The 72,089-nt window shown below is 44.1% G+C and overlaps 2 protein-coding genes across 2 annotated transcripts; one reads left to right on the forward strand and one right to left on the reverse strand.

The window, feature by feature from the left end:
- Positions 1–7,461: 7,461 nt before the first annotated feature.
- Positions 7,462–20,616, forward strand: LOC139469455 (QRFP-like peptide receptor). Its single transcript, XM_071251634.1, has 6 exons — positions 7,462–7,883; positions 11,963–12,396; positions 15,852–15,953; positions 16,776–16,941; positions 18,353–18,415; positions 20,187–20,616. The coding sequence occupies exons 1-6, from the start codon at positions 7,511–7,513 to the stop codon at positions 20,282–20,284; spliced, it is 1,236 nt and encodes a 411-aa protein (XP_071107735.1). The 5' UTR covers positions 7,462–7,510; the 3' UTR covers positions 20,285–20,616.
- Positions 20,617–25,568: 4,952 nt separating this feature from the next.
- LOC139469456 (glutathione hydrolase-like YwrD proenzyme) lies at positions 25,569–46,862 on the reverse strand. The gene is made up of 11 exons (XM_071251635.1): positions 46,599–46,862; positions 45,291–45,444; positions 42,245–42,398; positions 41,356–41,446; positions 40,396–40,511; positions 38,863–39,103; positions 38,029–38,200; positions 36,176–36,335; positions 35,005–35,113; positions 33,014–33,158; positions 25,569–25,869 (listed from the first exon to the last, which is right to left on the reverse strand). Exons 1-11 carry the CDS (start codon positions 46,738–46,740, stop codon positions 25,632–25,634), a joined length of 1,722 nt encoding a protein of 573 aa, XP_071107736.1. The 5' UTR covers positions 46,741–46,862; the 3' UTR covers positions 25,569–25,631.
- Positions 46,863–72,089: the final 25,227 nt, after the last annotated feature.

A 72,089-nucleotide genomic window follows, 5' to 3' on the forward strand; every position in this document is an offset into this window, starting at 1 on the left:
ATCGCCAGCACTTAGAGGGATGGTGTAAATCCTGCCGGGGTACCATGCAGGTAGCAGAGGTACAGAAGTCCTCATTGTCCCAAATAAGGTCTCCCTTTGGTTGCTAGTGACCTATACCTTCCATATTTTAATTGTGTCATTGTTTACTATTTTTGTTTTAAATACAAATCTGTGATGTTACTTGTTATTATACTGTCCTTTGATGACAGGTTTTAAGAAAAAATAAATGCATTCCTTGTTTAGTCACAATATGGCCAAAATGTTTCCGACGTGACTTAAATTTTAACTCACTCACTCACTCGCCCGCACTGCTGTCCCCCACTCACTCACTCACTCGCCCTGCCGGCCCGCCGCCCCCTACCCACTCACTCACTCACTCACTCACTCACTCACTCACTCACTCACTCACCCACCCACCCACCCACCCACTTACTCACTCACTCACTCACTCACTCACTCACTCACCCACCCACTCACTCACTCACTCACTCACTCACTCACTCACTCGCCCTGCCGGCCCGCCGTCCCCTACCCACTCACTCACTCACTCACTCACCCACCCACCCACTCACTCACTCACTCACTCATACACCCACCCACCCACTCACTCACTCACTCACTCACTCACTCACTCACTCACTCACTCGCTCGCCCGCCCTGCCGCCCCCTCACTCACTCACTCACTCACTCACTCACTCACTCACTCAAATATGATAACAAAAAGCGGGACTCCTTTTACAGTTTGTATCCATTTCATACTGTTAAAGTAGTTTGTTCTTTATGATGTTTTTTAATAAGGGATGTCCATATTCCAGCTGAACCTGTTTATTTCGATGTGGCGCCCTACACAACCATTGCAATAAATCAGAGAAATTGATTTCTATTTTCATGTGAGTAGTTCTTGTTATATTTGCGGATCCGTGATTCATTGTTTGGTTTAAGGAGTTCCACCGGAAATCATTTATATCTTTTGATAAATGTTAGCCAGCTAGATAGCTATGACAGCTACCTAGAGTAATGAATGTGATGGTAGAGCTATTCTGTTCAATGTGGTTGAAAAATCTACAGTTGAAAATCTGATAAAAAATTATCCTATGATGCCTATTTTCAGTTTTAATATTCAAAACGCGTATTTATAGATTTATGTGTATTTCAGGATAACAAAATTAGTGAGTGAGTTAGGTTCATTTAAGAATTGACCTTCACGTTGTGTGAGTTCATTGGAGTATGAACCTTCATAGAGCGAGGGCCAAACTGTATGAACGTAGGTGCTTGCGACGACGTTCATACCTTGTTTGTTCTTCACTCTATGAAGGTTCATACTCCAATGAGCTCATACAAAGTGAAAGTTAATTGTTATATTTTTTTATTACAATTTAGTCCCTCAAAGGATGTAGGCCTAGATCTATACACATTTTTCAGTAGGTGAGACTTCATGTTTACGCAGACAGCCATACAACAACCAGCTGTATCGCGGAATAAAATATTTCCAAAAAGGTATTACCGCTTGAACCTTATTTCGGTTTTATCACTGGGTGTCCTGAAACAAATGACCCAGTTCTGGGACATTGGCCAATTTGGTAAACCACCAGACCCTGAGCATGGTGTCGACAGATCCAGGATCATAATCATACCGATTTGGGGCTCGCGGTAACGGAGGCTCCTTGCACGACTAGGGGACGTGAAACGCAGGTCAAGGCTGACGCCGTGCAGAAGAGCGCACAGTCGGAGCCCCCAATGACAACCCCTGATCATTGGTCTATATAGTAGCCTCCTATCTTGGTAACGTCCACACACTGCTGCTTCCCAGGCTTCGGCAGTTTACCGAGGCTGCATGTGACCTGAACTGAATGTCATCGTGTGTAGATACTGACGTACATGATTTCATTCAAGGCGAGGCCGCCTCCGTGGTCTAGCGATAGAGCGTCCGCCCGAAGAGCGGAAGGTTTGGGGTTCGATCTCCGGCCGCGTCATACCAAAAGACGTTTAAAGATGGTATTTGTTGTTACCCTGTCTGGCGCTCGGCATTAAGGGGCTAAAACAATACTGGTCGGCATGGTATCTCAGTGAGCTAGCACTATAAATCGTCATCAGTCCGGACTAGTACAAGCAGCCACACAAACGTACATGCACGTCGCTATATAAGTGCAATAATCTTGGACGCGACGTTAAACCCCATTTCACCTCTCCCCACCACCATTCAAAGCTGTTGATTGTTGGATATTGTGATGTTTCTTGTTTTGCTAGCCAGGATATATGTGAAATATTCATTGCAAATCAGCCAGGCCAGGTATTATTAAAACATACGATTACAGTCCGCTGCCATAATGTGTGTTCGAGAAGGAAGCTTATCGTTGTTGGTTCGTAGCGTACACTGATAAGATTACAGTAAAATCTGTAGCAAGTTACCGTAAATGTGAACTTTAAATCCCTTTTCTGTTTAAAATTAGTGTTAAGTCTTGACGTTTTTTTAATTCAATTTTTGACAAACCATTTTGGCTCCTTGTACCACGCTTTGATACAATGAAGACGCTGTTATATAGGGGCTCAGTCACACATTCAGGATTTTTACTGCCGTCCTTGATATGACCATTCCCGATTAAATTTGTCAAAAGTCTGATCCAGATCCTGTGATTCGTGGTGGGAAATTCACAATCAGATATTGTTCAAGAATCGTCTCGATTCTGCCGTTTCCAGCCGAATTCATACCGATTCTCCCGTTCCCTATCCGAATCTGATCCGATTTGTATCTTCCGCATGGCAAAAAACGACCGAATCTGTCCCGACAGCGTCCCGATTCTTTTGAATGCGATCCGACAGAGATCCGACAGTAACGGGACAGTGAACCGACAAAGACGATTCGCATTCGGCAAGATCTGGACGCAATCTGGACTCAATGGACAAGAATCGGCAATGAACAATTCATGCCCGTTCATCACGACAGAGTCCCGATCCACAGGACACCGTACGTCCAGACATTGTTACGATTTTGCTACGATGCAGCAGAATGTCACGACAAAGACACGATTGTAATCCGACTAGACAAAATCGGCTGAGTTTCCCGAATGTTACGGGACGCATCTGTCGGGAGTGCTTGACTGACCTCTCTGGACCTTTCCCGATCCGTAGGACTTTGTTACGAACGGCTGCGTTCAAACAATGATAGGACATTCCAGATCATTGAGGAAATTAATCCGACATTTTCACTTTTCGTGTCGTAGCGCTGTCTGATCTCAAACGGGAGCCATAATCGGCACTGTGTGAACCTGGCCTACTACCGTGTGGAATCCGCCATTCGTCAACTTGCTATTGAGACAGATGGGTCGTTAAGGTCGTAAGTGAGCGAAACAACAGCCGTTCAAACCTCGATACATAATATACACAATCATATGGCTAAAATCTATTTGCGCCAACGGGCCCCCCAGGCTCCGAAGAGATCCCCATCTCTATTGCTTGTGGCCCAGTCGTCTCAGGCGCCGCGATTCGCTGTGCAGAGTTGTGTCCCTTGGGCACGCCAGTGTGGGTTCGAATCCCGGTTCGCACCGATTATGTTTCTGGGTTTGTCAGCACCATACCCGTGCTCGTGGGTTTCACCGAAGTGATAAACGTCAGAGACCTGCATCACTTCGGCCTTTCTTCCCACATTAAGCCGTGATATAACTGGAATACTATTAAAAGCGGCGTTAAACCCAACTCACTCACTCAGCATTGCTTGTCGTACGAGGCCACTGACTCAGTGTCTAGGTTGATTGTGTGCCATTGCATCGTAGCATCAACCACTGGCCATGGATTCGCGAAACACTTGTGTTATCATTAATTTTCAGTGATTCATTCATATAATTTCCACCGCTAGTTTGCCTTTTTACGCTCAATGGAATCCATTTTTGTGGATAATCGAGACTGGTTATTCTCAGGCGTTGACGTGTTATGTTTGTTTGTCCAGTCTACATTACTTCCAGGACGCCGGGAGTTGGAATATTGCTGATTGCGGTGTTAAACAACAAGCAAACACTGGAATTCATTAGATCTTGGAGAGCTTTATATTTTGGCAAATGAACATCCTTATATGGATTGTAAGCAGTGTCTGAAACTCACCAGAGTAAACCGAGAGCCTTAAGGGCCAGCACATTTCAAAAACTATAGGGCCCAGTGGAAAAACTGTAGCTGAAGCACTATCAGTGAACCAGAAGCTTTTACTGCTATCACATCGAGTTCCCAGAGACTATGTGATGATAGATGAAGCCTACATTTACCAAGGAAATTTTCAGCTTAAAAAACATCTTTGCTACCTACATTGAAAGGTCTAATCCTACTGTTTATAAACGTGAAAGTTATGTTTGTCACATTATTGAAATAATGCATGTATAAGTCAATTTAAGTTAGTTTATTAATAAGATTTTATGCTAACACATTCATAACGTCCAGATTAAGGACCAAGGAAACGAGAATTATGGCGATTTTCGGCAATTTTACGATTTTATCAATCGTGTTATTTTGAACGTTTTAAGTATGTTTAAAATATGGAACTTCGTGGACATTTTGTGCTAGGACCAGCGACAAAGATTTCTCATACATATATTTTGGCATTTAACATCGTGTCCGAGCGACAATGCCGAGATGTCAATTGACTTACATCAAACGACCACACGAAAAGATGGAAATAGTCTGACAATTTTTAGAAATATCTTTGTTTGTTATTTATTACTTTATTTACTTTATTTACGTTTTGCTTGAAACGTCTTTATATTGCTCTTTGACATGTGCGATATGGACCCGCTGTCGAAGCATGTGTCCTAGATTATCTTTTTAAATAACATTATGATAAACTGAAATGAAATACGTATTTTCTGACGGGCTAATGCCTATTTCGAACACTGATTGCAAGCATCGCCCCTCATAGCTGCATATATCTCAAAACTCTATATCACTTTACGATAAATGGCATCTTCCCGAGGCAAGGGAGTTAACTGACTGCAAAAGATCAGCTTTTACAGTCAGTTCTCTCCCTTGCCTAGGGAAGGTGGATAAATGTCTAAAAATGCACGGAGTCATATCATAGGATGCAAAGAAGCACGTGAGTGATTTGAAACGTCAACTAACTATTGCTATTGAAATGATACAAACCTTGTTATTGGTTCGTGTATCAAAACTGAACAAAACAAATACAAGTATTCATCCCCCAAAATCACCAAGTCTGACCACCCGATCCAGCTTACGACCAGTATAGGTTGCTGGAGACCTATATACTTACCTGGAACCACCACGTATCGCACCAGCCATTGTCCAAACAGCGCGGCCCGTGAAGATCCGGAGTAGAATAGGTCTTCAGCAGCCCATGCTTGCCCTAAGGGGCGACGAACTGAATCGGGTGGTCAGGCTCACTGTCTTGGTTGTTGAATGTCATCGTATCGTATCCCAATGATCGATGCTCATGATATCAATCACCGGATTATCTGGTAAAAGGCGACTATGCTTGTCGTAAAAGGCGACTAACGGGATTGAGTGGTCAGACTCGCTGACTTGGTTGATGCATGTCATCGATCCCAATTGCGTGGCTCGATGCTCGTGATATTAATCACTGGATTGTCTGGTCCAGACTCGATTATTTACAGACCGCCGTCACATAGCTGGAATATTACTGATTGCGGCGTAAAACAATAAACCAACCAACCAACCAAACAGAGCACAATTTATTACCCTATGACCTAATAAATCTAGTACAGTCTACAAGTTATGAGTAATATAATAAAACAGAACCATTACACTGGTATTCCCGTCAGATTCTGAACGCAATGCAATCGAACTTCCATATTAATTTGCTTAATTTACAACTCAGAAAAGGGGAATACTGCAATCCAAATTAATCAAACCCAACAAAGCAAACACATGTTTCGTATGCATTACGCATTTCCCTTCTGTACAATCTGTCATGTGTAGAATACAATGCCCTCCAGGGACCTCTCGGACGCTGACGGAGGTCATCAATGATGTCCTACCTTAATTGTTCCAGGTATTCACCCGGATGAATGAGATACGAGTGTTGCGGTAAACACGAGAGACGTCCTCAAAACCCGCAGGCGACATCGCGACGGCCAGCGATTGATGATCCAAGGCAGAACCGTCCTGACAATGCTGTCATATAGTGCATAGATACATGAGAGGGGTGGCAGTAGACGGTGCGCCGGTTGTCGATGTTGAAGCTGTCGTGGGAGATGTCCTACATGAAATCCTACTTGTGCAGATTATTGTGCTACTTTGTAAATTCCAACAGCACTGATAACGACGAATTCTGATTTTGGACCGTATATTGGGAGGGGGCATCCTTGGAAACAGATATACTGTGCTGATTAACAATGGTTATGTTGGATCGCTTGACCAGGTGAGGAGGACTGAAGTTATATGAATGCGAGGCGTGTTTCGCTGAGCCATTTTAGGACAGTGAAGGTAGAAACACTGATGAGAGATATGCGGTGTATGAGTGCTGGGTGTGTTTCATTGAGGACGGACTTGTATGAGGTATTTTGAGGCAGGGAAAGGAGGCGCACTGAAGAGACATTAACGGCATATGCGTGCTAGATGTGTTTCATTGAGGACGGACTTGTATGAGGTATTTTGAGGCAGGGAAAGGAGGCGCACTGAAGAGACATTAACGGCATATGCGTGCTAGATGTGTTTCATTGATGACGGACTTGTATGAGGTATTTTGAGGCAGGGAAAGGAGGCGTACTGAAGAGACATTAACGGCATATCCGTGCTAGGTGTGTTTCATTGAAGTTCGACTTGTCGCAATCAATCTTACGACAGTGAATGTTTACGCCTTGAAGACACGTAAACAACTGATAAGACGCTCGTGTAGATAGCGAGGACAGAAACACGGACTACCCACGTCTGATCAAGGTTTGACCTTGCTGGTGGTGGCTCTGCGACTCCTGTAATTCCTATAGGAGACGCAGTATGTATATGTAGGTCTCTGTTATCGTGTGCAATGACGTCAATGCGCTGATTCCGTGGCTTGACATGATTCTGGGTCTCATGGTAATTTTAATACCATATACAGGACATATAAATTCAAACGTATTTTCCCAGGTCAATCTTTTACCAAAGAGTGAAAATATCAGCATTAAAATGTTATATATAATATTCTTTTCGTAAATCCATTAAGAGTCGTAATGCAATAATATTTTCATCTGTGTCGATTTTATTAATATGGAATTCTATTCTAACGTAATCCAGAGTTGTCCCCAAAGACGTTCTCCCCTGTGCCCAGATAGATATATAATTCCAGTGGAGAATGTGTGTCATGCATTAGCACATTTACTACCAAGAGCGTCACTTTCCTGACAGGGATATCTCGAGGCTACTGTTATCGTGCCAGTGCCTTTTACTGAGGGTTGACCTAATCTCTTGATAGTTCATGTGATCCTACAATACAGGAGTTAAAAAAGAACCTCAGAATCTAACCTCAACGTTTCAAACACCAGTTCCCGGTGTAATACAGCCACATTGAACAATGGACAACTATTCATTCCCTGCGTCTCGAGACTGCGTTCCAGGTCGTGAGATCGAGGACGAATTTGACCCCAGCATCCTCATCTACATCAACGCCCCAAGTCCCCCTCCCACCTTCTCCACCTGGGAGATTGCGGTCAAGATACTGTTCTATGTGTTTGCGATGCTGCTGGACGTCGTCGGTAACAGCATCGTCATTCTCATCATCGTCCTGAACAGGAAGATGCGGACGACGACCAACGTGTTGATCCTGAACCTCGCGGTGTCGGACCTGATGGTGGCCGCGTTCTGCATGTGGGTCCACGTGGGCTATCAGATCGCCCCTGAGTGGCCCTTTGGGGACTTTGTATGTAAAGGGAACACCTTCTTTCAAGGTAGGTCATACATTATGGAAGATGGGTGAGTCTAGCGTGTTAGTGTATGCCAACGAATCAGGTTTTACTTTGGGCACAATTTTTTATTCCTATTGTGCTGAAAAAATGACGTCAGTGAAATTCGTGTCTTTGGATAATTTATGTTTGTTTCTCTGTCTCAAGATTCCAAACAAAAAGAAAGCGACACTTATTTCAAAAGGCTTCAGAGGCCAACCATTTGATATTCTGGGGGTGGGGGTGGGGGTGGGGGTGGGGGTGGGGGTGGGGTAGATGGTGGGGGATGGTGCGTAGGATTTTATCGTCCTAAAAAAGTTCCCCCGAGAATTCTTGAAAAAAGGGATTATGTTTTAGTTTTAAATATAAAAAAATGTATCTGGTTTTGTGGCTGAAAATATATCTAATTTAGAAACAAAGTCCCAGGCCCAACCCAGATTATCAAATCCTCATTGTAACGTTAAAGTGACCACATGGCATGTCCCAATCTGCTCATGTCACCATAGCTGTTGCAGTGAAACCATAGGAATAGTTTTCTCAAGAAATTTGAGATTTTGACAAATCTACTTGATTAAATTGCCATGTGTCTCCTTGCCCGCCGTTAATATAACGTCGGCCAGATCTAAATGCGCATGACAACAAATGTCTGGTCTTCTGACACATTAGCACTGCAGGCACATCACACACAGATACAGTGTTATTGTATGACTGTGTCTTATGTATTGCAGCTGAGATTGATCATCTTATTGACTTTGTCTGATTTGGACTGGCCCCACTTGCACAAAGCGCTCTTAACGCTACGTCTGTAAGTCTATGTTAAAGTATGGGAGTAACGATCATCTTAGCACTAAGATCACTTTGTGCAAGTGGGCCCAACTGATGTTTGTTAGGACACGCGTGACTGAACTGTTTGGTTACCGCAATTTACTGACACGGGTTTAAATACAAGATTCACCTACATGTGACGTATGGTTTGTTAAACTTTTGGCTTAGTTCTCCCCAATGACTGCCAGGCCGTGATGTAACTGAAACAGTGTGAAAGCAGTGTGATATTCAGAATGCACATATTAACATTCTGATGTTCATCTGCGGTATTTCCTGCACATACTGATCATACATGTAATGTCCGTGTACCGATATGTCTCAAGTTCCTATCCTTTGCACGTCCAAACCCGGTTCAAACGTACTTTCCGACCACAATACATAAGGGGCTGGTCACGTGATCCCTTTTGGGAACCATGCCATGCGTTATCAAAACCACCAAATTAATGACTTTACTTAGACCAATGTCGAAAACCCTAACAGTATGGTGTCTGAGGAAAGTCCAGACCCTGGGCAGAGGGGAGAAAAAGAGAAGTTCACATACATGTAAGCTGGCCAAAGTGCGCGATAAATTTCCCCAAGTTCTAAATACGTTTTTGAGATCCCCAGGGAAGGGATCCATCTGGGTAATTCCAATTCAAACAAAATTCCAAAAATATCTGTTGTAACCCCCGGCTTTCCGAAAGCTATATACTCATGTCCTTGTCTCGTGTTAGTATAACGGTGTCCCTCGTATGTACTGATGTCCCTACAGAGATGTTTCTGTCTGGTGTCAATGTCTCATGTTTCTCTCTGATGTCCATGTTTCACTCAGATGTCCACGTTTCTCTCAGATGTCCATGTTTCACTCAGATGTCCATGTTTCTCTCAGATGTCCATGTTTCTCTCAGATGTCCATGTTTCACTCAGATGTCTATGTTTCTGTCTGATGTCCATGTTTCTCTCTGGTGTCCATGTTTCTCTCTGATGTCTATGTTTCACTCTGATGTCCATGTTTCACTCAGATGTCCATGTTTCTATCTGATGTCCATGTTTCTCTCTGATGTCCATGTTTCACTCTGATGTCCATGTTTCTCTCTGATGTCCATGTTTCTCTCTGATGTATATGTTTCACTCTGATGTCCATGTTTCTCTCTGATGTCCATGTTTCACTCTGATGTCCATGTTTCTCTCTGATGTCCATGTTTCACTCAGATGTCCATGTTTCTCTCTGATGTCCATGTTTCACTCTGATGTCCATGTTTCTATCTGATGTCCATGTTTCACTCTGATGTCCATGTTTCTCTCTGATGTCCATGTTTCACTCTGATGTCCATGTTTCTCTCTGATGTCCATGTTTCACTCAGATGTCCATGTTTCTCTCTGGTGTCCATGTTTCTCTCTGATGTCTATGTTTCACTCTGATGTCCATGTTTCTGTCTGATGTCCATGTTTCACTCTGATGTCCATGTTTCTCTCTGATGTCCATGTTTCACTCTGATGTCCATGTTTCACTCAGATGTCCATGTTTCTCTCTGATGTCCATGTTTCTCTCTGATGTCCATGTTTCTCTCTGATGTCCATGTTTCTCTCAGATGTCCATGTTTCTCTCAGATGTCCATGTTTCTCTCTGATGTCCATGTTTCTCTCAGATGTCCTTGTTTCACTCTGATGTCCATGTTTCTCTCTGATGTCCATGTTTCAATCAGATGTCCATGTTTCTCTCTGATATCCATGTTTCACTCAGATGTCCATGTTTCTCTCAGATGTCCATGTTTCTCTCTGATGTCCATGTTTCTCTCTGATGTCTATGTTTCACTCTGATGTTCATGTTTCTCTCAGATGTCCATGTTTCACTCAGATGTCCATGTTTCTCTCTGATGTCCATGTTTCTCTCTGATATCTATGGGGGCGGTCGGGTAGTCTAGTGGTTAAAGCGTTGGCTCGTCACGCCGAAGACCCGGGTTCGATAACCGACATGGGTACAATGTGTGAAGCCCATTTCTGGTGTCCCCCGCCGTGATATTGCTGGAATATTGCTAAAAGCGGCGTAAACCCATACTCACTCACTCACTCTGATGTCCATGTTTCTCTCTGATGTCCATGTTTCTCCCTGATGTCCATGTTTCTCTCTGATGTCCATGTTTCTCTCAGATGTCCATGTTTCACTCAGATGTCCATGTTTCTCTCTGATGTCCATGTTTCTCTCTGATATCTATGGGGGCGGTCGGGTAGTCTAGTGGTTAAAGCGTTGGCTCGTCACGCCGAAGACCCGGGTTCGATTACCGACATGGGTACAATGTGTGAAGCCCATTTCTGGTGTCCCCCGCCGTGATATTGCTGGAATATTGCTAAAAGCGGCGTAAACCCATACTCACTCACTCACTCTGATGTCTATGTTTCTCTCTGATGTCCATGTTTCACTCTGATGTCCATGTTTCTCCCTGATGTCCATGTTTCACTCAGATGTCCATGTTTCTCTCTGGTGTCCATGTTTCTCTCTGATGTCCATGTTTCTGTCTGATGTCCATGTTTCTCTCTGATGTCTATGTTTCTGTCTGATGTCCATGTTTCTCCCTGATGTCCATGTTTCACTCAGATGTCCATGTTTCACTCAGATGTCTATGTTTCTGTCTGATGTCCATGTTTCTCTCTGATGTCCATGTTTCTCTCTGATGGCCATGTCTCTCTCAGATGTCAATGTTTCTCTCTGATGTCCATGTTTCACTCAGATGTCTATGTTTCTGTCTGATGTCCATGTTTCTCCCTGATGTCCATGTTTCACTCAGATGTCTATGTTTCTGTCTGATGTCCATGTTTCTCTCTGATGTTCATGTTTCTCTCTGATGGCCATGTCTCTCTCAGATGTCAATGTTTCTCTCTGATGTCCATGTTTCACTCAGATGTCTATGTTTCTGTCTGATGTCCATGTTTCTCTCTGATGTCCATGTTTCTCTCTGATGGCCATGTCTCTCTCAGATGTCAATGTTTCTCTCTGATGTCCATGTTTCACTCAGATGTCTATGTTTCACTCAGATGTCTATGTTTCTGTCTGATGTCCATGTTTCACTCTGATGTCCATGTTTCTCTCAGATGGCCATGTCTCTCTCAGATGTCAATGTTTCTCCCTGACGTCCATGTTTCTCCCTGATGTCCATGTTTCTCTCTGATGTCCATGTACTGATGCTTCTGTCAGGTATCCATGCACCGATGTCCGCGTCTGATATTCCTGTATTGTGTTCATATCCCGATGTTCATTCCACACTTTCGTGCCCCTCTTCCAGTGTTGTCAGTGACGTCAAGCGTCCTCACGCTGACGGTCATCTCGGTGGAACGCTTCATGGCCATCGTGTTCCCCTTCCGGGCCAAATGGTCATCACTGGTCACCGGGCTGGTCATCGTCCTGACGTGGTGTGTATCGACCATGATAGCCTCGCCCCACCTCTGGATCAGGCAGCAGTTCAAGTGGCAGTGGAAGGACAGACTCGAAATTTGGTGTGAGGAGGTTTGGCCCAAAATCTACAAGAACGAGGAATGTGAGACGTACCAACCTGGTAAGCTGATATACTACAGTGTAGAGGGCGTCGTCATGTACTTCGTGCCTATCGCCGTCATGATCGGGGCCTACTCCGTCATCGCCATTAAGCTCTGCCTCCGTAAAGCTCCGGGGACACTTATTGGCTCCACTGCAACAGCCCAAGAGAGATCCAAGAGGAAGGTGGGTGGGCATGTCCGAGTGAGTGAGTGAGTGAGTGAGTGAGAGAGTGAGTGTCATATAATATCTACGCTGAAAAGAAAATTATATACATGTACTATTTCTTATAACATAATGCCCGCCGTGGTATTGATGGAATATTTCTAAAAGCGGTGTAAAACCATACTCACTCACTATCATATAATGGGTAGGCTTTAGGGCAGGATAACGCAAACGATGAAAACGGGTCCCTTTTGGGGTCATTTAAGGATAAACAGGCAAATATAAAAGGTTAGGTAGGTACTAATTTCAGTGTTTAACCCAAACATGGGTCCGCCCTTGTCTCTTGGTCAGAATTGACCATCGGGAATCTTGAAAAAAGTACTGGGATATTTGCTATCAAGGGTGTAGCTGAGGCCCTTTAACAGTGAGGGTAAATTTGGAAAGACTGCGAAGAATGATTTATTTAGCGAGGACACTAGCGGGATAAGTTGTAGACTTTTGCGGCTTGGGGTCGTTTCCCGAATTTAAATCAGCTGGATTTGACCGTTAAATGTCCGAAATGTTACCATGGAGATCTGGCTGCATTTCATGAGCCATTTCATCAGTTACAACAAAACTTTGATGCGGGGCATTAACTCGGCGACGAAACAAGTCAAAGTAAATTTACAATAAGATAAGTTTCCCACAATGTAACATCAATATACGGGCATGTTTAAAACAATATGAACAATGTTTCAATTCATTCCCTGTTGTATATCTTACATCATGTTTTGACCTCACTTGCACACTCAATTTGATAAACAAGAAAACTGTCTTTCCACTGTAAATGAGCGCATGAGGTATGTCCCCATTCCACCTGTGATGAACCGGCATATAGGCACTGTCTTTTTTCCGTTATTGCGGTAAACTTTGTAACAAATGTCATGGAAATCGGGGTTTAAATATAACTAAAACTGAACAACTAACATTTCATGAATCATAAGAACAAATGGATTAAATATGACATGGCGTAAACAGATGTTTAAAAATAGAAATGCGTGCACTTTCCATTCAGTTATCCATGAGTCCCAAGGCCTTTTCAGAAAGACAGGCCAGGAAGGCGCTAAAATAAAGCTACGTCTCATTGGGAGACATAAAGGACAATTACTCTAGCAGGCAGTTCGATGGATTGCCGAGAAAGGCAAGTAGACCAGTTAGGTGTAGGCAACTGCCTTTTTGCCTATATGGTAGTTACGACCCTGTCTAAAAAACAAGTTTCAGTTGGAACTATATTGAATGTGGTCACTGTCAAACTGACCAATCACTGACCTTGTGGTTTAATATGTTAATGCGCATTCCAGGAAATATGTTTAGTTACTGTTTGCAAGAACTGAAATAGGTGTTTCCTCAATAGAATTTAAGAATGATATCATATGATAAGGACGTTATCACGCTAGCGAGTTTTGGAATGGTAAATTCTGTATTCGGAATAAACGTTGAAAATAGCAAGCCGTGGATATTTACCACCCCAACACGTCACGACTGGCAAAATACAATGTTTATTCCTAATTTAAATCAGAGCATTTACCTTCCCCAAACGCACTAGTTTTATAACCTCTATGTATCACACCTTTTGATAAAGTTGTTTATGATGATTACAAAATAATGCGATGAATTATATATGACACGCTGTATGTTGTTTTACCGTTAATTACGCCCAGAATACACATTGTTCAGCGTTTCAATAGATCTGACATGCACGTCCGATGCTTAATCATGGCCAGGGGACGACTGTGACACTCGGCAACGTGCTCATTCGCCATAGCATGTACTTGCCGTACATTAAATAGCCATAATAACACTCGCGTTGTCGAACAGCACTCAGAAGCATTAGCTAAGCTGTTGGATGCTGTTGTCCGAATGGCCATAATCATTCACGCTGGTGAAAGAGCTGTGTAGGAACTCACAATCAGCTGAAGTGGAAGGTTAATGGCCCGATTGCCGTTATAGTTGTGAACGCGGGTCGTCAAAACATGGTACAAAGCAAATGACGAAACAAAAACAAGTAAACAAAACTTTCAAACTTTCAAACTTTCAGTGCTCCAGATAATACGTGGACTATTTAATGATATGTAAACATTCTAATTGGTATTTATATTATCTTTTTTAGAATTCAATATAAACTGTCTGGCAAAAGAAAAAATATACCCATGTTTGAGTGAGTGAGTGAGTTTGGTTTAACGCCGCTTTAAACATTATTCCAGTTATATCACGGCGTGTCAGCTTAATGTGGGGGGAAAGCCCGAAGTGAAGCAAGTCACTTCGGTGAAACCCACGAGCACAGGTATGGTGCTGACAAATCTAGAAATATAATCGGGGCGAACCGGATTCGAACCTACAATCATAGGTTTCTGGCGTGGCCAAGGGACGCAACTCTGCACAGCGAATCGCGGCGCCTTAGACGACGGGGCCACCCGTGCCCCCCACCCATGTTTGATGGTGGCTAAGAATGAAACAAAGACCAACATGTTCCACTCAGGATAGGGATACTGGCGTGTTGCAGGCTATGTACACATACGTCCACACATACAGATTTGGCTTTGTCGAAGCCCACTGAAAGCCATACGCAACTTCGTTAATGATGATTGGCCGTGCTTGTGTTCGTGGATCAAGTCCAAGCAAGGTGAAAGGCGGAGGAAAAAGAAGACTATTTGATAATTTAAACAGTTACTATTTTTCTTATTCATGTATTTTATCATCTACCAGATTGTGTATAAAGAAGCCTTGCGAACAGTTCTCCTACTTGACCAGTGCCTATTCACAGATAAAATTACGACAAAAAAATTACACAGTTGAAAATTGGATTTTACCAAAATATTACAATTATCAAAACGTTAGTAGGCTGAACCAAAATATTACAATTATCAAAACGTTAGTAGGCTGAACCAAAATATTACAAATATCAATACATTAGTTGGCTGAAAACAATCGCCGAAACACTGCAAACAGGTCCTAGACGCAACTATGATATCCGTATCAAATACATCACCATTGAATAACCATTTCTTCTTTGTTTCATTATTCACCACCATCAGACACCCGCAAAGGTTCGGGGTAGATTAAGTCTTCAGCAACCCATGCTTGCCGTAAAAGGCGACTATGCTTGTCGTCAGAGGCGACTAACGGGATCAGGTGGTCAGGTTCGCTGGCTTGATTGATGCATGTCATCGTATCCCAATTGCGTGGATTGATGTTCATGATGTCAATCACTGGATTGTCTGGTCCAGACTCGATTATTTACAGAGCGCCGTCATATAGCTGGAATATTACTGAATGTAGCGTCAAACAACGAACAAACAAAGCACCATCAAACATGGGTGTACACATTCTTTGCCTGGCAGTTTATGTATGCACGTGTTTAATATAGTACGCATGTCGTACCAGTAAATTGTCATGGAAATCTGTAGTTATGTTGAAGGAAGGTACATTGTCTGCAGGTGATCAAGATGTTGGTGGCGGTGCTGGTGGTGTTTGTGCTGTGTTGGACGCCGCAACAGTTCATGCTGCTCTGGGATGTCTTCAGACCCAAGGGGAAGAAGGTAGGCGATGACGTATAGAGAGTGCTTTTAATTATCTTACAGTGAGTGAGTGAGATGGGTTTAACGCCGCTTTTAAGAGTATTCCAGTTACATCACGGCGTGTCAGCTTAATGTGGGAGGAAAGCCCGAAGTGGTGCAGGTCTCAGACGTTTACCACTTCGGTGAAACCCACGAGCACGGGTATGGTGCTGACAAACCTAGAAACATAATCGGGGCGAACCGGGATTCGAACCCACAATCATAGGTGTCTGGCAAGTCCAAACTGTCTTACTATGCACAGAGTACTATCTACAAAACAGATAGAAAACAATGACGCTGTTCCGTGATGTCATGTTGACTTTGACAACAGTTTCTAGTGTGGTCGTGGTGTATGCTGTTAACGATATGACCATACGATATTCCCAAATGACCCTCCAAGTAGGAGTTTAGTATCTGAATACTTATCATATAACCAGAAAAAACAACAACACATGTACCTATGTTTGTATTTGAAAAGTCAACATTTTTTTGTAGAAGCGAAAAGTCGTCAAAAGAATATAACCGTCACTGTACACGCAGTATACACACGTACACGTCCTACGTTTATTACGAACACGCCTACAACGAACTGACGGATATAACGAACTGTTTCTTATGTCCCGGCCATTCGCTGTATCTATGCTTATAATGAACTCCGGTTATAACGAACTAAAAGTGGAGGTCGTTATAACCGTAGTGTACTGTATATATATTTGACCTGTTTCAACTGAGCTTTTTTATTCTCCAAGCCTTTTTAACGAAACGTGTCCCTTGTTGCATCACCATCCCTTGAATATTCTCCAGATCGAGGCTTACGTGGACGACATCAAGTATGCTGCTGTGTACGTGGCCTACCTCAACAGCTCCCTCAACCCCGTCCTGTACGGCGGCTTCAACGAGAACTTCAGAAAGGGCTTCCTCGAGGCGTTCCGTTGTCTTCTCATCAAGAAGCGTAATAAAGTCGGACCAGGTCAGACTTGAACAAACCGCTCATTGTATTCTTCCGCAGAAACGTAACATAGAGCTTGTGCATGTACACGTTAACTTATAATTATTCATCCTTCCGCGGACCCTAAGCAGTGTGCTTACTATTGCTGTACACGTTCAGTTATGATTTATCATAGTGCGTATTTTGACTGTACACGTTAAATAATAGTTATTTATCCTTCCGAGGATCCTTAGCAGAGCGCTTACTATAGTTCAATTATAATTTATCCTTCCGCAGAACCTTTGCTTAGCAGGTATTATGGCTGAAGACGTTAAATTATCATTTTAGTCAAGGGAGGTAATCAAGTTAAATTAACCTGTTCATAATAAGAAGGTCTCTTCATTCCCTCCTTTTAAAATGTTGTTACTTGATGGGGAGATTCCGGAGTACAGGTGTTTTTTACTCGGTGACAAAGGTCTCAGTTGAACGTTTTTGCAACCTATCAAAACCTTGGATTACATTATTTCTTAACAAAGAAATATGCGTCGCGACTATTGGTCGTGGGTTTTAATTCAAGGTTTGCCATGATAATGTTTCTGTTTGCAAGCACCAGGCCATGGAACGTAAACGTCTAAGACCTGTATAACAACAGCAATAACGCGGTGATAACAGCATTTTCATATATGCATCGATCGTAGCGCCACCAGTGGCTATGTCCCTTCTATGACCCTCCTATTGACCAATTAGATGCCACCTCTAATATCACTTGCATTTGCTTCAAACAAAATGGCGGCGCCCAGTGAAGATGATCTGATCCATGATGAAGATATATGGTGTAAATAAAACGAGTCTTACCTCGCGATGTGCATAAAATCACGTGAGCACCTTGATTAAAAACATGAAATAATTTGGAGAAAATGTGGCATTGCCGAGTTGACAGTACACATCTTTTGCAAATCCTGAAGTCGACCGAAATCTGCACGTTGAAATATTTGTTGTTGACGAACCGCATGCGGGGGCACGGGTGGCCCTGTCGTCTAAGGCGCCGCGATTCGCTGTGCAGAGTTGCGTCCCTTGGGCACGCCAGAAACCTATGATTGTGGGTTCGAATCCCGGTTCGCCCCGATTATGTTTCTAGGTTTGTCAGCACCATACCCGTGTTCGTGGGTTTCACCGAAGTGGTAAACGTCTTAGACCTGCATCACTTCGGGCTTTCCTCCCACATTAAGCTGACACGCCGTGATATAACTGGAATACTGTTAAAAGCGGCGTTAAACCAAACTCACTCACGAACCGCATGTCGATTTCGTTACGCGATTTTGATTGGACTATGCATGCACCGACTAGATAGTCCAGCCAGAATATAACTCCATAATTGCAGCCTAGTTCGGCAAGGGTGGAAGCAGGACTTTTACAGTCACCCACTGTACGTTATTGATGTTCTCTCACACAGTTACCCAGAGTAGCCGGAACCCGATCGGACCCGGAAGTGGGGCTGAGATCATACCCATAGAACGTAAGTCCGGCAATGTATACGTGAGCTTGTAGCAAATTGTGACCAACATACACTATGTCAGCATACCACAGCTAGGTGTTTTACGTTAGTACCAGATGAAGTGAGTGAGTGAGTGAGTTGGGTTTAACGCCGCTTTTAACAGTATTACAGTTATATCACGGCGTGTCATCTATTGTGGGAGGAAATCCCGAAGTGATGCAGGTCTCTGACGTTTACCACCTCGGTGAAACCCACGAGCACGGGTATGGTGCTGACAAACCTAGAAACATAATCGGGGCGAACTGGGATTCGAACCCACAATCATAGGTTTCTGGCGTACCCAAGGGACGCCACTCTGCACAGCGAATTGCGGCGCCTTAGACGACTGGGTCACCCGTGCCAGATGAAGAACAAGGTCAAGTGTGATAAGAGGCAAGCGATGCGTTCAGTAATGTATAAATAAAGAACAATTGAATAAACAAATCAAACGGGTGCTCTATTCATGTAAGGCGCCGCAATTCGCTGTGCGGAGTTGCGTCCCTTGGACACGCCATAAACCTGTGATTGTGGGTTCGAATCCCGGTTGCCCCGATTATGTTTCTAGGTTTATCAGCATCATACCCTTTCTCGTGGGTTTCACCGAAGTGGTAAACGTCTTAGACCTGCGTCACTTCGGGCTTTCCTCACATATTAAGCTGAAACGCCGTGACTGGAATACTGTTAAAAAAGCGTAAAAAACCTCCCTCAATGTAGGGTAATACTTGGTCCTTCTGTATAAGTGTTTTGCAGAAATAGGAAGTATGTAAGTGAACCATGATTGGCTGTTGCAGCTACGAGGTCCACCATCTACCACCTGTCTGTGCCGAGAATTGTCTAAGACAGTGGTAGATTGAGGCACGGGGCCAGGTAAGATGACGTTGTGTGTTGCCGTGGTCTCGTGATGCATGCGTTGTTAGATGTTGTGGACGTAGGTGTTCCAGTTTGAACTTTAAGGCGTTATTACTGCATAGACTTCCTTAGGTTCTCGCACTCTTTGCTTGACGTTTCAATATTATTGATTTTTGAAAAGTTCGTGCAATGCTCCAACGGATTCGGTTAATGCAATAAAGGCGGCAATTGTGTTACACTGTCTCATCAAAATAGTCAAAGGCGGCAATTGTGTTACACTGTCGAGGTTCGGACTTGAACGTTTTGAAAATAAATGTGCTTGTTTCTGGCTTCAATAAACTTGTGAGGATAGCGGTTCATGTCTTCCGTTATGTTCTGCCAACATCTGAATACCAATAAAAGACAATTTACTGTGTATAGTTTACAAATGATTCATCTTTGAATTGTATTTTTGTCATTACTGCATGAAGCCATGATATTCCAAATGCTTCAGATTCTGGTGTTTTCAAAATAATACTTTCTACATACATGCCAACCATACTCTGTACATCACTCACTTGATGGGGCGGTCGGGTAGCCTAGTGGTTAAAGCGTTCGCACGTCACGCCGAAGAACCGGGTTCGATTCCCGACATGGGTACAATGTGTGAAGCCCATTTCTGGTGTCCCCCGCCGTGATATTGCTGGAATATTGCTAAAAACGGCGTAAAACAATACTCACTTGATAACGGTGTTGGAATCTACATCGAAACGTCACTCTTAATTGTAATAAAGAATGTGTTCATCCACATACCACATATCGCAAAGAAGTTTATATACATACCTTTATATATGAAACGTTCTTGATCGACGTTTTTTTTTGCGTTTATGGTATTCTAGCCGTTTCTTCCCATGAACTGTTTCAGAACACAACTCTTCAGAATCAGAAGTTCCTGCGAGGAATATACGCCAACACCACATGTTCACCATATACGAACCCCACGAGACAGGAGACCTGGCTTAGCTGTACAGTGTAGAATCCTAACCTGCCAATACCCACGAGACGGGAGAGCTGGCTTAGCTGTACAGTGTAGATTCTTTACCTGCCAATACCCACGAGACGATAGAACTGGCTTAGCTGTACAGTGTAGATTCTTTACCTGCCAATACCCACGAGACGGTAGAACTGGCTTAGCTGTACAGTGTAGATTCTTTACCTGCCAATACCCACGAGACGGTAGACCTGGCTTAGCTGTACAGTGTAGATTCTTTACCTGCCAATACCCACGAGACGGTAGACCTGGCTTAGCTGTACAGTGTAGATTCTTTACCTGCCAATACCCACGAGGCAGGAGAGCTGGCTTAGCTGTACAGTGTAGAATCCTAACCTGCCAATACCCATGAAACAGAAGCTGGCTTAGCTGTACAGTGTAGATTCTTTACCTGCCAATATCCACGAGACAGGAGAGCTGGCTTAGCTGTACAGTGTAGATTCTTTACCTGCCAATGTCCATTAGACAGGAGAGCTGGCCTAGCTGTACAGTGTAGATTCTTTACCTGCCAATGTCCATTAGACAGGAGAGCTGGCACAGATGTACAGTGTAGATTCTTTACCTGCCAATAGCAACAAGACGGTATACGTGGCTAAACTAGCTGTTCAGCTGCAGTGTAGATGATAACTTGCCAAACCCCAATCTACAGCAGTGGCTATGTGGCTAGCACCAGTGTTGTGAGAGTGTGTCAACAAATCAAGATGATTCAACGTCGTGCAAGATGTCAGACCTTTCCCCAGCCTTGAGAGTCCACTAAGGCAGGACAGTTTCCTTGTGTGAACAGCTCAGAAATAACTGCGTTGAATGACCAAGAACAAACGTCTTCATGAACACAGAGAAGACATTTCCAGTTCTGGTTGCTGCCAGTTTAGAACAGTTGGGAGGACTTGGGATGGAAGCATCAGTCTGCAGACATGTCTATATGCAAACTGCACGTCTGCGACAGCCACGACACCAAACTTTCTCGTCTGTGAGGTGGTGAGGTGAAATGGGGTTTAACGTCGCGTCAGAGATTATTGCACTTATATAGCGACGTGCATGCACGTGTGTGTTTGTGTGGCTGCTTGTACTAGTCCGGACTGATGCTGATTTGTAGTGCTGGCTCACTGCGATACCATGCCCCAGTTTAACATGAATACCCCACTCAGACACAGTATACTGACTGCGAGCCGACCAGTCCTTGTTTCAGCCCCTTAATCCCGAGGGGCTGTCGGGTAGCCTAGTGGTTAAAGCGTTCGCTCGTCAGGCCGAAGACCCGGGTTCGATTCCTGACATGGGTACAATGTGTGAAGCCCATTTCTGGTGTCCCCCGCCGTGATATTGCTGGAATATAGCTAAAAGCGGCGTAAAACCATACTCACTCACTCATATTTAGCCACCATCAAACATGGGTGTATACTTTCTTTTGCCCGGCAGTGTATCTTCTAGACAGTTTATATTTCGCTAAAAGCGGCGTATTCACTCACTCACCCTTAATTCCGAACGCCAGACAGAGTAACAACAAGTACCATCTTTAAACGTCTCTTTGTATGACGCGGTCGGGGTATTCGTATGTACGCGCATCATATTATTGGGTATCGTCCCAGTACACTGAACCTAGGAATGATGTCTGTTTGTTTGTTGTTTTCGCCGCACTCCAGATATATGACGGCGGTCTGTAAATGAGTGAGTCTGAACCAGACAATCCAGTGACAAGAGCATCGATCCACGCAATTGGGGAACGAAAACATGCATCAAACAAGTCACCGATCCTGACCTGACCATCCGATCCGTTAGTCGCCCCTTACGACAAGGATAGTCGCCTTTTACGGCAAGCATGGGTTGCTGAAACCTATTTTAACCCGGGTCGAACCTTGGAATGAGAAGAACCAGCATCCATCGCGAGATGACGGATTCCTGGATTCCTGGTACAGGGACAGCTTATTTCAAATATACATATTTGCATTAAAATTTCAATATCAAATTTGGAGGACGTCACTCTCGTTGATCTGAAGTATACGTGTCCCAAACCTGTTGCCATGGAAACAGCGAAGAAGATACTATAAATAAGACATGCCACAGACCTTCAAATATATGTACATTTAAACATGGCATGGTTCCTTGTCCAGTTTTAGAAACACAAAGTACTACACAATATTTAAGACTAATCTAACAGCGGAACCATTATATTCAATGTAAATCTACCTTAGTTTAGAATAGCTTTCTCGATTTTGCTGCAGCTCAAAATAATTTATTAATTGAAACAGGTAGATATTTTAAGAGACAATAAGACTTTGTAGAAATGGTAAAAATGGTTGTATTAAAGATAAATGCCACTTCGTATGCGTATGTCCAGTATATGATGATTCAAGAGCAAAATATCTACTTCTACCACAATCCAAATGTGAACATGTTTTTGTAAATTAATAACACGAGATTGCAGAGGGTTTATCTATGTTCATTAATCATGCAGTGAAACTGAGACAAAGTATGAATTTGTAACACACCCAGACTATGGACTACAGGCCTTTATTGGCCTTGGGTATCACGAATAAAGGAAAGGAAATTGTTAAAATTGGAAAGAAAGAACGTTTAACGCCGCACTCAGTAATATTCCAGCTATATGAGGCGGTCTGTAAATAATCGATTCTGGACCAGACAATCCAGTGATTGATATCTACAGAATTGGGATACGATGATATGCATCAACCAAGTCAGCGAGGAGTGAGTGATTTGGTTTGTTGGTTTGTTTGTTGTTTAACGCGCACTCAGCAATATTCCAGCTATGTGACGGCGGTCTGTAAATAATCGAGTCTAATAAACCAGTGATTAATATCACGAGTATCGATCCACGCAATTGGGATCAATGACATTCATCAACCAAGTCAGCGAGCCTGACCACCAGATCCCGTTAGTCGCCTTTTACGGCAAGCATAGGTTGCTGAATATCTATTCTACCCCGGGTCTTCACGGGTCAGTGAGTGAGTGAGTGAAAGAGTGAATGAGTGAGGTGATTCAATGGAAAGCCTAAGGGGGATGCAGGTCGGAAACATTCACCACTTCAATGAAACCCCCAGCACGCGATGGTGCTGATTAAGCAACCTCATCATCAGTGTGAATACTGGAAACTTGAGCCCATGATATAAGATCGTGACACGTCCAAGGGATGCAACTCTGCACAACAAACTGAGGTGCCTCAGACGGCTTGGTCGTCCGTGCCCCCCAAAATATTGTAGACAAACAATGTGTTACTTTATATTTTTTAGTTTTATTTGTGTAAAAAAAATATAATCAACAAGGAGATAAAGTGTACATAATTTGAAAATGAAGTTATTAGTGTTGCTGCCAAATCTGCGGTAACAAGATATTACATGAATAAATTGTCTGGGTTGACACCCGAAACAAGCGTCACATCACACAAGTGTCACAAGGTGTGGTGTCACTCTGAGGAGGTTATTTAGTTCACATGTGCCTCTGTCCACCCCGTAGGGAATGGGTACCCGATATATGAGTGGGTTGACTGTTGGATACCCATGAAACATACTAGTCCACTGTTCCCTGAGTGAGTTGGGTTTAACGCCGCTTTTAACATTATTCCAGTTATATCAAGGCGGGTCAGCTTAATGTGAGAGGAAAGCCCGAAGTGATGCAGATCTCAGACGTTTACCACTTCGGTGATACCCACGAGCACGGGTATGGTGCTGACAAACCTAGAAACATAATCGGGGCGAACCGGGATTCGAACCAACAACCATAGGTTTCTGTCGTGCTCAAGGGACGCAACTTTGCACAGCGAATCGCGGCGCCTGAGAAGGATTCCCTGAAGGATTAGAACCAGTCTGAGAATAGTTCTTGACATAACAGCAATAGCAAACATATGGATGTATCTCTCATGTCACTCCTGGAGTTTGAAATGAAGAGTTTTCATTCGACACTGAGTAAAACATTTTCCAGGAATATGGACCATCATAATTTATTGCACAATTACGGATTTATTATTCATGACTTTGTTCAGCCACGCAAGTCCCTCTGGTATAAGGAATATGGTTTCAATGCCTCTAGAATAAATATATGGTTTAAATACCAACTTAGTTCCAACTAGTATGTGGATAACTATTGTTTTCAAGAAACTTATGTATATTTCTGGGTCAGTTTCCTGTTTGACAACATATGCACCAGTGAGAGTTTTCACCACAGGAATAATATCAGTCTACTAAGACGCTAAGACACTTTTTCGTCCCACACATGCAACTGTCAGCAGACAATTTAACAGTACAGTAAACTACGGTTATAACGAACACGCTTATAACGAACTGACGGATATAACGAACTACTTTTTTGGTCCCGACTATTTGCTGTAGTTATGCTGTATATATGCTTATAACGAACTACGGTTAAAACGAACTAAAATTAGTAGTCCCTTTGAGTTCGTTATAACCGTACTTTACTGTAATTGTATAAATTTGGTTGTTGTATTCAAAAGAAATACTGGTAATCCAATTACAACGGTATCTTTCTTAGTTACATAGACTTGGATAAATACAGACGAAATTGTGCCTGTCTACAACTCAACATACATGGCCAATGCCTCCAACAGACATATTGATCAATGGGCATGATACAATGTTAACCAATCCTGTGGTCACAATTTTTCATCTGAAATATTTCTATTCTGGTTAATAAAACATTCTCGATATGTATGCATGTTTTGCTTGTAATTCTTCACAGTTAAAAATCCAATATAAAATTCTTCCAATTGGTTTAAAAATTTAAGATGGTTTCTCTCTTTCATAAATGGTTTATGATCATGATGTTATATATGATTCTATTATGGCATGACACACATACAGAGACAAGGCGATAGAACCTAGCATAGGCCACCAAGCCCTGGAGATCTCGTACCCGTACATAGATAAAATATCACACATGGGAAAAAAAATATATTAATGTTTGTGCACAGCTACACATCGTGTGGCAGATTCATCTGATGTTAAAGATATCTTGAGGGCTGGTAGAACATCAGTGGGATTTGTAGGAGTCGTCAGGCTTTTTAAATTTGTAAGTTCATTTTTACTGCTGAGCCAGATTTTGTAGAACTTTGTTTTTTGTTCTTGACAATACTTTTTCTATTTGTAAAGAATTCAAGTATAACTTTGATAAAATTTGATAACATCTGTATAACATATTATTCACATAATCTTTATAGAAATATGGTGTCATCATTAAAGTTTTTTTTTTTTTACTAGGCCATATTTGATCGTGCAGGATTATAGTTTGGATTTTGAACATTGGCGTTCCATACACATCCTATTCTGGACAGCTCGTTCTCTCCACCTGTCTTCAGTAGGCGGCAACTTGTCCATCTGCTCTTGGATCAGATCCAGACCACAATACATTGCTGCTTTGTACATGTCCACTTCCTGTCTGCCACCAATTGCCACGCGTGATAACCTGACCTCTTCCAAACTTTGACCTGTCATGACCTCGGACAGGTCCAGTAATTGGGTGACCCATGTTCTTGAGTTTCTCCAAAGTTTCCTCAGATATTCCATCTTCCATTGCTATCACTGGTGACAGTCTGAACAGGAGATAGGGACAGAAGTAACGATGAGAGTCATTGTTAGATTCAGGTTAGAATTGGTCTTCAGCAACCCATGCTCACAAGATTGGGAGGTCAGGCTTGCTGATGCAAGTCATCATATCCCAATCAGTGAGTGAGTGAGTGAGCTGAGTTTATTGCCGCTTTTAACAATATTCCAGTTATATCGTGGCGTTCATATCCCAATCAGGTAGATTGATGCTCATGATATCAATCTCTTGATTGTTTGGTCCAAACATGATTATTCAAAGACCAATGTCATATAGCTGCCAAATTGCTGACTGTAGCGTTAAACAACAAACAAACAATTTTTTTTACAAACTGAAAAAGTTAAAAGAATGATTTTAGATGATAAATAGCAACTTATTATAATTGTTTTAAAATCCTCAGTAGCTTTTAAGTGTTAAAGTGTTAAATCGACTCTTGTTGATAAATTTGATATCAAAAGACACTCAGGACGATGCTCTCCTTAAATACATATGTACTTGATGGAATCCCCTAACAAGCGCAGATTTTCACAAGAAATATGCTGCATTAAAGCAATAATTTGCAAACTTTTCTGTAGGACAGTCATGTTACGTTTGTCCAAAACATCACAAAAAGGTTTGATTATATGATTTCAGTATGTTTACAAGATAAGTATGCCTCAAGTGTGGGTAGGTGTGGGTAGGTGGGGTTAGGTGTGGGTAGGTGGGGTTAGGTGTGGGTAGGTGTGGGTAGGTGTGGGTAGGTGGGGTTAGGTGTGGGTAGGTGTGGGTAGGTGTGGGTAGGTGTGGGTAGGTGGGGTTAGGTGTGGGTAGGTGTGGGTAGGTGTGGGTAGGTGGGGTTAGGTGTGGGTAGGTGTGGGTAGGTGGGGTTAGGTGTGGGTAGGTGGGGTTAGGTGTGGGTAGGTGTGGGTAGGTGGGGTTAGGTGTGGGTAGGTGGGGTTAGGTGTGGGTAGGTGGGGGTAGGTGGGGTTAGGTGTGGGTAGGTGGGGTTAGGTGTGGGTAGGTGTGGGTAGGTGGGGTTAGGTGTGGGTAGGTGTGGGTAGGTGTGGGTAGGTGGGGTTAGGTGTGGGTAGGTGTGGGTAGGTGGGGTTAGGTGTGGGTAGGTGGGGTTAGGTGTGGGTAGGTGTGGGTAGGTGTGGGTAGGTGGGGTTAGGTGTGGGTAGGTGGGGTTAGGTGTGGGTAGGTGTGGGTAGGTGGGGTTAGGTGTGGGTAGGTGGGGTTAGGTGTGGGTAGGTGTGGGTAGGTGTGGGTAGGTGTGGGTAGGTGGGGTTAGGTGTGGGTAGGTGTGGGTAGGTGTGGGTAGGTGGGGTTAGGTGTGGGTAGGTGTGGGTAGGTGGGGTTAGGTGTGGGTAGGTGGGGTTAGGTGTGGGTAGGTGTGGGTAGGTGTGGGTAGGTGGGGTTAGGTGTGGGTAGGAGTGGGTAGGTGTGGGTAGGTGGGGTTAGGTGTGGGTAGGTGTGGGTAAGTGGGGTTAGGTGTGGGTAGGTGTGGGTAGGTGGGGTTAGGTGTGGTTAGGTGTGGTTAGGTGGGGTTAGGTGTGGGTAGGTGTGGGTAGGTGTGGGTAGGTGTGGGTAGGTGTGGGTAGGTGGGGTTAGGTGTGGGTAGGTGTGGGTAGGTGTGGGTAGGTGGGGTTAGGTGTGGGTAGGTGGGGTTAGGTGTGGGTAGGTGGGGTTAGGTGTGGGTAGGTGTGGTTAGGTGTGGGTAGGTGTGGGTAGGTGGGGTTAGGTGTGGGTAGGTGGGGTTAGGTGTGGGTAGGTGTGGGTAGGTGTGGGTAGGTGGGGTTAGGTGTGGGTAGGTGTGGGTAGGTGTGGGTAGGTGGGGTTAGGTGTGGGTAGGTGTGGGTAGGTGGGGTTAGGTGTGGGTAGGTGGGGTTAGGTGTGGGTAGGTGTGGGTAGGTGTGGGTAGGTGGGGTTAGGTGTGGGTAGGTGTGGGTAGGTGGGGTTAGGTGTGGGTAGGTGTGGGTAGGTGGGGTTAGGTGTGGGTAGGTGTGGGTAGGTGGGGTTAGGTGTGGGTAGGTGGGGTTAGGTGTGGGTAGGTGTGGGTAGGTGTGGGTAGGTGGGGTTAGGTGTGGGTAGGTGTGGGTAGGTGTGGGTAGGTGGGGTTAGGTGTGGGTAGGTGGGGTTAGGTGTGGGTAGGTGGGGTTAGGTGTGGGTAGGTGTGGGTAGGTGTGGGTAGGTGTGGGTAGGTGGGGTTAGGTGTGGGTAGGTGTGGGTAGGTGGGGTTAGGTGTGGGTAGGTGTGGGTAGGTGTGGGTAGGTGGGGTTAGGTGTGGGTAGGTGTGGGTAGGTGGGGTTAGGTGTGGGTAGGTGTGGGTAGGTGGGGTTAGGTGTGGTTAGGTGTGGTTAGGTGGGGTTAGGTGTGGGTAGGTGTGGGTAGGTGTGGGTAGGTGTGGGTAGGTGTGGTTAGGTGTGGGTAGGTGTGGGTAGGTGTGGGTAGATGGGGTTAGGTGTGGTTAGGTGTGGGTAGGTGTGGGTAGGTGTGGGTAGGTGTGGTTAGGTGTGGTTAGGTGTGGGTAGGTGTGGGTAGGTGTGGGTAGGTGTGGGTAGGTGGGGTTAGGTGTGGGTAGGTAGGGTTAGGTGTGGTTAGGTGTGGGTAGGTGGGGTTAGGTGTGGGTAGGTGTGGGTAGGTGTGGGTAGGTGTGGGTAGGTGGGGTTAGGTGTGGGTAGGTGGGGTTAGGTGTGGGTAGGTGTGGGTAGGTGTGGGTAGGTGGGGTTAGGTGTGGGTAGGTGTGGGTAGGTGTGGGTAGGTGGGGTTACGTGGGGGTAGGTGTGGGTAGGTGGGGTTAGGTGTGGGTAGGTGTGGGTAGGTGGGGTTAGGTGTGGGTAGGTGTGGGTAGGTGTGGGTAGGTGGGGTTAGGTGTGGGTAGGTGTGGGTAGGTGGGGTTAGGTGTGGGTAGGTGTGGGTAGGTGTGGGTAGGTGTGGTTAGGTGTGGTTAGGTGTGGGTAGGTGTGGGTAGGTGGGGTTAGGTGTGGTTAGGTGTGGGTAGGTGTGGGTAGGTGGGGTTAGGTGTGGGTAGGTGTGGGTAGGTGTGGGTAGGTGTGGGTAGGTGTGGGTAGGTGGGGTTAGGTGTGGGTAGGTGTGGGTAGGTGTGGGTAGGTGTGGGTAGGTGGGGTTAGGTGTGGGTAGGTGTGGGTAGGTGTGGGTAGGTGTGGTTAGGTGTGGTTAGGTGTGGGTAGGTGTGGGTAGGTGGGGTTAGGTGTGGTTAGGTGTGGGTAGGTGTGGGTAGGTGGGGTTAGGTGTGGGTAGGTGTGGGTAGGTGTGGGTAGGTGTGGGTAGGTGTGGGTAGGTGGGGTTAGGTGTGGGTAGGTGTGGGTAGGTGTGGGTAGGTGGGGTTAGGTGTGGTTAGGTGTGGGTAGGTGTGGGTAGGTGGGGTTAGGTGTGGGTAGGTGTGGGTAGGTGTGGGTAGGTGTGGGTAGGTGGGGTTAGGTGTGGGTAGGTGTGGGTAGGTGTGGGTAGGTGTGGTTAGGTGTGGTTAGGTGTGGGTAGGTGTGGGTAGGTGGGGTTAGGTGTGGGTAGGTGTGGGTAGGTGTGGGTAGGTGTGGGTAGGTGGGGTTAGGTGTGGGTAGGTGTGGGTAGGTGTGGGTAGGTGTGGGTAGGTGTGGTTAGGTGTGGTTAGGTGTGGTTAGGTAGGGTTAGGTGTGGGTAGGTGTGGGTAGGTGTGGGTAGGTGTGGTTAGGTGTGGGTAGGTGTGGGTAGGTGTGGGTAGGTGTGGGTAGGTGGGGTTAGGTGTGGGTAGGTGTGGGTAGGTGTGGGTAGGTGTGGTTAGGTAGGGTTAGGTGTGGGTAGGTGTGGGTAGGTGTGGGTAGGTGTGGGTAGGTGTGGTTAGGTGTGGTTAGGTGTGGGTAGGTAGGGTTAGGTGTGGGTAGGTGTGGTTAGGTGTGGGTAGGTGTGGGTAGGTAGGGTTAGGTGTGGTTAGGTGTGGGTAGGTGTGGGTAGATGTGGGTAGGTAGGGTTAGGTGTGGGTAGGTGTGGGTAGGTAGGGTTAGGTGTGGGTAGGTGTGGGTAGGTAGGGTTAGGTGTGGTTAGGTGTGGTTAGGTAGGGTTAGGTGTGGGTAGGTGTGGGTAGGTGTGGGTAGGTAGGGTTAGGTGTGGTTAGGTGTGGGTAGGTGTGGGTAGGTGTGGGTAGGTAGGGTTAGGTGTGGGTAGGTAGGGTTACGTGTGGGTAGGTGTGGGTAGGTAGGGTTAGGTGTGGGTAGGTGTGGGTAGGTAGGGTTAGGTGTGGGTAGGTGTGGGTAGGTAGGGTTAGGTGTGGGTAGGTGTGGGTAGGTGTGGGTAGGTGGGGTTAGGTGTGGGTAGGTAGGGTTAGGTGTGGGTAGGTGTGGGTAGGTAGGGTTAGGTGTGGGTAGGTGGGGTTAGGTGTGGGTAGGTGGGGTTAGGTAGGGTTAGGTGTGGGTAGGTGTGGGTAGGTGTGGGTAGGTGTGGTTAGGTGTGGGTAGGTAGGGTTAGGTGTGGGTAGGTAGGGTTAGGTGTGGGTAGGTGTGGGTAGGTAGGGTTAGGTGTGGGTAGGTGTGGGTAGGTAGGGTTAGGTGTGGGTAGGTGTGGGTAGGTGTGGGTAGGTAGGGTTAGGTGTGGGTAGGTGTGGGTAGGTAGGGTTAGGTGTGGTTAGGTGTGGGTAGGTGTGGTTAGGTGTGGGTAGGTGTGGGTAGGTGTGGGTAGGTGGGGTTAGGTGTGGGTAGGTAGGGTTAGGTGTGGTTAGGTGTGGGTAGGTGGGGTTAGGTGTGGGTAGGTGTGGGTAGGTGTGGGTAGGTGTGGGTAGGTGTGGGTAGGTGGGGTTAGGTGTGGGTAGGTGTGGGTAGGTGGGGTTAGGTGTGGGTAGGTGTGGGTAGGTAGGGTTAGGTGTGGGTAGGTGTGGGTAGGTGTGGGTAGGTGTGGGTAGGTGGGGTTAGGTGTGGGTAGGTGTGGGTAGGTAGGGTTAGGTGTGGTTAGGTGTGGGTAGGTGTGGGTAGGTGTGGGTAGGTGTGGGTAGGTGGGGTTAGGTGTGGGTAGGTGGGGTTAGGTGTGGGTAGGTGTGGGTAGGTGGGGTTAGGTGTGGGTAGGTGTGGGTAGGTGGGGTTAGGTGTGGGTAGGTGGGGTTAGGTGTGGGTAGGTGTGGTTAGGTGTGGGTAGGTGTGGGTAGGTGTGGGTAGGTAGGGTTAGGTGTGGGTAGGTAGGGTTAGGTGTGGGTAGGTGTGGGTAGGTGTGGGTAGGTAGGGTTAGGTGTGGGTAGGTGTGGGTAGGTGTGGGTAGGTGTGGGTAGGTAGGGTTAGGTGTGGGTAGGTGTGGGTAGGTAGGGTTAGGTGTGGTTAGGTGTGGTTAGGTAGGGTTAGGTGTGGGTAGGTGTGGGTAGGTAGGGTTAGGTGTGGGTAGGTGGGGTTAGGTGTGGGTAGGTGGGGTTAGGTAGGGTTAGGTGTGGGTAGGTGTGGGTAGGTGGGGTTAGGTGTGGTTAGGTGTGGGTATGTAGGGTTAGGTGTGGGTAGGTGTGGGTAGGTTGGGGTAGGTGTGGGTAGGTGTGGGTAGGTGGGGATAGGTGGGGGAGCGCACCCCTGTAAATACACATCCATCTTATCTTCATTACTCCCCATATACCTGTGAAGATCACGGGGTAGAATAGGTCTTTAGCAACCCATGCTTGCCGTAAAAGGTGACTATGCATGTCGTAAGAGGCGACTAACGGGATCGGGTGGTCAGGCTCACTGACTTGGTTGATGCATGTCATCGATCCTATTTGTGTGGATTGATGCTCATGATATTAATCACTGGATTGTCTGGTCCAGACTCGATTATTTATAGACCGCTGTCATGAAGCTGGAATATTGCTGAGTGCGGCGTTAAACAACAAACCAACCAACCAACATTACTCCCTTATAACAACCGTTGTTATCCAGTTTTCCCACACTTGTGTACATCATGTATATATACTTTTTACTTATGTTATATGTGAGCCACCAGGAGAAAACGGACCTTGTGGTTGCTAAGATACAATTGTGCTTTGACATCAAAAAGAAAGACATTTGACGTAAATTTACTTCTGTATATGTGTGCGGACTGCACAAAAATATCTTATTTCTCTCTCGTTAGTTTGTAATGTAATAATAAAAACAGTATTTTAAAAAATTTCACCATACATTTCAATTAATCAGACATATCCCAAAACTGCAATCATTACATAAACAGTCATAAGTCTGAAAATGGGAATTTGCAGGAATGAGTCCAAATGTTTGATGCCGTGTATGTCTGTAATAAGTATGAATTGAAGGTTATGAACTGTATTTTTGTGGTCCTAGGATACTGTTGTTTTAAAATATAATTAGAAGTAAAAATGTGATTTTTCACCCAAAAGGTCCCTCATCTCATGGTGGGTCACTTATGTTTACACTGTAGCGCCTTGAGCATTCCTTAGTGCATAGAATGATGCAGATAGAACTATGCATTATTATTAAACCCCCTCCCCCTAACCCAACTCTGGATCTGAGGGACCGCTTCCATGGTTTAGTGGTAGAGCGTCCGCCCTGAGAGCTGAAGGTCCTGGGTTTGATCCCTGGCTGCATCATACCAAAAATTGTTAAAAGATGGTACTTATTGCTACCTAGTCAGACGCTCGGAATTTAGGTTCTAAAACAAGGACTGGCTGGCTGGGAGTCAGTATGTTGTGTCTGAGTGGGGTATTTATGTTAAACTGGGGCATGGTATCTCAGTGGGCTAGCACTATCAACATCAGTCTGGACTAGTACAGGGGCGGTCGGGTAGCCTAGTGGTTAAAGAGTTCGCTCGTCACGCCGAAGACCCGGGTTCGATTCCCGACATGGGTACAATGTGTGAAGCCCATTTCTGGAGTCCCCCGCCGTGATATTGCTGGAATATTGCTAAAAGCGGCTTAAAACCATACTCACTCACTCACTCACTCACTCTGGACTAGTACAAGCAGCCACACACACACATGTGCATCTACGTCGATATAAAGCAATAATCTTGGATGATTTCACCTCACCTCACCCTGATCTGCGTATGTCATACATTTGCCATTCGCTAAATTCAACAGATTGCTGGAGAAGTTATTTAGGTGTAAAGGGAGATAACTCTTATTACCCATATAAGGTAATGTACTGATGGATTTCTGATGGATCCCCGTGACTGTGGATATGCCTTCAGTGTTCACCTACCCATATCCTCCTCCGATGAGGAAGCGTGGTTGGTCCAGAGCCTCCTGTGGGTCCATGTGGAACTCCAGCATGTTAAGCAGGACCTGCACATGGCCTTGAGGCTGCATATAGCCTCCCATCACGCCCAGCGTACACAGCAGGTCACCTGGACAACAGGCAGCCAAGTCACAGAACGGTTCAAATAGCTACAGTGGTTACAAACAAGAAGTCCATTACGTGTAATCCAATAGGGCTGCCTTGGTGGCCATATTGGATGACAAACCATACCAAACTTACAATCAGTACATTTCTGATCCACACGGAGTAGTGACTGCATCGGAGAAATACTGCACTGTTCTGCACAAGTACAGTATTTTGTACAGTTGTGTGGTTCAACACAGTAGTGTTGTTCTGTACAGCTGTGTTGTTCAACTCACGTACATATTATGTTCTATGATGTTGCTATTTGTAAATCAGCTCACTTGTGAGCTTTTTTAAACACCTGTGTGGTTCCAATCACTTGCATTATTGTGAACACCTGTGCGGTTCTAATTACTTGCATTGTTGTGAACACCTGTGCGGTTGTAATTACTTACATTGTTGTGAACACCTGTGTGGTTCCAATCACTTACATTGCTGTGAACACCTGTGTGGTTCTAATCACTTACATTGCTGTGAACACCTGTGTGGTTCTAATCACTTACATTGTTGTGAACACCTATGTGGTCTAATCACTTACATTGCTGTAAACACCTGTGTGGTTCTAATCACTTACATTGCTGTAAACACCTGTGTGGTTCTAATCACTTACATTGTTGTGAACACCTGTGTGGTCTAATCACTTACATTGCTGTAAACACCTGTGTGGTTCTAATCACTTACATTGCTGTAAACACCTGTGTGGTTCTAATCACTTACATTATTGTGAACATCTGTGTGGTTGTAATCACTTACATTGCTGTGAACACCTGTGTGGTTGTAATCACTTACATTGCTGTGAACACCTGTGTTGTCTAATCACTTACATTGCTGTGAACACATGTGTGGTCTAACTACTTACATTGTGGTGAACACCTGTGTGGTCTAATCACTTACATTGTTGTGAACACCTGTGTGGTCTAATCACTTACATTATTGTGAACATCTCTGTGGTCTAATCACTAACATTGCTGTGAACACCTGTGTGGTCTAACTACTTACAATGTTGTGAACACCTGTGTGGTCTAATCACTAACATTGCTGTGAACACCTGTGTGGTTGTAAGCACTTACATAGTTGTGAACCATAGGTGGTCTAATCACATACATTGCTGTGAAAACCTGTGTGGTCTAACTACTTACATAGTTGTGAACACCTGTGTGGTCTAACTACTTTCATTGTTGTGAACACCTGTGTGGTCTTACTACTTACATTGTTGTGAACACCTGTGTGGTCTTACTACTTACATTGTTGTGAACACCTGTGTGGTCTTACTACTTACATTGTTGTGAACACCTGTGTGGTCTTACTACTTACATTGTTGTGAACACCTGTGTGGTCTTACTACTTACATTGTTGTGAACACCTGTGTGGTCTTACTACTTACATTGTTGTGAACACCTGTGTGGTCTTACTACTTACATTGTTGTGAACACCTGTGTGGTCTTACTACTTACATTGTTGTGAACACCTGTGTGGTCTTACTACTTACATTGTTGTGAACACCTGTGTGGTCTTACTACTTACATTGTTGTGAACACCTGTGTGGTCTTACTACTTACATTGTTGTGAACACCTGTGTGGTCTTACTACTTACATTGTTGTGAACACCTGTGTGGTCTTACTACTTACATTGTTGTGAACACCTGTGTGGTCTTACTACTTACATTGTTGTGAACACCTGTGTGGTCTTACTACTTACATTGTTGTGAACACCTGTGTGGTCTTACTACTTACATTGTTGTGAACACCTGTGTGGTCTTACTACTTACATTGTTGTGAACACCTGTGAACACCCATGTGTTTCTACCTACCAGTGTCAGCTGACGTCACCATGGAGGGGATGATTGTGTGGTAGGGTCTCTTCCCCCCAGCTACACAGTTGGGGTGTTTGGGGTCCAGGGAAAATCCTGCTCCACGGTTCTGAAAATAGGAACACTCCTGCTTATCTGTGTTACGACACAGGGTCTGTGGGGAGTCCGGGGTAGAACAAGTCCCCAGTTTTCCCTTCACTTAGTGAGATCTGATTAAAAAGTATTGGGTGGTCAGCTTCAGGGACTTGGCTGATTGGATGTCATTTGTTTGTTGTACGATTTTTTGTTTGCTGTTTAACACCGCACTCAGCAATATTCCAGCTTATGATGGCAGCCTTTGTAAACTCGACCTGACCAGATTATGCAGTTATTGATATTGTGAGCACTGAGCCATGCTCTTGGGGTACAAGGACAAGCTATCGACCAAGTTGAGTCCAATCTCATTAAAATCAGACCTTAGTTCTCGCTACCGCTAAACAAAGATCTGAAGACATCCCATTAGGGGTCACGTCAAAACGACCTTTCATCTGACCAATCAGTGCATCGCTTACCAGATTATGAAAGTGACAGTCGGAATGTGATTCCTAATCATGCAATCTCGAAAACTTTAACATGGTGTATTCCGAACGATAGTTACGGGTTTAACGACTGAATCCTTACATTCTAGACCATCTATTAGCCATTCCAGAATATTTTTTGTTCAGGTTGCAAATTTGTAATTGAGCATTTGTCAAAATATGTTTCAAAGCGTAGTCGCCAATTTGAAATTAGTGATGTGACTCGTAATGGGATGTCCTCAGATCTTTGTTTAGCGGGAGCGAGAACTAAGATCTGGTTTTAATGAGATTAGGTTGAGTCTGACCATCCAATCCATTTGGTTGCCTCGTTTGACCAGTTTAGGTTGCTGAGGACCAATTCTAACCTGGATTCCAGAATAACACAAAGTGCTCTTGGTGCTGTGCCTAAATCTTTGTTAAAGTATGAGAGTTGAGATATGCATATTTATAATGATACGTTCCTTTTGCTGAAACTGTCGCTGTACTACAAAACATTCTAAGTATAAAAGCAACTTTTGTTAATTTGCGTCAAAGTATTGGAATCCATGGCCCAAAATAGTTGAAGTATTCAGTCCCTGTAGACGATGTTTTAACAGTTCTGTTACAACACCTACCTGTAGTGTGAAACCACACCCATCAGGGACTATTCCTGTTCCAAAGCCCATGAAGTTGCTGTTGATGAAGGAGCAGGCATTGCCGGTACAGTCAACAGCGGTGAAGTACACCGTGTCACTGCCAGTGGTTGGGCTACCCCGCTCCATGTCTGCTTTTGCCCTGCCAACAGGAACCATTCTGCAACCTCATCTACATTAACTACAACCATTCTCCTGCTGCAAGCTGTCCAACAGGAACCATTCTGCAACCTCATCTACATTAACTACAACCATTCTCCTGCTGCAAGCTGTCCAACAGGAACCATTCTGCAACCTCATCTACATTAACTACAACCATTCTCCTGCTGCAAGCTGTCCAACAGGAACCATTCTGCAATCTCATCTACATTAACTACAACCATTCTCCTGCTGCAAGCTGTCCAACAGGAACCATTCTGCAATCTCATCTACATTAACTACAACCATTCTCCTGCTGCAAGCTGTCCAACAGGAACCATTCTGCAACCTCATCTACATTAACTACAACCATTCTCCTGCTGCAAGCTGTCCAACAGGAACCATTCTGCAACCTCATCTACATTAACTACAACCATTCTCCTGCTGCAAGGTCTCCAACAGGAACCATTCTGCAACCTCATCTACATTAACTACAACCATTCTCCTGCTGCAAGCTGTCCAACAGGAACCATTCTGCAACCTCATCTACATTAACTACAACCATTCTCCTGCTGCAAGCTGTCCAACAGGAACCATTCTGCAACCTCATCTACATTAACTACAACCATTCTCCTGCTGCAAGGTCTCCAACAGGAACCATTCTGCAACCTCATCTACATTAACTACAACCATTCTCCTGCTGCAAGGTCTCCAACAGGAACCATTCTGCAACCTCATCTACATTAACTACAACCATTCTCCTGCTGCAAGCTGTCCAACAGGAACCATTCTGCAACCTCATCTACATTAACTACAACCATTCTCCTGCTGCAAGGTCTCCAACAGGAACCATTCTGCAACCTCATCTACATTAACTACAACCATTCTCCTGCTGCAAGCTGTCCAACAGGAACCATTCTGCAATCTCATCTACATTAACTACAACCATTCTCCTGCTGCAAGCTGTCCAACAGGAACCATTCTGCAACCTCATCTACATTAACTACAACCATTCTCCTGCTGCAAGCTGTCCAACAGGAACCATTCTGCAATCTTTTTTGTTTTACTTATCTTGATCAAAACCTTTCAAAAGCTGGAACCTATCCTAAAGAAGATATATACTAAGTTAAATGATACACCCATTGAGAAAGGGTAATCACGAAACATAACCATGTTTTACAAAAAGCTGAGCTCTGACCTTGACCTTTGACTAACCATACCAAAGGTTCCCAATAGAAAGTGTAACCCCATATCTCTCTTGCTTTCTCTTGACCTTGACCTTTGACCTTCTTTTAAAAGAGCAAAAATAATTCCTCAGCACCAGCTGGAAGAGGTCCAACAAAGAATAATAGTAGTCCCATACCACGAGGCTGATAATTCTGTACATTGAAGGGGCGGTCGGGTAGCCTAGTGGTTAAAGCGTTCGCTCGTCATGCCGAAGACCCGGGTTTGATTCTCAACATGGGTACAATGTGTGAAGTCCATTTCTGGTGTCCCCCACCGTGATATTGCTGGAATATTGCTAAAAGCGGCGTTAAACAATATTCACTCACTCACTCACTCACTCACTGTACATTGAATTGTGACACCTCAGATCACCTAACACTATAGTAACAGTACAGATGATCACACAGAGCAATAGTACAAGCGGACAAATCTGTTGCCAGAAGTGGAACCCTTGCACCGGAGTGACGTACCTGGTCTCACTGATGAGTTGTCTCCTCTGTCCTGCATACTGCTTGCTGATCATTCCCTGTACGGGCACACTGACCTTGGAGGGGTCAGCACAGTACCACTGGGTGTCGGCAAAACTCAGCCTCAGGGCCTCGATCAGGAGGTGCAGGTACTCAGCAGAGTTATGGCCCTTGCCTATCAAAAAAGGTGTGTGAGTGAGTTGGGTTTAACGCCGCTTTTAACAGTATTCCAGTTATATCACGGTGTGTCAGCTTAATGTACCAGGAAAGACCGAAGTGATGCAGGTCTCAGAGGTTTACCACTTCGGTGAAGCCCACGAGCACGCGTATGGTGCTGACAAACCTAGAAACATAATCGGACGCAACTCTGCACAGCGAATCGCGGCGCGTTAGAGGATTGGGCCACCCATGCCCCCCGCTCAAAAGAAGGAATTAAGAGTGCTTTCCATAGATGCGTGTACATAACAATGATTAATCAAATATCAGTTTGTGTTTCCCATAACCCCCCTACAAACTGGGCACATAATCCTTCTTTTGTATTATTTTATTTTGAAAAAATTATGTATTTTTAAAAATTATTCTTCGTTTGGAATGCTCAATTTTAAGGCCTTGTTAAGTTCTGGAGAGCAAAGTCCAAACTACCCCACTGAGCTGACGGAAATTGGAAGGGGGTGGTTACAACGTGTGACATGGTTGATTGTGCCTTAGCATGTACCAAGCTTTGCTCATAATATCAACCACTGGTTAGCTTGGCCGACTTTTGATTACTTAATATGTATATAGCTGGAATGGTGGCTGAGTATAAAACAACGTTCACACACTGACTGACTGACTTACTTTTAAGATCGAAGCCCTCCAGTATATTGAGGGCCATGAGAGCCACGATTCCGTGGCCACTGGGGGGTATCTCCCACACCCGACACCCACGGTAGTCAACACTGATTGGTTCCTCGAAGGTTGTCACATGACTCTTCAGGTCATCCAGGGTCATAGCTCCCCCATGCTGTTGGACGACATCAACCAGAGACTGTGCCACTCGTCCCTCGTAGAAGCCTTTCTTTCCATCAGCAGCCACTGCCTGGGAGGAACATTTCACCAGATACAGAAACTTATCGGTTTCAGAAAATAGTTGGTTAAAAATATTGATTTCCGATTCTTCACCTTTACAACAGAACTGACAGAAAGTGGAAATATTTGCCAGGTTTCACAGGCTCTAAAGCCTCTCATGTTAGTATTCCAGGACAGACTAGAGAACCTACACCCATGCAGTGCTTGTAGTAAGAACCAAAAAAAAGAAGATTGCGGGGTTACATGTACACCATGTGATGTGGCTTATTGTTTAGCTTCGTATGTCGCTGACCCTGCACCTACTGCTAACTCTGCACCCAATGCTGACCCCACACCCAATGCTGACCCGACACCCAATGCTGACCCCACACCCAATGCTGACCCCACACCCAATGCTGACCCCACACTCAATGCTGACCCCACACCCAATGCTGACCCTACACCCAATGCTGACCCCACATCCAATGCTGACCCTGCACCCAATGCTGACCCCACACCCAATGCTGACCCTGCACCCAATGCTGACCCTGCACCCAATGCTGACCCCACACCCAATGCTGACCCCACACCCAATGCTGACCCCACACCCAATGCTGACCCCACACCTAATGCTGACCCTACACCCAATGCTGACCCTACACCTAATGCTGACCCCACACCCAATGCTGACCCCACACCCAATGCTGACCCCACACCCATGCTGACCCCAACATCCAATGCTGACCCGAAACCCAATGCTGACCCCACACCCAATGCTGATCCTACACCCAATGCTGACCCCACACCCAATGCTGACCCTACATCCAATGCTGACCCCACATCCAATGCTTGTCTTCAGAACACCACCAATGAGGATCAAGTGGTTGCAAAATGTGATGTAGCTGACTGCCATCATACCACGGGTTGGTTGGTTGGTTTGTTGTTTAATGCCGCACTCAGCAATATTCCAGCTATACGACGGCGTTGTGTAAATAACAGAGTCTGGACCAGACAATCCAGTGATTAATATCATCAGCATCGATCCACGCAATTGGGATCGATGACATGCATCAACCAAGTCAGCAAGCCTGACCACCCGATCCAGTTAGTCGCCTTTTACGACAAGCATAGTCGCCTTTTACGGCAAGCATGGGTTGCTGAAGACCTATTCTACCCTGGAATCTTCACAGGTCTCATACCACGGATGCTCATGCTGTCAGCCACAGGTTTGGCTAGTCCAGACTGGCTTTATACAGGTGGTAGTGATACAGCTTCAGTACCTGTGACTGCAGCGTAAAACAACATTCATTTACTCAATCATACCCTGAATGTCTTGGCTAAGTTTGGCATCGTCATGAGGTCGCCATGTCTTGGTGCCGCACCGTTCAGTAGCAGATCGCGGCCATGTGTGTTGGAGGCATCCGACAGGAGGTGGGCGCCTGGAGATTGATGCCATCACGTCAGTCTAGTGTCATAACTAACTTGGGGGCATGGGTGGCCCAGTCGTCTAAGGCCCCGCGATTCACTGTGCAGAGTTGCGTCCGAAACCTATCATTGTGGGTTCGAATCCCGATTCGCCCCCATTATGTTTCTAGGTTTGTCAGCACCATACCCATGCTTGTGGGTTTCACCGAAGTGGTAAACGTCTGAGACCTGCATCACTTCGGGCTTTACTCCCACATCAAGCTGACATGCCGTGATATAACTGGAATACTGTTAAAAGCGGCGTTAAACCCAACTCACTCACTCATCACTAACTATAGGTATGTTTTCTGTATTCACCATCCACCACCTCCGAACCTAGTTGTCTAATTGATAGAGCATCTGCCTCGAAGGTTGGTGGTTTAAACCCAGCCGTGTCATACAAACAGACATTAAAAGATGGTACTTGATGCTACCCTGATGTTGCCCTGGCATTAAGGGTCTTAAACAAAAACTGGTTGGTTTGAAGTCAGTATACTATGTCTGAGTGGGGTATTAATGTCAAACAGCACACACATGCATGCACGTTGCTATATAAGTGCGATAATCTTGAATTTGATGTTAAACTCCATTTCACCTCAGCTACCTCCAATCACCATCAACATCAACATGTGAGGAAATGGCACCAAATGATCCATCACAAATCCAAATCATTTGATTGATTTTACAGTTGTCATCAGTGATTCGTCAATCTGCATCTCATTGGTACATTATTCATTGTATATTACCAATTGTTACCATGTGTTAGTCACATAATACAATTTAAAAATAATAAATATTATTCAAATTTCTGCATGTTACCTTTTTTCCAGAAATAAGCTGTACACTGCTGCACAGGGAATCCATTCTCTGCCAGGTCGATGGCCGGCGCCAGGATTTGAGCCAGGGTCAGCTTGAAGCAGAATTCAGAATATTCCAACTTGAATATCCTTATATTGATATACTAGGACTCTTGATACCAAAAAAAGGGAGTATGCTTACTCGGCCTGAATATATCCTGTGTTTGTTCCACAATGCCCAACATCCAACACCTTCAGCTAACCCGATCATTGATACTAGGACAGTCATGATGTGATTTGTAAATATTTAATTTAATTTTTTTATAAGATTTGGAAGCCCTTTTATTCCCCCTATTTAGGTTTGTCCAGGGTTGACTCATTTTTTTTGGACAACAGTGATCTAGCTAAGGTCACCTGTGAAAGGTCAAGCTGGAACTCTTTGTGATTCATATAAACAGATGAGGAAAGAGATTTACATCCCAAGGAATGGTGGAAAAACAATGTTGATATGCATTCTAACAGTTATGGTTGATGTATAATTTTTCCATAATTTTGCATAATGTCCTACAGTTATGTCAGTATAACTTGTCTAAAATGCACATTCAGAGTGCCAAAATTTGGTATCAGCCGAGTTTGAGTACAAAATATGATGTAACAAATGTTATATTTGGGATAACACTTTCTGAGTGAAGTACAGATCCTCGTACTTTTTGGGGTTGAGTCCCGTCCGGGATTCGAACCCACACTGCCAGAGTGAGGTACCTAATCGCCTGCAAACAAAGTCAGCGATCTGACCAACTCAGCCACCAAGGCTTCTACATACTTTGGTGTCATACTTTACAGCTGACGTGGGCCAACAGTAGGCCTATTTGCGCCCATCTGCAATGTGGAAGACTGCAAGAGTTACCTACCTTGCCGCTGCCGAATTTCTCCACTGTGTCGACCCATGCTGCAGCAGCCCCGGGGACAGTAACAGCATGGGCGTGGGTGACGGGGAAGGGATGATCATTGCTGAACCCTTCACCTTTCAACAGGTCCAAGGTCAAGGCTGATGGTGCACGCCCACTACAAAAAATAACCAGAAGCGTGAAAACAAACCCTGACATAATACATGGTGATATGGACCGCCTCCGTGGTCTAGTGGTAGAGCGTCCACCTAGAGAGCGGAAGGTTTGGGGTTCGATCCCAGGCCGTGTCATACCAAAAGACGTTAAAAGATGGTACTTGTTGTTACCCTGTCTGGCGCTCGGCATAAAGGGGCTAAAACAAGGACTGGTCGGCTTGGAGTCAGTATACTGTGTCTGAGTGGGGTATTCATGTTAAACTGCGGCATGGTATCTCAGTGGGCTAGCACAATAAATCGGCATCAGTCCGGACTAGTACAAGCAGCCACACACACACACGTGCATGCATGTCGCTATATAAGTGCAATAATCTTGGACGCGACGTTAAACCCAATTTCACCTCACCTCATAGTGATATTTGGATGGATCAAGTTACCATATTCTGCTGTAAAATGATTTTAGCTTGGGGACTGACACCATTTTTTTGCTTTCTATGTTGTTTAACGCCTCACTCAGCAATATTCCAGCTATATGATGGCGGTCTGTAAATAATCAAGTCTGGACAAGACAATCCAGTGATTAATATCATGAGCATCAATCCATGCAATTGGAACACGATGACATGCATCAAACCAAGCCACAGAGCCTGACCACCTGATCCCATTAGTCGCCTCTTACAACAAGTGTAGTCACCTTTTACGGCAAGCATGGGTTGCTGAAGACCTATTCTACCCCGGATCTTCACAGGTCCTGGGCTGACATGAAGATGACTCTAGTGGGGCTACAAGCAAGTGCCATTTCCTTCTGAGTAATTAAATATGAGCAGGGAAGCTAATTGGGAGATAAACCTGTTGTGTTGAAATTTGAGGTGGTCTCGCTAGATCCAATGCCAAAGTTGGCAGGGGATAAAGTTGGCGGGGGATATAGAACCGGGGTCTGTCCGTCCGTCTGTCACGTTTCTTTTCCGGAGCATAACTCAGAAACGGTTCAATATTTTTTCATGAAACTTTGCAGGTCTGTCAAGTACAGGCTGAACTGGTGCCTTTTGCTATTTAGAAATTTTAGAAATTTTTATTTTTTACGTTTCCATGGCAACAAGATGGACTTAGGTTCCAAACTCTTCTTTTTTTTTACAATTTCCATGACAAGTTCCACCTCGGTTAAAAAAAGGTTAGGGTTTGTTTAGATTTTATTTTGCATAAATTCCGTAACAGGGGCATGGGATATAGCCACGTTATGGCAAACTCTTGTTTTTAATTGGAACCAAGCACTTTAGCAGTACCTTGTGTTCAAAGATGGTGAAAATAATCTCTTAATGTAAGTCTGATATTAATATCTGCTGCAATGAAAAAAACATAAAAAGTGATGGGGTTTCATATACAAATGACATGAAGAGACAAGGACAGTTGATGTATTAACTTCTTGTTCATTAATCACCTCCAAGTGGTAGCTCAGGGTCCGGTCATTTATCATGAATATAGGGGTGGGTGGGTCAGAGGGCATCAATTATAGGGGTGGGTGGGTCAGAGTGCATCAAATATAGGGGTGGGTGGGTCAGAGGGCATCAATTATAGGGTGGGTGGGTCAGCGGGGATCAGTTATAGGGGTAGGTGGGTCAAAAGGGAATCAATTATAGGGGTAGGTGGGTCAGAGGGCATCAATTATAGGGGTGGGTGGGTCAGAGGGGATCAATTATAGGGGTGGGTGGGTCAGAGGGGATCAATTATAGGGGTGGGTAGGTCAGAGGGGATCACTTATAGGGATGGGAGGGTCAGAAGGAATGAATAATAGGGGTGGGTGGGTCAGAGGGGATCACTTGTAGGGGTGGGTGGGTCAGAAGGAATGAATAATAGGGGTGGGTGGGTCAGAGGAGATCAACTATAGGGTTGGGTGGGTCAGAGGGGATCAATTATAGGGGTGGGTGGGTCAGAGGGGATCAATTATAGGGTTGGGTGGGTCAGAGGGGATCAATTATAGGGTTGGGTGGGTCAGAGGGGATCAATTATAGGGGTGGTTGGGTCAGAGTGGATCAATTATAGGGGTGGGTGGGTCAGTGGTTCAGAGGGGATCACTTATAGGGGTGGGTGGGTCAGAAAGAATCAGGGGAGAGTCACAAAAAATAAGACACATGTTTGGAGAGAGTCATGTTACAATGGACATTTTATAAAAAAAATAAAGTCTTTTTGCATTTTGATTTTTGGGGAGGGTCATGAAAATTGTACAAGGACATATAGGTGGGTTCATCCACAAATATGACAATTAGGGCAAAGAAATATATATATGTACTTAGGGATCCTATGATCAATTGGATCCCACCCAACTTTAAGTATGTATATCGATTTAAAAATAATAATTTACTTTCTTATCTTTAAATGACTGCTTTATCTTGAATGAAGTGCATATGAACAATATACATATGGTGATAAACTTGAAAAGGAAACACTTTAGGTGGGGGCCCATAAGATTAGGGTAATTTAGGAAATGGAAACACACATATTTCTTTTGACTAACCATGTATTAATTCCTCGCACACATATCTGCTACCAAAACACATAACATAAAGTGGACAAATCCATGGTCTATACATATATTTCATATATCAAATATTTCACACTTTTTGCTTGACAGGGATCAAGATATATTTTTCTGTCTGGAGTGACACAAGTCAGAGTGAGTGAGCGAGTTGGGTTTTACGCCGCTTTTAGCAATATTCCAGCAATATCACGGCGGGAGACACCAGAAAAGGGCTTCACACATTGTACCCATGTTGGGAATCGAACCCGGGTCTTTGGCGTGACGAGTGAACGCTTTAACCACTAGGCTACCCGACCGCCCCCAACACAAGTCAGACACAAAACATACTTTTAGTCTTGTCTAATAACACTTTACATACCTGCCATTCAAACCTTTCACTGTTTTTGATCTTGCATCATAAAAGAGACAAAATGCATCTCCGCCAATTCCAGTTGAGCATGGCTCAGTCACATTCAAGGCTGCTGCCATGGCAACAGCAGCATCAGCAGCATTTCCACCTGACTTAAGTACATCTGAAAAACAGTTCCGTAACTATAGTAACAATGAAGTAATACATTTTTGTTATCCATTCATGATTTTCAGGTGCAATTTAAACCAAGGTTAACATGTAAATATGCATTTGCATCTGTCTAGGTCTGCCAAGAGGCTGATATTTGTCCAAAACAAAATGTCAGTAAACATTCCTAAATTAGAATGAAAATACTTCCCAATTCATATCATTGTATAGTTATCTAATGTTATGGAATTGTAGATGTTTGGACATCAATGTGACATGGCCAATAAACACGATCGAGGAAGAGGCTAAATGCTTAGTCTTAGATCATTTAATTGAATTTGGTTGCCAAGGGCATTTAGTTTGGCCAATTTGGAGTCCTAGATATATATGATGAATTTATAATTTGTTATAACGACCCAAACTGAACAAATGTAGATAGGTGATGGGTCCTACCACTGATGGATATGATAATGATAGATCTTTGCAAGTTACATAATGAATGAATGAATGAATGAATGAAATTTGTGTAGACTAATGAATCACTAATGAATAATAGATCTTTGCAAGTTATAGAATGAATGAATGAATCAAATAAAGTTTTGTAGACTAATATAAAGATGAAATAAAGTTGTGTTTTAGGTTAAATACAATAATTCTTAAAAGGCACCCTGAAGTCTCTTAATTAGAGAGCTGACAGGGGGGGGGAGGGGGGAGGGGTATAGGTTGCTAGAGCTGAGACAGTGAAGCGAATGAAATGGGGGCGATTGTGTCATTAAATATATGATCTGGGGTCTTTATGAGCGACTGACATTTGATACATCACTTGTGCGGTGATTTTACATCCACTCCAGTCACCTGCAAACCACAACTCGATATCGCTCTTTGTAAAAATATACGCCCGCCTATACTCCATAAAAGTCTTTTATGTAGTATAGGGGAGGTATATTTTTACAAAGAGATACTTTTATGGAGTATACGGGGGCGTATATTTTTACAAAGAGCAATATCGAGTTCCTGTGCTGCAAACCACAATATATAGGCCTACATTAGGGTGTCCCTGACCTTATGTAGTGGGAGGAGCGGAACTTAACAAAGGTCACGGGGTAAATCTAAAACCCCATCTCCTATACGTAGTCAGTCACAAGCCAATTTACGAATCTACAACGTTACCTCGTCCGATCTGGGACGCTAAGGGCTGGCTGCTCGCCACACTTCCGTGTCTGCTTACAACACACGATCTCCGGGATTTGAACTTCAGCTCGGTGTCACCCATCTTGTAATATCGTCTTAGATGTGGGTCAGGGCCGACCATATCACAAGAAGAATGGCATGTCAGTTGTCTTGTAATATTTTTAGTAGCACATCTTGCCAAGGGACCTCACTCTCAAATCCAATGTCGGTTGTGAAGGCGACAGCGTGGGGACGCACATACGCCCAGAGTCGTCCCTTCTGAATGAGTCTTGACTGTAGAGGCAACAGACTCGCCTCTCGGAACATCTCTGGGATCAATCTGTATCTCCTCAGGGACTGCTCACCCACCTTGTTGTTGATACGTCTGTGCCAACCTAAAAAGTGAGAAAACAGAAATTTTAATGTATAATAAAAACATTTTTATTATTTAATATAGTTTATTTTTATTGTGTGTATTTGAACAATTTGTATTGTTATTTCCTTCCACAAAGTTATTCGTCCTGACAGCTATGTTGAACACACACCAGGATCTGGGAGAGAAGATGGGATGAGCAATCCACTGGGCTTGAAAGTAGTTGATCAGATCACAATAAGTTAACTGCGCCTCCCAATCAGAGTCGGTGAGTAAATTGGAGTAGGGGGCTAATTTCTTACTTACTTACTTACTTTGGAGATTTAACATGCGCTTTCCGACTGATGCGTATTTCGCACACGGTAATTTCTTAGTTGTTTTATTTTAAAATTATTTGTGTTTGTAAGAGACGATGTGAGTTTAATTTCTATTATTTTTTCTTCAAAGCATGGTATGTTTTCACAATAAGTTGAGTTGCGTATAAGCTAAGTTGGATTATAGTTGGAGTAGAGGCTAATTTCTCATGTAAACTTGTTTTAACATCTCACAATTATTGGCGTTTGCAAGTTACAATGTAAGTTTAATATCATTTATTTGACCAAGGTAAAAAAAAATAAGGTGCCGTTTTCGCTTGAGTCGAGGTGCTGTTTTCGCTATAACCCGTGGATATATACAGTAGCCATCTTTTGATCATATCAGAATTGAGATATGATACACTAGATGTAAGCCAACTGGAGGATACACAACGGGGAACATTAAGCATAGAATTAAAACTAGCTAAGTATTTTTTTTAAACGGTTGAGGCTAAACGGCGATGAATTGTTTGATAGACGAGCATCTTGTCAAGTCCTAGAGAGCAACGAAGCCAGGATCGAAAGCTTCAAATTGTGAAATCAGATTCCAATCTCATTAAAATCAGATCTTAGTTCTCGCTACCGCTAAACAAAGCTTTGTTTAGCGGTAGCGAGAACTAAGATCTGATTTTAATGAGATTGGTTAGACTCGGATTTTCACATAGAATGCATAACAGTGCTTCATAAGTTCATAATTAAACAAAAGAAGACGAAAAATATTTTTTATTACTTGCCCGTGAAGAGATCACCCGTTTAATAAACATACAGCTGTATTACACATTGTGTAATACCAAAATGCGTGCTTATGTACTCTCGGAACACGTTTCACGAACAAAGATTGAAAGCTCTCAACATCCCTTGGCTTATTCAACAACATTGCGTGTGGAGACGATAGATCACTGAGAGGAGCTTATGCACACGCGATGACCCCAGCAACCTTGTTGCTAGGTTGACGTCACATGGCATTGTTACGCCGAAGGATCTTGGAACAAAATTCCAAAAATTACGTCATCGGGTATTGTGACGTGATTATAAACTTTGAGGTGCAAGGCACCGTTCCACAAGGCGATCGTACCGTAGCGCAACGACAGTCGTTGGTCTAAGTTAAAGTATATGAGCTGCGATAACCTTAACGCTACGATATGTTAGTGGAACGGACGCCTGAATTCTAAAGGTGGACCGTTGGGTGGTATTAAATTCATACGTTTCAACTTTTGACGTATTTGAAGTATTACTGTGTTAAACTCAGTTGGATTATGCCGTGGATCGTGTATGTGTCAGCCTATTCACACTCAACAGTATAATTCTAAAAACGTTATAAATGGCCAGTAATAAATAAAATACTAAACTCGCTCCCGTGTAAAACCAATTTTATGAAGCTCGTGAATAGTTATGGTATCTGACTCGCTTTCGCTCGTCAGATACCAGAACTATTCACTCGTTTCATAAAATTGGTATTACACGGGAGCTCGTTTAGTATTCTATATTTAACATTGAAATATTGTCATCCGCGTACCAGATAAACATTTCATGCCACCCGACGCACAAAACGGGAATTGGCACCCTAATTATTAAATGAGTGGGTTTTTTTCATTTCTTTTACCGTGTTTACTTTCACAATTTTAGACAGAAGAAATAACTTCAAATTGAAAGCACATATCTGTTGTTCTCGCTTAGGGTTCAACGAGAGGCAATGTACGTCAACAATGATAGGCTGTGATGTCATCATCTGCTGTGACGTCATTACACAATACATCAACAATGATCATTACGTCAACAGTGACGTATGCATTGTGTCGACGCAGTAGGTTTGTTTGTTTGTTGTTTAACGCAGCACTCGGCAATATTCCCGCTATATGACGACGGTCTAAATAATCGAGTCTGGATCACTATCCAGTGATTGACATCATGAGCATCGAGGTGCATGAACTCATGTATCATTTGTGTTTTATTTTAAACTTAATAATCTCGATCATTTTGAAACATAATGATAACAATTATCAATTGTATTTATGAATTTGTAGAACAAAGTACGACGCAAATCTCAACAATATACTGTTGTGCCCAACACCAAAATTCACCCAAACTGAATGAGGTCAATCATAATTCAAATCATATTCACAGGCAGACCCGTGAAGATCCGGTGTAGAATAGGTCTTCGAAACCCATGCCTGCCGTAAGAGGCGACTAACGGGATCAGGTGGTCAGGCTAGCTGACTTGGTTGATGCATGTCATCCTATTCCTATTGCGTGGATTAATGGTCATGATGTCAATCACTGGATTGTCTTGTCCAGACTCGATTATTTACAGACCGCCGTCATATAGCTGGAATATTGTTGAGTGTGGCGTTAAACAACAAAGAAACAAACAAAATATTACAATATTTTACAACTGCTTCTTTCATTATCAGTGAATGTTATCAGTCAGTTTATCTTAAACATGTACATTCCCAGACCTCCAACCGTATCGAATCAGTGGCAACGACGATGTATGATGTATAGTAGTAAAAGAATTACGAAATAAAACCCTTCTAGTAAGTTTTGTAGTCTAGAAAAACAAACCATCCATGACGAAAGCAGAAGTTGTTACAGGGTTGCTTCCCTTTCACCGCAATGCTATGGTCTCTTGTCTTTCAATTTGGTCTAACGTATGAATGATTTTCACAAACAAGAAATAAAGGTAACGTCTCCTTAGAAAAGAATGCATCTCTCCTAAATCATCCAGTTCTTCATGCTGAACAGTTTTGGGCACACACACACACCAAATTGGGAATCGAACCTGGGTCTTCGGCATGACGGGCGAACGCTTTAACCACCACGCTATCCCGCCGCCTTCTGTACAAGAAAGAGAGTAGAATATCAAATGATGTTTGAATGCGCACGACATTAGCGTTATGCGAACATGCATTCAACATGGGGAATATTTAATGAGTTAGGTTCATAATTATTAATATAATTCGCCATGAAAAAGAAAGCACGTGCTTAAAAGTAGGTTGTATCGGGTGACTAAACAAAATAATTAAACATGATGTATTTGGCCGACAATATCTCAACTTTTTTCAATTTTCTGATATTGGATGCACCCCAATACGTGTCATACGCGTGGTTTTGGGGGAAAAAACCTGTTTATGACTGATGCCTGTTAAAGGTTATGTGTATTTGCACACGTGTGTGGCTTCTCGCTGCCAGCGCATACACCGGGGTGGGGGATCACACTGTTCAACTCTTGATTGTGCATTAATGGCGGAGTACTGGCAGCAAGGGCGCCAAACCTTTTCCGTTGTTTTAACAAATCTCGCCCTCATTCAGTTTTAACATTGGTGCAGATACTCTCAGCATTTGACATCCTTTCTGTCAGGATGTGTGGGGTCTTTATATCGAAACGTTTCACAATTTGTATATTCCGCGATATTGCTATACGCCAAATACGCCTGAGTTACTAGCTAATGTCTTTACGTAAGGCTATCGAACGTGGATCGTCTCCTGACGTGCGTTAGTTGAGATGTGGGTTTAATTGAGGGTGCCATTCCCCCCAAATCCCCACCCTGAACCCTGAATACTATGTACTTTTTCAGTCTCATTTGCCACCCCTAAATCCCGAATACTACTGGGGTTGTCGGGTAGCCTTGTGGTTAAAACGTTCGCTCCTGACGCCGAAGACCCGGGTTCGATTCCCGATTTTGGCACAATGTGTGAAGCCCATTTCTGGTGTCCCCCGCCGTGATATTGCTGGAATATTGCTAAAAGCGGCGCAAAACCATACTCACTCACTCCGAATACTACTTCACACAAATCTAAAAACAAATGTCTGATTTAACTCTACAAAGGCAGAATATCGAAAAAAAATGAAATATATAAAGGAAATTTTACGTTCACCATTATGTATTTTTAAATTTTGAGCCTGCGTAACAAATGCATCTTCCTGAGACAAGGTCGTTAACTGTTACAAAACTGTATATCCTAAAGAGTTATTTCCCTTTGAAATGACGTCACCTAATACACCTAATGTATGTCACATGTTACCACTATGAATGTGGAGAACAAAGCCCGCGGCGATTCCTGGTTAGAATCGGTCCCCAGCAACCTATGCCGTCAGGCCTGGAGACTTGGTTAATTCCGTGTTATCGAACCCGCACGGCGTGAATAGTTGCTCACAACATCGATCACTTGGTTGTCTGAGTAAGACTCAATTATTTAATGGTCGCCCTCATAAAGCTAGAGGGGCGGTCGGGTAGCCTAGTGGTTAAAGCGTTCGCTCGTCACGCCGAAGAGCCGGGTTCGATTCCCGACATGTGTACAATGTGTGAAGCCCATTTTTGGTGTCCCTGCCGTGATATTGCTGGAATATTGCTAAAAGCGGCGTAAAATCATACTCACTCACTCTTAAAGCTAGACTATTGGTATGTGCTGCGATAAACAACAACAACAACAACATACAGAGGAAAAATAACAAACACAGGAACAATTTGTAAATGATATTGTTCCGTTTATATATTTTTGAAAGACCGTCCATTTTATAAACCAGAGGGCAATATCAAAAATATTTAAATGAATATCTCTCATGGTCACCTCGAAACTGGAAAGGGGAAATGCGACACGAAATGCCGAAATGCACTCCCTCTATCGTACATGACAAATAGGACCCGTGAAGATCCGGGGTAGAATAGGTCTTCAGCAACCCATGCTTGCCGTAAAAGGCGACTATGCTTGTCGTAAGAGCCGACTAACGGGATCGGGTGGTCAGGCTCGCTGACTTGGTTGATGCATGTCATCGATCCCAATTGCGTGGATCGATGCTCATGATGTCAATCACAGGATTGTCTTGTCCAGACTCGATTATTTACAGACCGCCGTCATATAGCTGGAATATTGCTGAGTGCAGCGTTAAACAACAAACCAAACAACCAACATGACAAATAGACACTCGGCCTATCATAATACTGCAATATTTCATCTAAGACGCATATTTGTCACTTCGCTTTATGGCAAAATTCCCCAACCCAACCTCCATCAAGTACACAGCACACACTGTGTTACGAGCGCCGGTATAAATCACTTATGTCCCCATGTAGCTTGCGTAGACACGACCACTACACACTTGAACCTGCATCGTCCTAATTATTATTGTGAATGCAAATGTGTGTCATACGTGTTTGTTTGTTGTTTAACGCCGCACTCAGCAATATTCCAGCTGTATGATGACGGTCTGTAAATAATCGAGTCTGGGCCAGACAATTGTGCATCAATCTACGCAATTGGGATACGATGTCATGCCTCAACCAAGTCAGCAAGCCTGACCATCCGATCTCCTGTCGCCTCTTACGACAGGCAAGGTTGTTGAAGACTAATTCTAACCCGGATATTCACGGTTCGGTTCGGTTCGGTGAGGTGAGGTGAAATTGGGTTTAACGTCGCATCCAAGATTATTGCACTTATATAGCGACGTGCATGTACGTGTGTGTGTTTGTGTGGCTGCTTGTACTAGTCCGGACTGATGCCGATTTATAGTGCTAGCCCACTGAGATACCATGCCGCAGTTTAACATGAATACTCCACTCAGACACAGTATACTGACTCCGAGCCGACCAGTCCTTGTTTTAGACCCTTAATGCCGAGCGCCAGACAGGGTAACAACAAGTACCATCTTTTAACGTCTTTTGGTATGACGCGGCCGGGGATCGAACCCCGAACCTTCCGCTCTCCGGGCGGACGCTCTACCACTAGACCACGAAGGCGGTTCACGGTTCGGCATACAGCGATATGCAGTATAGTTATTGTAGTCGTACACCCAATCTATACCCAAGTCACGAAGTAGAATTTAGCAGAATAGGTGTATCCCTCTCAAGAACTGCCAGAGTCCCTGAACCAAATTATTTACCCTTCCATCCAGCCCTTTCTGTAATGCAAAATACCCAAATGAAGTAAGTTTAGATTTTCCGCAGGTCAATCTCCCTTCTCACTGGGGCTCCTCTTCAATTTAAATGTTATTTGTTTCTACAAAAAAATAATACTTTCAGAGACTGAGCGTTAGTCTAACTGGAAGTGTGAGAAGGGCCATGGTTGGTAATGATAATCGGCTCAAATTTTATACTCGAACCCACAACCAGGTGACCCTTGCGCCGCTAAGGGACGTAACTCTAGACATCGAATTGCAGGTCCTTGACCACCGGGCTACTCGTGTCCCGCCGTTCATAATATTTCAGGGTAGCCTCGTGGTTGAAGCGTTCGCTCGTCACGCCGAAGACCCGGGTTCGAATCCCGACATGGGTACAATGTGTGAAGCCCATTTCTGGTGTCCCCCGCTGTGATATTGCTGGAATATTGCTAAAAGCGGCGTAAAACCAAACTCACTCACGCACTCACTCATAATATTTCAATCGGAGTTGTTTGGTTTCCCTGTATGTCCACACAAGCGCCATGTGCATGTGACCTTTTGTGATTAAGTGCAGACAACGTTACATTCACGGGGACCGGTAATGATATTTTGTCATTAACACCAAGCAGTCCCATTTAATGAAAATGTTATAGTTGAAGCGATATTCAGCGTTGTTCACTTCACTACCCTGTATTAGAAACTGATTGGCTGTTTGCCGATGGGTGGAATTGCCGTTGCGACGGCACAAACTAAAGATGAAGCAACGTAAGGCTATAAAGCCTGGCTTGAAGCCTGCAACCGACCAGCCTTATGATTTACAAACTAATTGTTGAATTTTAATAACAGAAACAGCTTTGAAGCAGACTTAGAAAGTCTCTTGGAGTTAGGGCAAGCCGAGAGCTCAAGCCTCGGGGCGAGCTTCAGACAGATTTTTAAATCTTCTATCGTATTCCGTCCCTATTTTACAGTTTAATCAAATTTGAAGAAATAAAGCTAATTTGGCTTAAAGCAGACAAACGACAATTAGAAGTCAGAAACAAGGCTGGTGGAGATATAATTGTGTAACACCTCGCAGCGGGAGTCCAAGTATCGTTCTGGGAGCACGTGACCGATACAAAGCGAGACTTGAGCAAAAACTCGAGAAGCAGTGAGGCGGAAACGCGTCCACCAGTAACTCCAGTGTTTAGGGATAATTAGTGTTAATTAGGAAAAAGAATAATTTGGTCACGTGAATCAGACTGGGTTGGGCTGAAGATGAAAGACATTGTCTGCTCGGGCTGCCTGTAGGGGTTGGTAATGGCTAGAGCGAGATGCGATGTATTATTCATTTTCGTCCGGAAATTTCAACAGAACGATGTATGGATGGGTAGTTGTGTCATCGGCGACCTTGACCCTTTTGCTTCTAAAACGTAAGGACAATAATTCTTTGGAAGCACCCTGGACAAATTGCATGTCACAAGTTGCCAAAATCTGGCCTGAAGATTCGAATTTTAAGGAATGTTTTCAATTTCAACAATTTGCTTTGCACGCAATCAGTGTGAAAATTGAACTGATCACCACTGTGCTATGTCAATCAAAATTTAAACCTGAAGTGTCATTTTAAAAGCATTACCACATCATGATGAAGATGACTAATGTTTGAAAGAATGTCTTTTGGCTTGAAACGTGCTCAACAACGTTTCGAGACTGCATGTCTCATGTCTGCATGATAGTCGAGATGCTGATTGCGAGACGCTCGAATTAAACAAAACCCCATAATTCTCTCATGTCCTTCCATTTTTTTCAATTCCAACTGTTGTTAAAGATTACATTTAAAAAAACTGACATTTATGATATTACTTCAGATATTGATATTTCCCCCTTTTTTTATTCATCTCAGCAGGTACAGCATATACACATATATATATATATACGTCATGTCCACAAACTGTGGTACATGGTATTCTAGAAGGGTACAGCTATTCATACATATAAATTCTTGCCTATAAAGTCAACGTGCTGTATCAGTCTGTATTGCAGATTGTTTTTTAAACAAAGTGTGGAAGGAAGACAAGAAACTAAAAACGTTTGCATAGTAACATTTTGTAAATTACCTTTGTACCATTGTAATTACTAATTATCTCATGCTGTATTTGTTCAAAATGTGGAATATCTTTTTTCCTACATTGTCTGTATATTACTTGTTTTTGTTACTAAAAGTACACTATTCAATGGGTTGTTATGTTTGCCTTGAAATCCAAATAAAACATTTTCACTTTTCATATGAATGGTTCCTTCCAAAACGGTTCGGACTGTTGTTGAAGATTACATTTAAAAAATATGACATTTATTATATTACTTCAGATATTTGTATTTTGGAGATTGTTGAGATGGTTAAAGACTTGTACTACATACATCCTTGCTACACACACTGTGGACAAACAGTTAGTCCCAGAAATAATCTTACAGTAAACTACGGTAATAACGAACACGCTTATAACGAACTCACGGATAAAACGAACTTACTTTTTGGTCCCGACCATTGCTGTAGTCATGCTGTCTATGTACTTATAACGAACTACGGTTATAAAGAACTAAAATTAGTAGTCCCTTTGAGTTCGTTATAACCGTAGTTTACTGTATTTCAAAATGTATATCTGCAATACATGTATATGTAAACAATCCATATGGAGCCTGGATCGATGCCTAACTTTAGAACTGAGGCAATCTAGCATTGACTAATTATTCTGGAATTGTGTAGGGATCCTTTTTTCATCACTGTCTTGGGTCTGGGCGACAGAGTACCCACACCCAAGCTCCTCACAGCGATAGTACGTTCCCGGAGCTCTCTATACTATCGCTGCCACCAGTCAAAACTCCCCACTGTGAATAGGTGGCCACAACCATGCTTGGAGTTGAACTCGCAACTGAATGACCGCTATGTTTACACACAAGTGACGACTGTCGTGACGCCGAATACACTTATCTCTGCTAAATTACTTTCTTCGTTTGTCAATTTGAATTTCTGTTTCATTAAAACTATCGTATTATTGATATAGTAAGAATGTAAGGGAGAAGTTGGTTGATTTTCTGTTAGTCTGCAATCTCGAACCAATCTGATTATCAAAACAACAAAGTAAATTCATCTGGAAAACATGGTCAGTCGTAAACCTTTTCAAATTGAAATATGATGGCATTCCCAAAGACATCAAAAGAAGTATAAACGTTACTACATATGGGGTTGGAGGGCAAATTTCAAGATTCTTGAAATGGCCGCGCCCACACTGGTGGCAGCGATGTTACCGAGAGTGTAACGAAGGTGTCACGCGCTGGGAAGGAGCTTGTACCCACACCGTGGGCGGTAGTTGGGAGTGAACTGACGGATGCCCCGCATGAAATTGATGGTGGACATCCTTTTTAAAATCACACATAGATTGTTCAACATTTATCTGGGTTTGCTCACCTATGTCGTCCTACTTCGATTGGTCGTCAGTAACCCATGCTGTAAGAGGCGGCTAAGGGGATCAGGTGGTCATCGTATCCGAATCGCATAGATTGATGCTCATGATATCAATCACTGTTTTGTCTGTGGTCCTTAAATCGATTATTTTCAGACCACCGTCATAAAACTGGAATATTGCTCATTACATGCCAATCGGTTGTGGGGCGGTGTTACATGCCGTCATCTGTGGGGCGGTGTTACATGCCCATCATTTGTGGGGCGATGTTACACGCCCATCGTTTGTGTGGCGATGTTACATGCCCATCGTTCTAGGGGCAGTGTTACATGCCCATCGTTCTAGGGGCAGTGTTACATGCCCATCGTTCTAGGGGCGGTGTTACATGCCCATCGTTTGTGGGGCGATGTTACATCACCATCGTTTGTGGGGCGGTGTTACATGCCCATCGTTTGTGTGGCGATGTTACATGCCCATCGGTTGTGGGGCGATGTTACATGCCCATCGGTTGTGGGGCGATGTTACATGCCCATCGTTTGTGGGGCGATGTTACACGCCCATCGTTTGTGGGGCGATGTTACATGCCCATCGTTCTAGGGGCGGTGTTACATGCACATCGTTTGTGGGGCGGTGTTACATGCCCATCGTTTGTGGGGCGATGTTACATGCCTTCATCTGTGTGGCGATGTTACATGCCCATCGTTTGTGGGGCGATGTTACATGCCCATCGTTCTACGGGCGATGTTACATGCCCATCGTTCTAGGGGCGATGTTACATGCCCATCATTCTAGGGGCAGTGTTACATGCACATCGTTTGTGGGGCGGTGTTACATGCCCATCGTTTGTGGGGCGATGTTACATGCCTTCATCTGTGTGGCGATGTTACATGCCCATCATTTGTTGGGCGATGTTACATGCCCATCGTTCTAGGGGCGATGTTACATGCCCATCGTTTGTGGGGTGATGTTACATGCCCATCGTTTGTGGGGCGTTACATGCCCATCGTTTGTGGGGCGGTGTTACATGCCGTCATCTGTGGGGCGGTGTTACATGCCCATCATTTGTGGGGCGATGTTACATGCCCATCGTTTGTGTGGCGATGTTACATGCCCATCGTTTGTGGGACAGTGTTACATGCCCATCGTTCTAGGGGCAGTGTTACATGCCCATCGTTCTAGGGGCGGTGTTACATGCCCATCGTTTGTGGGGCGATGTTACATCACCATCGTTTGTGGGGCGGTGTTACATGCCCATCGTTTGTGTGGCGATGTTACATGCCCATCGGTTGTGGGGCGATGTTACATGCCCATCGTTTGTGGGGCGATGTTACATGACCATCGTTTGTGGGGCGATGTTACATGCCCATCGTTCTAGGGGCGATGTTACATGCCCATCGTTTGTGGGGCGGTGTTACATGCCCATCGTTCTAGGGGCGATGTTACATACCCATCGTTTGTGGGGCGATGTCACATGCCCATCGTTTGTGGGGCGGTGTTACATGCCCATCGTTTGTGTGGCGATGTTACATGCCCATCGTTTGTGTGGCGATGTTACATGCCCATCGTTCTAGGGGCGGTGTTACATGCCTATCGTTTGTGGGGTGTTACATGCCCATCGTTCTAGGGGCCATGTTACATACCCATCGTTCTAGGGGCGATGTTACATGCCTATCGTTCTAGGGGCGGTGTTACATGCCCATCGTTTGTGGGGCGGTGTTACATGCCCATCATTTGTGGGGCGGTGTTACATGCCGTCATCTGTGGGGCGATGTTACATGCCCATCGTTTGTGGGGTGATGTTACATGCCCATCGTTTGTGGGGCGTTACATGCCCATCGTTTGTGGGGCGGTGTTACATGCCGTCATCTGTGGGGCGGTGTTACATGCCCATCATTTGTGGGGCGATGTTACATGCCCATCGTTCTAGGGGCGATGTTACATGCCCATCGTTTGTGGGGCGGTGTTACATGCCGTCATCTGTGGGGCGGTGTTACATGCCCATCATTTGTTGGGCGATGTTACATGCCCATCGTTCTAGGGGCGATGTTACATGCCCATCGTTTGTGGGGCGGTGTTACATGCCCATCGTTCTAGGGGCGGTGTTACATGCCCATCATTTGTGGGGCGGTGTTACATGCCGTCATCTGTGGGATGGTGTTACGTGACTATCGTTTGTGGGGCGATGTTACATGCCCATCGTTTGTGGGGCGTTACATGCCCATCGTTTGTGGGGCGATTTTACATGCCAATCGTTCTAGGGGTGATGTTACATGCCCGTCGTTCTAGGGGCGGTGTTACATGCCCATTGTTTGTGGGGCGGTGCTACATACCATCATCTGTGCGATGGTGTTACGTGCCCATAGTTTGTGGAACGATGTGACATGCCCATCGTTTGTGGGGCGTTACATGCCCATCGTTTGTGGGGCGATGTTACATGCCCATCGTTCTAGGGGCGGTGTTACATGCCCATCGTTTGTGGGGCGTTGTTACATGCCCATCGTTTGTAGTTTTTTTTACATGCCGTCATCTGTGGGATGGCGTTACATGCCCATCGTGTCACGTGTGGGATGGCGTTACATGCCCATCGTTTGTGGAATGGCGTCACATACCCATCATCCTTTAGGTGGGGTTTAATTCCCATCAATTATTTATAAAACCCTGCTTTTGATGTCGCATACGAGAAATTAAAAAGTTGACATCCATATTACATGCTTGTTGTATATATTCTATTTTCAGTGTCTCCCACCACAGTGTACAGTGAATTATGTGCAGATACCACGCCCCGTGATAATAACATTATGCATCTAATGTGAGAATGATCTATTGCTGAAATATCAAACCAGAACCCCGGATGCCTACAGTACGTATGTATTAACGACGTCTTATGAACTGAATCTACGTGCTCCCGTTGAGATCCCGGAGCATAATTGTTCAACATTAGACATTGCGCATGGTAAGAGCCCACTAATGAGGATTGGGTGGTTAAAATGTGATGACTGTGCCATTGCTCATATTATCAACCACTAGTTTGTGCGAAACTCGGATAAGTTACATGATGTCGTATCGTATAGTTTGAATATTGGTGACTGTTATGTAACACTGAAGTGTACAGCAGTATTAATACATTCTGGCTTCAGCCGCTGGTTTGTCTTGTCTTGACTATGTTATTCACCGCGGCGAAAAACAATGCCCACTCACTTTATGGCGACCCGTGAAAACCCGGGTCAGAATAGGTCTCAAGCAACCGTAGAAAGGCTACTATGCTTGTCGTAAGGTACGACTAACGGGAGCGGGCGGTCAGGCTCGCTGGCTTTGCTGATGCATGTCACCGTATTCCAATTGCGTAGATGGATGCTCTTGGTGTCAATCACTGGATTGTTTGGTCGAGATTTGATTATTTACAGACCGCCGTCATATAGCTGGATTATTGCTGAGTGCGACGTTAGATTACTCGAAAGCAAACAAACACTTTATGGCGAATGTCTGGTTAAAAAGAAATTTACACCCTTGTGAATGTTTACCTCAAATAAATGCTGTGAATCCTAGTAAGGAAAGCCAACAAAATAACTAAAGTATAAATGACGATTTCTTTAGCCATTTAAACACATCATCTCTCTTCAGTGAGAATTTGCCACAGAGATGATAAAGCCACTTCTTTATCATTCCCAGTTATTAGCTTTTAAAGGGTTAACCGACTCCTTGTAATCTGGCTTAAGGGGAACGAAACATTAAAAGAAGCAGATATTTTCAATTATGTGCCCTAAGAATTCGTAGTTCACCTCGGATTGTTATGGCTCCGTAATTAAAAGGAGTTTTGTAATTCACCTGCACGGCGCTGTAGGCCGGAGGATGCAGAGATTCCGAACTGCCTTGAACACTTCGTTTCAGGTAGAATTCGCTTTGACAGCCCATCAAAGAATCCTCTCTACAGTGCCTTGTTGCATCAAGTAATACGCTATGATACAAGTCCGCATCTTTTCAAGACGCTCTCGTGAAACAATGAAGGCATGCAAGCACTGTCAAGATTACAACACGGGCTTCGACTCGGATCAGAAGAAGCTAGGTGCGTTATTGAAGTTGAGAACACGCCCAAAAGAACACGTGAGCCTTCAATAGGATGACTCCGCTATTGTGACAGGGAGGCTCGATTCATTCTGTACTGCAGAGAGTAATTTGCCATGCGTTTGTAGTTCGTGTTTGATATTTCTTTATGATCTTTGATATTTAATAGGAAGTCAGTGGGGTACAAATGGGCTTTTAACAGAACAAGCATGCGTTAAGATTCTAAATGACGGACGGTTCACGGTTTTAGACGTTAGATAATGATGGAACTGCAGATGCACCGCACCCCAAAAGCACTTGGTAATTGTACATGTATATGTTATTCACATATATGATTCTGTTTTGAGTTTTTTCCATGGAAAGTAGAAAGGGTAGGTGTAAGTGTGGGTGTTACACGCGGGAATTGAGATATGATATATGCCTTTGTGGAAGGGTGGGGTAGAGGTTAGGAGTTGAGTCCGGTTGGTGGGTTCTGTATGACACATAGTTCACATGTACACTTCACATGTACTTGGCCCATAGAACCACATTCGATATACGGACAGGTCGTATAGTATGCTCTTTTGGGACCCGATTAGCCTATATTTTAAATTATCTTAAAACATTATTAATTCAAGTTGAAAAAAGTTCTTTAAACGCACGTTTTATCATTCCAGGCAACCAATATCAGCAGTAACTATAGTTAAATAAAATGTCATGAAAATAGTGTCTTATTCATGTATAACTTACATATAAAATTTAATTATTTAATAGGATCTTCGTGTCATTTGGTTATGACTGTAACGCGTGTAGCGACATCACAGCTTGTCCATCCCACCAATTATACTGGACTCAACTTGTTAAGTATTAATACTAATAATAATACTTATTAAGTATTAAGTCAACTATGCAGAATCTGCAGCTGAGTACCAAGTTCCACGAGATTTTTCAAAATATTTACATTTTTTTGCCCACACTGACTTGTACTTTTAAGTAGGTTACAGTGGCACCACGTGACCTCTTTTGGTCACACCCCCTGCTGTCGAAGTAGGAATCGATAGGCCCGAAGCCATGGTGATCACAGCGAGGCTCCTCGGGGAATCTGACAGACTATGAATTGCATGGCGTGTGCAAAAAGTCGCAATCCGGCGCAAAAACGAAATTTGTGTTTTTTTGAATAAACAGTGGTTAAAAAACAACAACACCAGGGATTGGCAATTAGGGGCGGGGGTAACGGAACAATAAATTTATTTTAACAAGGATTACTATTACAGTAAAATTGTATCAGTTCCTGTAAAAATATCAATTAGTCATACACGACCTTGGCTAATATCGAATCATTCACATTCGGCATGGGCACTCGTGTAATAGAAATACATGGTTGACGGTCTGAGTGTTGATATTTTCGTCATGTCACTTTAGCAATAGTCCGGTCGGTTAACAACGGGTTACATTTAGCATGGGCTTCACACATCAGACCCATATGGAGAACCAAACACAACATTCGGCGTGACGGACCAACGACTTGTCCACTAGACTACCCTACAGACCCCATAAAAGCGTGACAAGGGCTTAGAGCGACACAATATTTTGCGTTGTGAATACATCATTTAGGACTATTCTATCCGTGTCACGAGAGAGAATACGCCCCGAAACTTTGACTAATCCATGCACAATGAAGTGAGTGAGTGAGTATGGTTTTACGCCGCTTTTAACAATATTCCAGCACTATCACGGGAGGGGGACAACATAAATGGTGTTCACAGATTGTACCCATGTAAGGAATTGAACATGGGTTTTTGGCGTGGGGAGCGAACGCTTTAACCACTGGGCTACCCGAGCGCCGATAGTAATGGCGTTGACTCAATTAAATCTCTGGTTGCTATTGCAGCGCCTGTGCTAGTAATGTTGAAAAGATACACATTCATTTTTTATATTTATTTTTCAAATTAACTTTGATCTCACTTTCCCTGCCTATAGAACACAAATGACCGCCTCCGTGGTCTACTGGTAGCGAGTCCGCCCGGAGAGCGGAAGGTCCGGGGTCCGATTCCGCTTGAGTAATACCAAAAGACGTTGAAAGATGGTACTTGTTGTTACCCTGTCTGGCGCTAGGCTTTAAGGGACTAAAACAAGGACTGGACTGCTCGGAGTTAGTATGCTGTGTCTGAGTGGGGTATTCATGTTAAACTGCGGCATGGTATCTCAGTGAGCTAGCACTATAAATCGGCATCAGTCCGGACTAGTGCAAGCAGCCAAACACACACACACACACACACACACACACACACACACACACACACACACACACACACACACGTCGCTATATAGGTGCAATAATCTTGGACGCAACGTTAAACCCCATTTCACTTCATCTCTTTTCAAAATAAAATACTGTATAATGTATTTCAGTTTATGGGTTGTAACATATGCAGGGATCATGATTAAAGGGATGTCCATCATCCTAAAACAACGTTTCTTAACCCTAAATGAAAAATATCATCAGTGTTTTATTTCTAGTTCAAACATATCCTTTATACGACAATGAAAAAATGGATTACTAAAAAACAAACGCGTGAGATATTGGTTTCAGATGTTCAGTTGTTTCAACCTTAACATCGAATCACCCTGCCTCCTGATAACAGTCTCCGTTTCTATGAAAATGAATTAAAGTTGATAAAAATGGTTTGACATGTATTAATCAGCAAGTCATCAGGAGTAGGGTGTCGTATTGTTGCGGCCATCTCGTCTACATCTGCTCTGGTGTGAATGTGTCAGCGCTACGTCGTCGACAACCCGCCTTTGATCAGCAACATGAGGCAAGAGACTATTTGATTAGAAGGGCGGATACAGGGTCTTACAAAACTTCACTGCAAGGAGCTTCCGCGTCTCCGCCCGTCGTCCTCGATGTCGCCAAGATGACCTGACGTCATCTGTCGTCTCGGAGGAGGTTGTATACTGTCTTTACCGGAACACAGAGCAATGCATCTACACAATTAGTTTTGACGTAGCAATTTCCACATCATTAATTATTGAAGCAATGATCCTTCGTCCCGTCTGCTCGCCGCGTCCAAGCTCCACATCCCCGTGCTGCTGTCATGTTGTCCGATTGCATCCCCCCATTATTTCCTCCCTGACTCCGGTCTTGTGGGGGGGGGGGGGGGGGATGGACGAAGGAGGGATATGATATGAAAATTAATATTTCGGATAAAAGTGTCACGTATTGTTGGAGACAGTTGAAGACGCTGCAGTTGCTTCATCGCGCTGACATTCTGATCCAAACCGGCAACGTGACACCAGGGATATGACAGCTCCCAGTCTTGGGGTCAGAGGTCATGGATACGAGATTACCGCTTAGGCCATATGACAAACCAGGATTTTCTTCCGATTTAATTGAACTGGGGGATTTTAAATCAGAGTCGAGATGACAGCATGTTATGACTGAGACGAATCCATGCGAGGCGCGTGCACTGGAGATCTCGGTTGGTGTGGGGTGGCGAACTGTTTCCCTAGTTTTCGGATGGTATATTTAGTTTAAACATATTTTATTCAGATTGAAATGGATTGGGAACAAGTTATTCAACTTAGGACTCCCTCTCCATGTAATTTACAAAGCTTGTACAGTAAATCATATACAGGGAAATATATATATGTATATGGGGTAGCGAACTATGTGCTTTGTTCTCGGGTGGTATATTGGATAGCGAACTGTGTCCCTAGGTCTCGGGTGGTATATGGGGTAGCGAACTGTGTCCCTAGTTCTCGGGTGGTATATGGGGTAGCGAACTGTATTCCCTAGTTCTCGGGTGGTATATAGGGTAGCGAACTGTATTCCCTTGTTCTCGGGTGGTATATGGGGTAGCGAACTGTGTCCCTAGGTCTCGGGTGGTATATGGGGTAGCGAACTGTATTCCCTAGTTCTCGGGTGGTATATAGGGTAGCGAACTGTATTCCCTTGTTCTCGGGTGGTATATGGGGTAGCGAACTGTGTCCCTAGGTCTCGGGTGGTATATGGGGTAGCGAACTGTATTCCCTTGTTCTCGGGTGGTATATGGGGTAGCGAACTGTGTCCCTAGGTCTCGGGTGGTATATGGGGTAGCGAACAGTGTCCCTGGTTCTCAGGTGGTATATGGGGTAGCGAACTGTATTCTCTAGTTCTCGGGTGGTATATGGGGGAGCGAACTGTATTCCCTAGTTCTCGGGTGGTATATGGGGTAGCGAACTGTATTCCCTAGTTCTCGGGTGGTATGTTGGAAAGCGAACTGTGTCCCTAGTTCTCGGGTGGTATATGGGGTAGCAACTGTGTCCCTAATTCTCGGGTGGTATATGGGGTAGTGACTAGTGTCCCTGGTTCTCGGGTGGTATATGGGGTAGCGAACTGTATTCCCTAGTTCTCGGGTGGTATATGGGGTAGCGAACTGTATTCCCTAGTTCTCGGGTGGTATATAGGGTAGCGAACTGTATTCCCTAGTTCTCGGGTGGTATATGGAGTAGCGAACTGTATTCCCTTGTTCTCGGGTGGCATATGGGGTAGCGAACTGTATTCCCTAGTTCTCGGGTGGTATATGGGGTAGCGAACTGTATTCCCTAGTTCTCGGGTGGTATATTGGAAAGCGAACTGTGTCCCTAGTTCTCGGGTGGTATATAGGGTAGCGAACTGTATTCCCTAGTTCTCGGGTGGTATATTGGAAAGCGAACTGTATTCCCTAGTTCTCGGGTGGTATATGGGGTAGCGAACTGTATTCCCTAGTTCTCGGTTGGTATATGGGGTAGCGAACTGTATTCCCTAGTTCTCGGGTGGTATATAGGGTAGCGGGATTGGTTGTTAAGTGGTACCCTCCCATTGTGAACGGTTTCGCAGTGTGCCAAATGAGGTTTTTTTTTTGTAAATTAGTCTGTTCTTTTAAAAAACAACATAATTTTAATTAGGTTTGATCATCAGTATGACATTACAGAAAATGTCAGGTGCATGTCATGCGTTCGCGAATCATTGCATTTATTTTTAACTCTGTACTAATTAGTCGGCTTGATTTAAGTCCCGTATGATGGGCGCCAGATTTCTGTTCAATGCGACCCCGGGGAGGATAAATTATTGCAAATCAGCTCTCGTTGCTTCATCAACAGGCGATTATGATAGGGCTGAAATATTGTTGTTGCAGGCGGCCTGCTAACTGAGGGTAGAAAAAAACAACCTTTGACCTGTTTTATGGTAAAAAGAACACTGGAACACTTGTAGATGCGACCTGGTTACATGGTTATGGCGGGTAGAAATTAATGTTTGAGGTGAGGTGAGGTGCGTTAAAATGGGGTTTAACGTCGCGTCCAAGATTATTGCACTCATATAGCGACGTGCATGTACATGTGTGTGTTTGTGTGGCTGCTTGTACTAGTCCGGACTGATGCCGATTGATAGTGCTAGCTCACTGAGATACCATGCCGCAGTTGAACATGAATACCCCACTCAGACATAGTAAACTGACTCTGAGCCGACCAGTCCGTGTTTTAGCCCTTTAATGCCGAGCGCGAGACAGGGTAACAATAACGGGTAACGTCTTTTGGTATGACGCGGCCTGGGATCGAACCCCGGACCTTCCGCTCTCCGGGCGGACGCTCTACCACTAGACCACGGAGGCGGTCTATGTTTGATCTATAGGCGATCTAGTTATCGCGGTTAGAAATCATGTTTGATCTATAGGCGATCTAGCTATTGCGGGTAGAAATCATGTTTGATCTATAGGCGATCTAGCTATTGCGGGTAGAAATTATGTTTGATCTATAGGCGATCTAGCTATTGCGGGTAGAAATTATGTTTGATCTATAGGCAATGTGGTTATTGTCTCTAGAAATCATGTTTGATCTATAGGCGATCTAGCTATTGCGGGTAGAAATCATGTTTGATCTATAGGCGATCTAGCTATTGCGGGTAGAAATTTTGTTTGATCTATAGGCAATGTGGTTATTGTCTCTAGAAATCATGTTTTAGCTTCAGATGACCTTTGATTTGCGGGGATAAATCATATTTGACGTACAGATGACCTGGTTATTGCGGGTAGATAACATGTTTGATCAAAAGGCGTTCTGGTTATTGAGGACTGTAAGCCTGTTGTAGCCACAGGCGGCCTGCTTATTATGGACTGTAAGGTTGTTGTAGCCACAGGCGATCTGCTTAGTGTGAACTGTAAGCATGTTGCCACAGGCGATCTGGTTATTGTGGACTGTAAGCATGTTGTAGCCACAGGCGATCTGGTTATTGTGGACTGTAAGCATGTTGTAGCCACAGGCGATCTGGTTAGTGTGGACTGTAAGCATGTTGTAGCCACAGGCGATCTGCTTAGTGTGGACTGTAAGCATGTTGTAGCCACAGGCCATCTGCTTAGTGTGGACTGTCAGGTTGTAGTCATAGGCGACCTGCTTTTTGTGGACTGTCAGGTTGTAGTCACAGGCGACCTGCTTATTGTTGACTGTAAGCATGTTGCCACAGGCCATCTTGTTATTGGTGACTGTAAGGCTGTTGTAGTCACAGGCGACCTGCTTATTGTGGACTGTCAGGTTGTAGTCACAGGCGACCTGCTTATTGTGGACTGTCAGGTTGTAGTCACAGGCGACCTGCTTATTGTGGACTGTAAGTCTGTAGCCGCAGGCGACCTGTTTATTGTGGACTGTAAGCATGTAACCACAGGCGACCTGCTTATGGTGGACTATAAGCCTGTAGCCACGGGCGAGCTGGTGATTGTGATAGCCAAGTTGATGTTTATATTTAAGGTAGGGCATGGTATCACGAATACATTTGGAGATTGCGTTTATTGCGTTTCAAAGACTGTGGTGATACGAGTCATAGTGGTCACAGGAGGCAGCCACACATTCGCATCAATGAATACAGCGTGTAAAATGAACCTCTTCAACTATCACTGAAATGAATAATTGAAACGTCATTACGTCAAGACATTATACAAGTCAGTTGAGCGACACCCTCGGGAATAAAGGTGTTGCTTTATTCCGATGTCAGCTGCATACCGCTCAGAAGGATGTTGTTTTGTAACAGACCTAACTGTCAGCAGGTCTGAAACGTGGGGTCAGCAGAATAGCCAGAGTTCAATACATATTGTATTCCCTTGACAAATCTACGACCGAACAAGACTGACCTTTGGTCTAATGGACTGGGACGGGCACCTGCTGTAAACAGAACAGGCGATGGACAAACTGAGGCAGGAGCATTACCTCATTACGTTTTCTCATACTTTCTCCGAGTTTCATAGGAGTATAAAGATCGATCACCGGTATCCTAATCTGTACCCGAACATTCGTGCACTATACGCCATCATCAGCTTTAAAGATTTGAATTAATAATATGGATTGAAACGGAAAACTACAGATTGAAGTAGTTTGTATTTCAAGCAGGCCTAGCCCGATCTCTAGATTGATTTCCGTAGAGTAAGTGAGTGTTTAGTGCTTTCAGCAATATTCCAGCAATATCAAGGCGGGGGACACCAGAAATGGGCTTCACGCATTGTACCCATGTGGGGAATAGAACACGGGTCCTCGGCGCCTATGGCAGTCTAGGTATACACGCTGTAATTAGTGGCGTGTGTGCAATTAGATAATTAGGACACTCTTTAACTATGTCAAAATGTAATCATAATTTTACTTAGCAGTCAAAGAAATGGAGATTGGGAGAGTCGAATCTAGCTAACTGACACTGCCAAATCCAGTTCATATTTAAACCCTAATACACTACAACCTTAATCTAAAATATAACAGATACGAGGAAAAATGGACACTGTCCAGAGAGACACTTATTTGAGATTATTTCTAACCAATTCACGCGGGAAAGATAATCACATGATTACGGTTTGCGAATGTAGATCAATGTTGCCTAACTGGTCACGTAGCAGTGCAGACTATTGTTGCAACGACGTCGCATAAAATGCTGTGACTTCATGAAGAATAGATGACGTCAGATTTAGGGTATCGCCTACGAGCTACGAATTATCTGTCCTGAGGCAATTCATTTGTGCGTCCCCGAACTTTAGCGAATTTTTTTCAGCATTGTTTTCACGAGGGAGAGATAATCCACAGTATTTGTATTTGAAAAATGTTGAAGAAAGCTCAGTCAGTCTATTTTGTCGTAACGACGTCACGAAACGCCGACTGTGGCGCCATGTTCATTGGATAACATCTTCAGTTATTAAAAAAGGGGCGGTCGGGTAGCCTAGTGGTTAAAGGGTTCGCTCGTCACGCCGAAGACCCGGGTTCGATTCCCGACATGGGTACAATGTGTGAAGCCCATTTCTGGTGTCCACCGCCGTGATATTACTGGAATATTGCTAAAAGCGGCGTAAAACCATACTCTCTCAGTTATTAAAAACATGACGTCACGTTTACAAGTATGGCCGCTGTGCAAAAATGAAAAATGTCAGATCAATTGGCGTGAATCAGCTAATATGCATGCTCAAGATGTCTGAGGTCCATTGAGATCCAGGAACAACAACGGCACCAGTGCCCTTAGCCCTATGGGTATTAACTCTCATATCATTTTCCGAACTACTATCATACATGATTATAACACATGAATAATGGCTGTGAGTTAGCCCATACAATAAAAGTATTATTCTCCGCAAAACTTGTTGAAACTTTGTTGTCCCAAGTATGATATTAACATTTTGTGTTTTAGATATATCGTTAATGTCATCAATGCTCAACGTGGGGCGGTCGGGTAGCCTAGTGGTTAAAGCGTTCGCTCGTCACGCCGAAGACCCGGGTTCGATTCCCGACATGGGTACAATGTGTGAAGCCCATTTCTGGTGTCCCCCGCCGTGATATTGCTGAAATATTGCTAAAAGCGGCGTAAAACCATACTCAATCAGTCAGTCAGTCAATGCTCAATGTGGGAATACTGGACACCACCCGCATATATATACACTGAGTGTGGTGGCATTGTCTTTATAAAAAGTACTGAGAACTGACAGGTAAACATGGCGTCCTAGTGTCAAAGATTAGTCACAGTTATACATAATGACTTTGATACTTCGATACTTTATTGACGCCGTGAAAAGTACTCACGATATTACCGTAGCTTTATCGCCAGAGAAAAGTTGATGTGACGTAAAAATGTAACTGATTCACAACGCATTCTAAAATTTAAGAAATCAGCCAGTGGAATTGTTAACTTTTCACTCACTCACTTACACGTGTTTTACAATGGGTAGTGTTTACTGTAACTGTATAATCAGTCGCAGAACAAGGGGGTCGCAGTTGGAACTCAATTCCTGGAAATCTAAAATGCGCCCAAACAGATGAATCGTTCCGCGGTCATCTAAAAAAATATGGAAAACTGTTCAAAGCAGCATAAAACCTAACTCACTCACTTATGATTATTATGATTATTATTATTATTTGGGACTGAGAGATTGCGAGGCCGTCACCGTCAACTGCGGCTAGTTGAGAGTTGTGGTACTGTAGTGAAGACGTTCTCTGGACGAGTTGACAACTGATGCCTGAGTGTCTCAGGTCGTGGACTAATGACTTTAGTCATCACAAGACTCCAACAACAAGAATGACAAGACAATAACGCTATGACGGGCCCCTCTCTTTGTCTGCCGTACGTTTGGATAATCGTCCAAATTTCCTGAAGTCCCGGTATTCCTTTTTCTGCAAATGGGACAACATCCGGTGCGCAAAGACCCCTGGGAAGCCGTATCCTGAACAGCAAGCAAAAATCATTTAGTCACCAACAAACATGTCCTGCTGTTTGTGTACCTGTCAGATCTCGTTTGGGAAATTTAATGTTCCGACCATCATTTCACTGAGAGCCCCGGGCTACTGAGGGGACAGTGAGTGAGAAATAGTTTACGATGTTTCCAGCAATTGGCAGATAAATGATGGCCGGGGGCACAAGTATCAGCGGTTCTGTTTTTCCTCGCTATAAATCAGACTGCTCCAATTACAAGTAAATCCATTTCACAATGCCTTCCCTGATATTGTGAGTTTTATTTGTTTGTTCGTTTGTTGTTTAATGCCGCAGCTATATGATGACGGTCTGTAAATAATCGAGTCTGGACCAGAGAATCCAGTGATTGACATCATGAGCATCGATCCACCCAATTGGAATACGATGTCATGCATCAACCAACTCAGCCAGCCTGATCACCCGATCTAAACTAACATCTAGTCTCTGAAATGAACATATCTTACCGAAAAAAACAGTTGTTAATTACCTTAATGAAAATATAATAAAAAGGAGACGCTTTCATTTTCAGATACGTCAGTAATCTAGACTTGCCAAACATTATAGACTTCCATGGGCTGTTTTGGCTATATTTGTATCAGGGTCTGTATGACACAATCCCTTTAGTCGTCCTCTTACGACGAGCATACTATTACAGTACGGCTTTATATACTATTCAAAGGTAGTTAAAGAACATGCCAAGATTAACTGTAATAAAATGAAAGTATAGGGTGCTCTTTAACTTAATTTAAATAAAATATACTGAAACCGTTTAAAACGCACTACTTTGGTTTTTCGGTACATGTTTCAGCTATGAATCGGTTTGAACGTTCTTTCAGGGCCCCGTTCCACAAAGCGATCTTAGCGCTACGAGCATCGTACTTCCCAAGCTTTTTACGATCGTCGTAGGGCTATGATAGCTTTGAGGAACTTTATCCAGATTTGTACAGTTTCGATACGCCATAAAATGTAGCCATTTCTTCGCAGAGGTTAATACCGTTAATACCGCGTCACGTGACCAATGGCAGCCAGATTTTCCGGTATATCGACTGAAGTCAGGTTTATCACGAAAACTAGCAAACTTAAAAAAAAGCAAAGGAGAGCAAATCACGAATAGTTTCTTTGATATCGATTGTTATTGGCATTGCGTTTCCATATATTTTGTGTAATTACTTTTTGAAGTTTTTGAAAAATACTACGTGGTATGCACAATGGGCAGTCGGGTGATATACGAGTCGGGCGACATACGAGTCGGGGGACATACGAGTCGAGTGACATACGAGTCGGATGACATACGAGTTGCCATTGCCGGCATCGCATACCGGCGTATTGTGTCAGAACAAAACGATGTATAGTCGTTGCAATGTGTGTATACTTATGGAAGCAAATACTGCGAAGGTCCGGGTTCGATTCCCCGAGGGGTACAATGTACGAAGCCTATTTATTGTGCCCTCTGTCGTGATATTGCGGGAACTTTGCTAAAAGCGGTTTAAAGCCATACTCACTCACTATGTTCAGACACAGGTAACCATCCAACCACAAGTGTCAAGAGTAACATACCGACATTTGATTGTCTATTTCTACCTGTTATTCACATGTAAGGATTCTGTTACAGGGTTCTATTTTAGGATTCTGTTTCATGATTGTGTTACGACGTTTTTAGGATTATGTTACAGGGTTCTAGTTTC

Source organism: Haliotis cracherodii, unplaced genomic scaffold, assembly GCF_022045235.1.
Source record: "Haliotis cracherodii isolate W230 unplaced genomic scaffold, xgHalCrac1.p SCAF_2, whole genome shotgun sequence".
Classification (NCBI taxonomy): domain Eukaryota; kingdom Metazoa; phylum Mollusca; class Gastropoda; order Lepetellida; family Haliotidae; genus Haliotis; species Haliotis cracherodii.

Bases quoted from the DNA above. Each gene is read 5' to 3' on its own strand.
- LOC139469455 (XM_071251634.1), top strand. From the start codon at position 7,511: ATGGACAACTATTCATTCCCTGCGTCTCGAGACTGCGTTCCAGGTCGT. The intron at 7,884-11,962 runs GTAGGTCATACA...CCCCTCTTCCAG, and splicing joins AGGGAACACCTTCTTTCAAG to TGTTGTCAGTGACGTCAAGC. The intron at 16,942-18,352 runs GTCAGACTTGAA...TCTCTCACACAG, and splicing joins GCGTAATAAAGTCGGACCAG to TTACCCAGAGTAGCCGGAAC.
- LOC139469456 (XM_071251635.1), bottom strand. From the start codon at position 46,740: ATGGTCGGCCCTGACCCACATCTAAGACGATATTACAAGATGGGTGAC. The intron at 40,512-41,355 runs GTAACATGCAGA...ATCAATCTCCAG, and splicing joins AGCTTATTTCTGGAAAAAAG to GCGCCCACCTCCTGTCGGAT. The intron at 33,159-35,004 runs GTAGGTAGAAAC...CCTGTTGTCCAG, and splicing joins GGTGACGTCAGCTGACACTG to GTGACCTGCTGTGTACGCTG.